General features: G+C 45.5%; 3 protein-coding genes, 2 long non-coding RNA genes and 1 pseudogene across 6 annotated transcripts; 1 reads left to right on the forward strand and 5 right to left on the reverse strand.

Moving 5' to 3' along the window:
- Positions 1-14,515: 14,515 nt before the first annotated feature.
- Positions 14,516-22,347, forward strand: LOC125529404 (uncharacterized). The gene is made up of 6 exons (XR_015607574.1): positions 14,516-15,043; positions 16,097-20,554; positions 20,646-20,741; positions 20,837-20,981; positions 21,063-21,380; positions 21,471-22,347. It is a non-coding gene; the product is annotated as an uncharacterized LOC125529404 (long non-coding RNA).
- A 96-nt stretch (positions 22,348-22,443) lies between these two features.
- On the reverse strand, positions 22,444-27,765 carry LOC125529403 (pyruvate kinase 1, cytosolic-like; annotated as a pseudogene). Its single transcript, XR_015607575.1, has 11 exons — positions 27,596-27,765; positions 27,400-27,434; positions 27,166-27,214; positions 25,627-27,083; positions 25,409-25,487; positions 25,069-25,212; positions 24,860-24,947; positions 24,496-24,591; positions 23,822-23,881; positions 23,108-23,253; positions 22,444-22,932 (listed from the first exon to the last, which is right to left on the reverse strand). The product of XR_015607575.1 is annotated as a pyruvate kinase 1, cytosolic-like (transcript).
- Positions 27,033-28,258, reverse strand: LOC147964450 (ubiquitin-conjugating enzyme E2 28-like). Its single transcript, XM_087529985.1, has 4 exons — positions 28,148-28,258; positions 27,638-27,765; positions 27,166-27,214; positions 27,033-27,083 (listed from the first exon to the last, which is right to left on the reverse strand). The coding sequence occupies exons 1-4, from the start codon at positions 28,256-28,258 to the stop codon at positions 27,033-27,035; spliced, it is 339 nt and encodes a 112-aa protein (XP_087386111.1).
- Positions 28,259-29,315: 1,057 nt separating this feature from the next.
- LOC147964451 (uncharacterized) lies at positions 29,316-35,152 on the reverse strand. The gene is made up of 7 exons (XM_087529986.1): positions 35,120-35,152; positions 34,942-35,028; positions 34,639-34,731; positions 31,631-32,035; positions 30,093-30,114; positions 29,792-29,886; positions 29,316-29,702 (listed from the first exon to the last, which is right to left on the reverse strand). The coding sequence occupies exons 1-7, from the start codon at positions 35,150-35,152 to the stop codon at positions 29,466-29,468; spliced, it is 972 nt and encodes a 323-aa protein (XP_087386112.1). The 3' UTR covers positions 29,316-29,465.
- A 26-nt stretch (positions 35,153-35,178) lies between these two features.
- Positions 35,179-36,032, reverse strand: LOC125529407 (uncharacterized). The gene is made up of 3 exons (XR_015607576.1): positions 35,973-36,032; positions 35,508-35,587; positions 35,179-35,353 (listed from the first exon to the last, which is right to left on the reverse strand). It is a non-coding gene; the product is annotated as an uncharacterized LOC125529407 (long non-coding RNA).
- A 5,820-nt stretch (positions 36,033-41,852) lies between these two features.
- On the reverse strand, positions 41,853-48,656 carry LOC125517114 (uncharacterized). The gene is made up of 7 exons (XM_087529987.1): positions 48,535-48,656; positions 47,784-47,881; positions 47,429-47,658; positions 47,149-47,362; positions 42,453-43,148; positions 42,056-42,389; positions 41,853-41,963 (listed from the first exon to the last, which is right to left on the reverse strand). Exons 1-5 carry the CDS (start codon positions 48,654-48,656, stop codon positions 43,030-43,032), a joined length of 783 nt encoding a protein of 260 aa, XP_087386113.1. The 3' UTR covers positions 41,853-41,963; positions 42,056-42,389; positions 42,453-43,029.
- Between the last annotated feature and the right edge of the window lie 22,565 nt (positions 48,657-71,221).

Raw genomic sequence — 71,221 nt, forward strand, 5'->3', positions numbered from 1 at the left:
TATTTGGTGCCAGCGTTGAGCATGAACATTATATCTGGATCTTGTTTAATGCGAGACGGTTATTCATTTAAATCAGAGAATAATGGTTGTTCTATTTATATGAGTAATATCTTTTATGGTCATGCACCTTTGAAGAGTGGTCTATTTTTGATGAATCTCGATAGTAGTAACACACATATTCATAATGTTGAAGCCAAAAGATGCAGAGTTGATAATGATAGTGCAACTTATTTGTGGCACTGCCGTTTAGGTCATATCGGTGTAAAGCGCATGAAGAAACTCCATACCGATGGACTTTTGGAACCTCTTGATTATGAATCACTTGGTACTTGCGAACTGTGCCTCATGGGTAAGATGACTAAAACACCGTTCTCCGGTACAATGGAGAGAGCAACAAATTTGTTGGAAATCATACATACAGATGTATGTGGTCCGATGAATGTTGAGGCTCGTGGCGGATATCGTTATTTTCTCACCTTCACAGATGATTTAAGCAGGTATGGGTATATCTACTTAATGAAGCATAAGTCTGAAACATTTGAAAAGTTCAAAGAATTTCAGAGTGAAGTTGAAAATCATTGTAACAAGAAAATAAAGTTTCTGCGATCTGATCGTGGAGGAGAATATTTGAGTTACGAGTTTGGTCTACATCTGAAACAATGCGGAATAGTTTCGCAACTCACGCCACCCGGAACACCTCAGCGTAATGGTGTGTCCGAACGTCGTAATCGTACTTTACTTGATATGGTGCGATCTATGATGTCTCTTACAAATTTACCGCTATCATTTTGGGGTTATGCTTTAGAGACGGCCGCATTCACGTTAAATAGGGCACCATCAAAATCCGTTGAGACGACACCTTATGAATTATGGTTTGGCAAGAAACCAAAGTTGTCGTTTCTTAAAGTTTGGGGCTGCGATGCTTATGTGAAAAAGCTTCAACCTGATAAGCTCGAACCCAAATCGGAGAAATATGTCTTCATAGGATACCCAAAGGAGACTGTTGGGTACACCTTCTATCACAGATCCGAAGGCAAGACATTCGTTGCTAAGAATGGATCCTTTCTAGAGAAGGAGTTTCTCTCGAAAGAAGTGAGTGGGAGGAAAGTAGAACTTGACGAGGTAACTGTACCTGCTCCCTTATTGGAAAGTAGTACATCACAGAAACCTGTTTCTGCGACACCTACACCAATTAGTGAGGAAGCTAATGATAATGATCATGGAACTTCAGAACAAGATACTACTGAACCTCGTAGATCAACCAGAGTAAGATCCGCGCCAGAGTGGTATGGTAATCCTGTTCTGGAAGTCATGCTACTAGATCATGATGAACCTACGAACTATGAAGAAGCAATGGTGAGCCCAGATTCCGAAAAATGGCTTGAAGCCATGAAATCTGAGATGGGATCCATGTATGAGAACAAAGTATGGACTTTGGTTGACTTGCCCGATGATCGGCAAGCAATTGAGAATAAATGGATCTTCAAGAAGAAGACTGACGCCGACGGTGATATTACTGTCTACAAAGCTCGACTTGTCGCAAAAGGTTTTCGACAAGTTCATGGGGTTGACTACGATGAGACCTTCTCACCCGTAGCGATGCTTAAGTCTGTCCGAATCATGTTAGCAATTGCCGCATTTTATGATTATGAAATTTGGCAGATGGATGTCAAAACTGCATTCCTGAATGGATTTCTGGAAGAAGAGTTGTATATGATGCAACCGGAAGGTTTTGTCGATCCAAAGGGAGCTAACAAAGTGTGCAAGCTCCAGCGATCCATTTATGGACTGGTGCAAGCCTCTCGGAGTTGGAATAAACACTTTGATAGTGTGATCAAAGCATTTGGTTTTATACAGACCTTTGGAGAAGCCTATATTTACAAGAAAGTGAGTGGGAGCTCTGTAGCATTTCTGATATTATATGTGGATGACATATTACTGATTGGAAATGATATAGAATTTCTGGATAGCATAAAGGGATACTTGAATAAGAGTTTTTCAATGAAAGACCTCGGTGAAGCTGCTTACATATTAGGCATAAAGATCTATAGAGATAGATCAAGACGCTTAATTGGACTTCCACAAAGCACATACCTTGACAAGATTTTGAAGAAGTTCAAAATGGATCAAGCAAAGAAAGGGTTCTTGCCTGTGTTACAAGGTGTGAAGTTGAGTCAGACTCAATGCCCGACCACTGCAGAAGATAGAGAGAAAATGAAAGATGTTCCCTATGCGTGAGCCATAGGCTCTATCATGTATGCAATGCTGTGTACCAGACCTGATGTGTGCCTTGCTATAAGTCTAGCAGGGAGGTACCAAAGTAATCCAGGAGTGGATCACTGGACAGCGGTCAAGAACATCCTGAAGTACCTGAAAAGGACTAAGGATATGTTTCTCGTATATGGAGGTGACAAAGAGCTCATCGTAAACGGTTACATTGATGCAAGCTTTGACACTCATCCGGACGATTCTAAATCGCAAACCGGATACGTGTTTACATTAAACGGTGGAGCTGTCAGTTGGTGCAGTTCTAAACAGAGCGTCGTGGCGGGATCTACGTGTGAAGCGAAATACATAGCTGCTTCGGAAGAAGCGAATGAAGGAGTCTGGATGAAGGAGTTCATATCCGATCTAGGTGTCATACCTAGTGCATCGGGTCCAATGAAAATCTTTTGTGACAATACTGGTGCAATTGCCTTGGCAAAGGAATCCAGATTTCACAAGAGAACCAAGCACATCAAGAGACGCTTCAATTCCATCCGGGATCTAGTCTAGGTGGGAGACATAGAGATTTGCAAGATACATACGGATCTGAATATAGCAGACCCGTTGACTAAGCCTCTTCCACGAGCAAAACATGATCAGCACCAAGGCTCCATGGGTGTTAGAATCATTACTGTGTAATCTAGATTATTGACTCTAGTGCAAGTGGGAGACTGAAGGAAATATGCCCTAGAGGCAATAATAAAGTTATTATTTATTTCCTTATATATCATGATAAAAGTTTATTATTCATGCTAGAATTGTATTAACCGGAAACATAATACATGTGTGAATACATAGACAAACAGAGTGTCACTAGTATGCCTCTACTAGACTAGCTTGTTAATCAAAGATGGTTATGTTTCCTAACCATGGACAAAGAGTTGTCATTTGATTAACAGGATCACATCATTAGATGAATGATCTGATTGACATGACCCATTCCATTAGCTTAGCACCCGATCGTTTAGTATGTTGCTATTGCTTTCTTCATGACTTATACATGTTCCTATGACTATGAGATTATGCAACTCCCGTTTGCCGGAGGAACACTTTGTGTGCTACCAAACGTCACAACGTAACTGGGTGATTATAAAGGAGCTCTACAGGTGTCTCCAAAGGTACATGTTGGGTTGGCGTATTTCGAGATTAGGATTTGTCACTCCGATTATTGGAGAGGTATCTCTGGGCCCTCTCGGTAATGCACATCACATAAGCCTTGCAAGCATTGGACTAATGAGTTAGTTGCGGGATGATGGATTATGGAACGAGTAAAGAGACTTGCCGGTAACGAGATTGAACTAGGTATTGGATACCGACGATCGAATCTCGGGCAAGTAACATACCGATGACAAAGGGAACAACGTATGTTGTTATACGGTCTGATCGATAGAAGATCTTCGTAGAATATGTAGGAGCCAATATGAGCATCCAGGTTCCGCTATTGGTTATTGACCGGAGACGTGTCTCGGTCATGTCTACATTGTTCTCGAACCCGTAGGGTCCGCACGCTTAAGGTTTCGATGACAGTTATATTATGAGTTTATGCATTTTGATGTACCGAAGTTTGTTCGGAGTCCCGGAAGTGATCACGGACATGACGAGAAGTCTCGAAATGGTCGAGACATAAAGATTGATATATTGGAAGCCTATATTTGGATATCGGAAGTGTTCCGGGTGAAATCGGGATTTTACCGGATTACCGGGAGGTTACCGGAACCCCCCGGGAGGTATATGGGCCTTAGTGGGCCTTAGTGGAAGAGAGGAGAGGTGGCCAGAGATGGGCCGCGCGCCCCTCCCCCCCTTGGTCCGAATAGGACAAGGAGAGGGGGCCGGCCCCCCTTCCTCCTCTCTCTCCTCTTCCCCCCCCTCCGCGAATCCTATTCCAATTAGGAAAGGGGGGGAGTCCTACTCCCGGAGGTAGTAGGACTCCTCCTGGCGCGCCTCCTCTTGGCCGGCCGCCCCCCTTTGAGCCTTTATATACGGAGGCAGGGAGCACCCCTAGAGACACAAGTTGATCCACGTGATCATATTCTTAGCCGTGTGCGGTGCCCCCTTCCACCATAGTCCTCGATAATATTGTAGCGGTGCTTAGGCGAAGCCCTGCGACGGTAGTACATCAAGATCGTCACCACGCCGTCGTGCTGACGGAACTCTTCCCCGACACTTTGCTGGATCGGAGTCCGGGGATCGTCATCGAGCTGAACGTGTGCTAGAACTCGGAGGTGCCATAGTTTCGGTGCTTGATCGGTCGGGCCGTGAAGACGTACGACTACATCAACCAAGTTAACGCTTCCGTTGTCGATCTACAAGGGTACGTAGATCATACTCTCCCCTCTCGTTGCTATGCATCACCATGATCTTGCGTGTGCGTAGGAAATTTTTTGAAATTACTATGTTCCCCAACAACGTGTACCTCAAATTGAAGATGCCTGGTCCCAAAGGGGTGATCACTATCACTGGTAGTCGGAAGAAGGTGGAAGAGTGCTTCCAGAAGGGCTCAAAGATCGCCGATGCATAGATGGCCGTAGTGGAATTGCAGGAACATAAAAAAAATGCAGATCCGAGTGATTTGTTGCGAGCCAAGAAGCCTACCACGGATTCAGCATTTCAGTCGTCTGGCGAAACAAAGTCGATTCACATTCACCCGACGGATCCCAATGCTGCTCTGACTCACATTTCAATAACACTCCGACTCACATTTCAACAACACTCGACTCCAAATAGGAAGAAGCGCTCATCCAGTTCCTCCGTGAGAACTGGGACATCTTTGCATGGAAACCTTTGGACATGCCAGGTATTCCCAGGGGACTGGCTGAGCATCGTTTGCGAGTCGACCCAAAAGTAAAACCAGTCAAAGAACATCTTCGACGGTCGGCCGTACAGAAGAGGAAGGCAATCGGTAAAGAGGTGGCTCAGCTCCTGGCAGCTGAGTTTATCCGTAAGATTTACCACTCCGAGTGGTTAGCTAATGTGGTCATGGTCCCAAAGAAGGACAACTCACTTCGCATGTGCATCCACTTCAAACATATCAATCGGGCCTGCCCGAAAGATCACTTTCCTCTCCCTCGCATCGACTAAATAGTCAACTCGACTGCGGGGTGCGAGCGTTTGTCCTTTTTGGACGCTTATTCTGGGTACCACCAGATCCGTCTGTACGGAGCCGACGAGATAAAAACAGCTTTCATCACCCCATTTGGGTGCTTCTGTTATGTCACTATGCCATTCGGTTTGAAGAACGCTGGAGCCACATTCATGCGGATGATTCAGAAGTGCTTGCTCACTCAGATCAGTCGGAATGTGGAAGCATACATGGATGACACTGTGGTCAAGTCACGTAAAGGTTCCGACCTACTGGCTGACCTTGCTGAAACCTTTGCCAACCTCAGAAGGTATGATATCAAGCTTAATCCATCAAAGTGCACGTTTGGAGTACCAGGCGGAAAATTACTCGGTTTTCTCGTTTCCGAACGAGGGATCGACGCTAACCCAGAGAAAGTGGGTGCCATACTCCGGATGAAACGCCCTGTGCGTGTGCATGATGTCCAGAAGCTTACTGGTTGTTTGGCCGCCCTAAGTCGATTCATTTCTCGCCTCAGTGAAAAGGCACTGTCTCTTTACCGATTGATGAAGAAATCAGATAAGTTCGAGTGGACTCCTGAAGCTGATGCAACATTTGCAGAGCTAAAAGCCCTGCTTTCCACCCAGCCGGTGGTTGCTGCCCCAATCAGCAAAGAGCCTTTACTGCTTTATATAGTAGCCACTGGACAAGTCGTCAGTACAATACTTACGGTCGAGCGGGAAGAAGAGGGAAAAGCCTATAAAGTGCAGCGCCTAGTATACTATGTCTCTGAAGTTTTGACTCCATCAAAGCAAAGATATCCACATTATCAGAAGCTTGTTTATGGGATTTATATGACCACGAAGAAGGTTGCACATTACTTCTCTGATCACTCCATTACAGTCGTCAGCGACGCTCCATTATCAGAGATTTTGAACAATAGAGATGCCACTGATCGAGTGGCAAAGTGGGCGATTGCACTCCTTCCCTTGGATATCAAGTTTGAGGCAAAGAAAGCTATCAAGTCCCAAGCAATAGCAGATTTCCTTGCCGAGTGGATTGAACAACAACTGCCGACTCAAGTTCACTCGGAGCACTGGACCATGTTCTTTGATGGTTCCAAGATGCTGAATGGTTCTGGCGCTGGGGTGGTACTGGTATCCCCCCGAGGAGACAAGCTCAGATATGTCCTCTAGATTCACTTTGATTCCTCCAATAACGAAGCAGAATATGAAGCACTCTTGTATGGGTTGCGTATGGCCATCTCACTCGGCGTTCGTCGCCTCATGGTCTATGGCGACTCAGATTTAGTAGTCAATCAAGTGATGAAGGAGTGGGACGTCAGGAGCCCAGCCATGTCTGGTTACTGCAACGCGGTGAGGAAGTTGGAAAAGAAGTTTGAGGGGTTAGAGCTCCATCATGTACCCCGACTGAAAAATCAAGCAGCAGACGATTTAGCGAAGATAGGCTCTAAGAGAGAAGCTATTCGCAGCAACGTGTTCCTAGAGCACATTCATGCACCTTCGGTTCAACAAGATCCCTTCGCTGAAGAGTCCCCACAGCCTAGGAGTGCCACAGATACGACTGAAGTCGAGGTTCCAGCTATGGTCTACTTAATCATGGAGGTGTTGGTCATTATCCCCGACTGGACAGTGCCATACATTGCATATATCCTTAGGAAAGAGCTCCCAGAGGATGAAGAAGAGGCTCGGCAGATCGTCAGTCGATCCAAGGCCTTTACTGTAATAAGGGGTCAACTGTTCAGAGAAAGTGCAATTGGAGTCAGCCAGAAATGCATAACACCAGAAGAAGGCCGAGTGATCCTCCACGACATCCATTCGGGGACCTGTGGCCACCATGCGTCCTCTCGGACCATTGTGGCTAAAGCATACCGAGCTGGATTTTATTGGCCACGAGCAAATGAAATGGTGAAAGATATAGTCGACAGATGTGAAGGCTGCCAGTTATACTCCAATATGTCACACAAACCTGCGTCAACCCTAAAGACCATCCCACTCGTCTGGCCCTTTGCTGTTTGGGGATTAGACATGGTTGGGCCACTAAGGACTGGTAGGAGCGGCTTCACTCATGTGCTCGTAGCAGTTGACAAGTTTACCAAATGGATCGAAGCCAAGCCTATTAAGAATCTTGAAGCTAGTACTGCTGTCAGTTTCATCAGAGAGTTGATTTTCAAATATGGGGTTCCACACAACATCATCACTGATAATGGCTCGAACTTCGATTCCGATGAATTCAGAACCTTCTGCGCCTCACAAGGCACACGAGTCGACTATGCTTCAGTCTCCCATCCCCAGTCGAATGGACAAGCAGAAAGAGCAAATGGCCTGATTCTCAAAGGACTGAAACTCCGACTGATGCGAGATCTCAAGCACGCAGCGGGCGCCTGGGTTGATGAACTTCCATCAGTTCTCTGGGGATTGAGGACAACTCCTAATCGGTCGACTGGTCGAACTCCCTTTTTCTTGGTCTATGGAGCTGAAGCTGTTCTCCCGAGCAACTTGCTTCATAATGCACCACGAGTTGAGCTTTTCTCTGAAGATGAGGCAGAACAAGCTCGGCAAGACGCAGTCGACCTCCTAGAGGAGGAAAGAGAGATGGCCTTGATCCGGTCGACCATTTATCAACAAGACTTGCGTCGATTCCACGCTAGACACGTGAAAGGTCGAGCCTTTCAAGAGGGAGACTTGGTTCTTCGAGTGGATCAGCAGAAACCACACAAGCTCGCCCCAGCTTGGGAAGGTCCCTTCATTGTCACCAGAGTGCTCCACAATGGAGCATACCACCTTTACAGTGTCGAGCATAAGAAGGACAAGCCACGGGCTTGGAACGCGGAGCTACTCCGCCCCTTTTATACTTAAGCACTCGTTCGAATAAAATGTAATAAGAAATACCTTTGTAATTTGTTCATCAAAGACAAGAGCTTTACAGTCTTCTCGTATGATTGTTGTTGTTTTTATTTACCTCTGAAATCCCCCAGTGGGTGGGCTTAGCCGTGAATCCGTTTCGCCTAAGTTCGAAAGAAAATCTTACCGAGTGATGAGCAAGCCTCTCACTCAGGGGCTTAGCCGCGAATCCATTTCGCCTAAGTTCGAAAGAAAATCCTACCGAGTGATGAGCAAGCCTCTCACTCGGGGGCTTAGCCGCGAATCCGTTTCGCCTAAGTTCGAAAGAAAATCCTACCGGGTGGTGAGCAATCCTCCCACTCGGGGGCTTAGCTGCAGTCCAGTACTCGCCTAAGGTTATAAAATCCTACCGAGTGGTGAGCAATCCTCCCACTCGGGGGCTTAGCTGCAGTCCAGTACTCGCCTAAGTTTGTAAAATCCTACCGAGTGGTGAGCAAGCCTCCCACTCGGGGGCTTAGCTGCAGTCCAGTACTCGCCTAAGTTTGTAAAATCCTACCGAGTGGTGAGCAATCCTCCCACTCGGGGGCTTATCTGCAGTCCAGTACTCGCCTAAGGTTATAAAATCCTACCGAGTGGTGAGCAATCCTCCCACTCGGGGGCTTAGCTGCAGTCCAGTACTCGCCTAAGGTTATAAAATCCTACCGAGTGGTGAGCAATCCTCCCACTCGGGGGCTTAGCTGCAGTCCAATACTCGCCTAAGGTTATAAAATCCTACCAAGTGGTGAGCAATCCTCCCACTCGGGGGCTTAGATGCAGTCCAGTACTCGCCTAAGTTCATAAAATCCTACCGAGTGGTGAGCAATCCTCCCACTCGGGGGCTTAGCTGCAGTCCAGTACTCGCCTAAGTTTGTAAAATCCTACCGAGTGGAGAGCAGTCCTCCCACTCGGGGGCTCAGCTGCAGTCCAGTACTCGCCTAAGTTTATAAAATCCTTTCCCTAAGAGCTGCACCACAAGTAGAACGCACGCTCCATCCCTTGTCCACAAGGACGACGAGGCGCAGGTCAACTGCAACCTTCTTCTCCGAGCTACGCCACAAATACAACGTACACTCCATCCTTGTCCGCAAGGACGACGAAGCGCAGGTCGACTGCAACCTTCTCCTCCAAGCTACGCCACAAGTACAACGTGCGCTCCATCCTTGTCCGCAAGGACGGCGAGGCGCAGGTCGACTGCAACCTTCTCCTCCGAGCTATGCCACAAATACAATGGAGCAGATCCCAAAAGCAATCGCAAGTATACTCAAAAGCAGTTTGGATAAATCCTAACGTTCCAAGCAACAAATCAAAAGTATTCGAGCATCAAGCCCGAAGGAGTTTAATGGTTATAGCAACCACTCGGCATTCCGAGGAAAATTTAAGACAGGTTTAAATCTCGTAGTTTGTTCACTCGGCAGGAGGAGGGCTGGCGGGTTCGACGAATGTGTCCAAGTCGATTCCATCTGTGATCCGAGTGGCAGCAGCGATGAAAGTCTCCATAAAGGACTGGAAGTCATGCCTTTTGGTGTTGGCGACCTTGATCGCCGCCAGCTTGTCTTCACGAGCTTCCTTGCAGTGGACTCTGACCAAGGACAACGCCACGTCAGCACCACACCGGGCAGAGGACTTCTTCCATTCTTGCACTCGACCAGGAATCTCGTTGAGCCAAGCCATCAGAGATTCTAAGTCATTTTGAAGCATCGCCCCTGGCCAGAGTGATGAGTCGATACGTGAAACTGCCACCTTCAGGCGTGCGAGATAACTTGTGACGCTGGCGACACGGGATTCCAGTCGAAGCACATTCATGGCAGTCTCGTCGCAAACCGGAGAACCGATAGGATCTAGACCAGTCTCGATCCTTCGGGTTTCCTCGTCAAAGTTTTGGCAGAATTCTACAGTCAAAGAGTTAGTGAGTCGACTGGACAGGATTAACTTGCAAGCAGCAAAGCAGTCGGATTAAAAGGAGTACCTTCCAGCATAAGATAGAGCTTCTTGGCAAGAGTTCTCAGATAGGCTTCCGTGTCATTTCTCTTGCGGACCGCAGACTCCAGCTTCTCATTCAAGGCAATCTTATCCTTCTTCAGACGACTTACTTCTCGGTTAGACTCATTGAGACAGGACTTCAGCTTGTTCACCTCCCCTTCCAACGCTCCGACCGAAGCCAGCTTCTGGTCTGCAAGGGCAGTCTTGTCTTGAGCTTCCTTCTGTGCAGCTGCAAGGTCCAAGTCTTTCTTCTCCAGAGCCAACCTCATTTTCTCTGCAAAAGAAGCAATCGAATCAAACAAGAGATCAAAGAAATATCTTAAAAGACGATCAACGTGAACAGTCGACAGGCAGCTACCTTCCATACCAGCAGCTTCATCTTCGGCTTTCTTCAACTTTTGTCGGGCCAACTCCAAGTCGAGGTTGAGTTTCCTCTGCTTCTCCTCAAACTCGGCAAACTTAGAAATGAGAGAACAAGATTTCTACATGAGGTAAAAGACGTGTCAATCGACAAGATCAAAGGTTATTTACTTCTGAGTGAATAAAACTTAAAAGTTCACTTAGAGCCCAGCCGACTGCCCGCAGTCGACTGCGGTCTCGGGGACTACACCCAGCGGGAGCACTTGGCGTGCCCCCACTGATTCAGACCCAACTCGACCGGTCCGCCCGGGTCAAGTAAAAAAAACTATTCAGACCCCGGCCAACTGCCAGCAGTCGACCGCGGTCTCGGGGACTACACCCAGTGGGTGCACTTGACGTGCCCCCACTGGTTCGGATCTCATTCGACCGGTCCGACTGGGTCGAGTAGAAGAAGAGAAAGTAAAAAGAACTCAGACCCCAGCCGACTGCCCGCAGTCGACTGCGGTCTCGGGGACTACACCCAGTGGGTGCACTTAGCGTGCCCCCGCCGGTTCAAATCCCACTCGCCCAGGCCGAGTGGAAGAGCGCGAATACCAAAGACAACAAAACACCCAGTGGGTGTATAGATTTGACGCAAACAAGACTGGGCGTATAGACTTGACGCAAACAATAAGAGATTGTATAAAAGAAAATATTTTGGATAGCATATCCTAATAGAACAAGGTCAGTCAAAAGTTTACTTACCTGGACATTGGCCCGGAGAGTAGCGCTGGCATCGTAAGCAACCTGGCTATTCTCGTGCACCGTCTTCATCCACTCCATCATCACGTTAGCCTGACAGATGGCTTCCGCAGCCGCGTCCGACTGGTTTTCTGGAACATGGTAGTTGGTGAAGAAGGGGGCAGACGACCCAGGTGCGGCAGCTTGGAGCTTCGAAGCGTGAAGTTGGACGACTGAAGGGAACAACGGTTCAATCGACGGTGCAGGGCGCTCACTCGACAATGGTACAGCGAAAGTTACAGAGGCCCCGCCTGCGTCTTTAGATTGCCGGGCGGTTGGTGTGGTCGTTGGTCCCTACTGAGACGTCTTGCCAGCTGCTACTTTTTTGTTCTTTCTGGGCCTAGGGGCCACATCTTCATCATCATCCGGAAGATCGATGACGTTGGGTGGAGCTGCAGAGAAATCAGTCGACCCCAAGTGAATCGCTAGAATTTAATCGACCAAGTAATCAAGAACAAGATCATAAGAGTTTTTACCTGGGTTGGAGGTAACCGCGTCTTCCATCTCCTCATCTCGATATTGGTAGGAAGAAGTTCCAGATGTAGCAGCACTGCAAATGTCAACATTCAGTCGGTTACGTTCTGTTGCTCGAGTCGACCAAAAGAACAGATCAGATGATTACCCGGAGATGGTGGGGACGGTCACTTTGATTCTGGGCAAAGCCTTCAGTGGTTTAGAGGAGGTGGCTTTCGATGCTTTTGGCGCAGGAGGCGGCACAATCTTGGGCTGTTTTGATATCTTCTCAGTCGGCGCTGGCGAAGACGTCCGAGGGCGCTTCAAAGATGGCCTAGTCGGTGTAGCCGCCAGGACCGGGGTGCTCGCCGGGTCTTGAGCGTGCTTGGATCTTCTCTCTCTGCGAGGAGGCGAGTCTACCTCCTCGTCATCACTCGAGTCGTCGCTCTCCTCGTCCTCCTCCGCATCCGAGTGCCACTCGCCACTCTCGCCCCCGCTCGCCCCTTCCTCGACATCTTGCTCCTGCACTCCATTGGGCATCGAGTACATATCAATAAGAGCCTGAAAAGACAATGAACGAAAGAAATACAGTCGACCATCAACAAGGTGTTACACAGTGAATCGAGAAGATACTTGAGAAGGCAGAATTATACCTATTCCGGCTGGCGTGAATGGTCGAATGGAATCACCCTCCTAGACCCCCGGGGATTATCTTTGTTGCCGGTGATTCCTCTCAGCCACTTCTCCATCGTGTCTTCACTAACGTCCTCCGGGTGGATCCGAGTGGAGTCCTCGAGTCCTGAGTACATCCACATCGGATGGTCACGGGCTTGAAGTGGTTGGATGCGTCGACTGAGAAAAACCTCCAGCAGGTCCATTCCAGTCACCCCGTCACGGACAAATTGGACGACCCGCTCGACCAATGCCTTCACCTGCGCCTTCTCTTCCGGGATCACCCTCAAGGAGGAGGGCTTCTCCACTCGAGCCAAGGAAAAGGGGGGAAGTCCAGTCGACTGACCTGGGGTCGGCTGGCCCTTACAGTAAAACCAGGTCGACTGCCAGCCCCGGACCGAGTCAGGAAGGATCATAGCTGGGAAGGTGATCTTATTCCTCATCTGGATTCCAAGGCCCCCGCACGTCTAAATCACGTGTGTCCTCTCGTCACTCGGGTTGGCCTTCTTGACCGACTGGGAGCGGCAGGTGAATATGTGCTTGAATAGACCCTAGTGCGGTCGACAACCCAAGAAATTTTGGCACATCGACACAAAGGCAGCAAGATACACTATGGTGTTTGGAGTGAAGTGGTGGAGTTGAGCCCCGAAGAAGTTCAAAAAGCCACGAAAGAAAGGATGGGGAGGCAAAGAGAACCCGCGGTCGACATGAGTGGCGAGGAGAACACACTCACCCTCCAGCGGCCGCGGCTCGATCTCGTTCCCCGGGAACCGCGCCGATTCGTGGGGGATCAATCCCCCCTCAACCAGGTCGTCGAGGTCGTCCTGGCTGATCGTTGAGCGGATCCAATTGCCCTGGATCCAGCCCAGCGGCAGGCCAGACCTTGACGAGGATCCGCCCCGGCTGGTCCTCTTTCCTTTCGCCTTCGCGGTCGCCTTCTTCACGCGCTCCAATGCCATCGTCTTATCCTTTCCCGTGGCGGCGGATCGTGTCCGAGCGAGGCTACGGCGCCGAGAGCAGAAGTGGGCGCAGCGGAGAAATCTGAGGAAGAAGAAACAGAATGAGGGCGCACTGTTCAAAAGCCCGGTCCGGTGCCTTTTATAAGGTCACTTCCGAGTGACTAACTTGTAGGCCCGGACGATCTAAACAAATCCCGCAACAGTCGCGCGCGTGATACGTGGCGAAAAAGGTGGCACAGGAATCGAGGCGACCTGCCTAATCTGTCCCGATTACCACGGCCTCGCCCGTCCGGCGCGCTTCCCGAAATTCGAATCCCGCAAAATCTGCGGACAGCAGAACAACTTGTCAGACGGAAGACATTCTCCTCATCATCATTCGGAACTCTACCGTAAAAGTTCACTCGACAAAAACTAAGAACGGACCAAGGCGACTGAAAAATAAGTTGGTGTCATCCCCTCAGTTCATTGATTCAGAGCAAGATATACTCATAGCACGAAAAATGAGTCGGAAGTGTTCTCAACTCCTTCCTCACTCAAACCCTGATCCATTCGGGGGCTAATGATGAAGCTATGTACCTAGGGTAGGGTCATGGATCTGTTCAAGATACCCTCCCCAAGGACATCCCTAAAGGTACCAGGAGCATTCGAAGAAAAATCATCATCCACTCGCCTATGAAGTTATGTTCCACTCGACCATCCTGAAGACACTCGACCGTATAGATAATCACTCGACTACCAGAAGATCTAGGGCCTCTCCACTCTGCAACGGTCGGGAATTAAGTCATAGCTTTAATGGTCATTATGTATCTTTATTGCAGGCGTTACCAGTAACGCCCCCATCTTTATGTACCTTAAACCCTCTGTGACGTGGGCTGGCTGGGGTCCTGGCGCACTCTATATAAGCCACCCCCTCCACAGGCACAAGGGTTCGCACTTTCTGTAACACACATGCATATAATCTAGTCGACCGTCTCCGGGCTCCGAGACGTAGGGCTGTTACTTCCTCCGAGAAGGGCCTGAACTCGTAAAACTCCTGCGTACAACTCCTCCATAGATAAGATCTTGCCTCTACATTCCTACCCCCATTCCACTGTCAGACTTAGAACCACGACACCTCCCTCGCGCCCAACTCCTCCCTCCTCGCCCCTCTCTCTCTCCCTCCAAACCCTAGAACCTCACTCGCGCCTCCCAGCCCCGCCGCCGTCCAGGTCCAGCCCCACGCCGCCGTCGTCTTCTTCGCCCAACCGACCGCCGCCGCACCGCACGCTCGTGCGCAGGGGCGAGAAGGAGAACCACCGCCCGCCCCCGGAGCGCGAGGAGGACGGCGCTGACGTCAAGATCGCGCGCCTCTCCTCCTGCTTCCTCCACCTCCGCGTCTTCCGAGGCCACGACGCGCGGCCGACAGGGCTGTGGGCGAGGGGGCTCAGCCTTGCCCCCCTCGATCTGGATGTCGTCGTCTCCGTGGTTTTGCCCCCTTCGTTTCCTCTATCCAGCCATGTGACTCGAGCCAGCAAGATCCAGCCATGGCGGCCAACTCTGCCTTCCCGAGCCCGGCGAGAAGGGGTTGCACGGCTATCCCTCCCCATGTGGTGATGGAAAAAGGGGGTGCCGGGGTGAGTCGCCGCTAGCCTCAACCCTTTATGATGTTCTCTGCTTGGATTAATGCTAATTATGTTATGCATTTTTGCACATCTAGCTCCTGATCGGAGCCACATTTTATTCTCCTTTCAATGTTGTGAATGCTTGTGGTTGTAGATTGGCATTATTGAAGCAAGGATCTTGTGTAAATAAATGCTACAGGTGACCACATGTGGGTAGGCTTGTTGGTTACGAATTACGTAGACTTGGTACCCTAGACCAATATATTCAGTTAATTATTTTTAATCTGGATGCATCGAGCAAAATTATATATGCTAGCTCAGTTGCGTATAAATTTGTTTTTTATAATTGTCAGATCCAACCTTTGTATTTGCTTTGCTTGTTGTACTTTGGTTAGAAGCAAATAATGTGATGTTGTCCTATTGTGATATCCACACTGTCAATATCAAAGTATACAGGCCTATTCCTTTCTTATCATTTTCACTTAATCTTCCTTGTCCAGTTCATTTTTGAAACTTAGTATTGTATGAGGTCCTACACTCTTCCGGCTTGCTATATTTGCTAAACACATACTGCAATGGTGGGTGATTACTTTAGTTTCATATTTTGACAAGATAGTCTTTCGGTATGTCAAGTAAAATCATGGAAAAATGACTGATGGGGAAGAGTTGTTGTGTTTTAGGAGCAAATGATCATGCCTTAAGAATCTGCATTCATAGTCGTTTGATTCTATCATGCTTGCTTCTCTTTTTCTACTCAATTACACCAGGCAAATCAAATGATTTTTGTCTTTGCCTTGAGTTTTAATCGTTCTGTCACTACCCAGCCGTTGTTATGTTCATTTCTCCAACCCATGGTTGATAACTAAGATTTCGAAAGCAATGGAGGAGATATGAGGAAGTATCCGTTTGAGTGACAAGCAATTCGGGACGTAGGGAGTATTTGTTTATAAGTTCCTTTGCTATTTTCCCTTGAGTGTCGTGGATGCTTCATGTTTGACATTATTGGTATAGATCAATGAAGAAATCTTTTTTATTGTTAATGTTGTATGCTTCGTGCATATGCAGTTGCTCTTGGCTGATAGAGCGAAACAGACTTTTGCGGGCATTATTCAGGTCAAGAATTCATGGTAATACACGATGATGTACTTTGTACTCCATGCCAAATTATTCAGTTAATCAGTTATTAACATGGATGCACAGAGCCAAATTATATCAGATCCAACCTTTGCGCTTGCTTTGCCTGTTGTAGTTTGCTTAGTAGAAAATAATGTGTTTAAGGTCTTTTGATGCTCGTTCTTCATCTAAAGGCTACTTTACAAGCCATATTTGGTGTTCTATTTTCTTATTTCTGTAATAGGATTTTAGTGCAGATGGTCATGGGACAGCTAAAACCAAAAATGTTTAAACCTTTTCTGGGCATTATAATTGAAAAGTAACCTAAAATCCTTAATTTCATCAAGCTTGCTATCTAAAAAATGCTTAGCACTATTGCTAATATACCATCCTACGGGTGATTAAAGATCTACTTATGAATCAGCTGCATTTTCCAGTAGGCCAGCTCCTAATCTACGACTGTTTCGGCCGCCGGCTCAGATATGTTTAGTACAGAGTAACCGCATATAATAAATGTGTACAGAGCATACAGATTAAATATACATTATAAACGAATATGGGGTAAGCAACGTCGGTTAGGTAATACTCCACTCTTCTTTTTTAGAATGAAGGCTCAAGTCGAGCCCGGCTTTGAATTAACAAAGCCATCAACCGACCAGGATTACAGCATCAACCCACTTATAGGAGCAGAAAAACAAAACAGCTAAGAGATACATAATGCTCTGCAACAGCTAGCTAGCTTCATACAACCTACAAGCAAAGATGAAGAAAACTAAAGCCCATGAGCAGCTTGAAGAGGATGAAGCCCTCCACCGATCGCAATCCATCGCTCAGTGACACCAGGAAGGCCTTGAGGAGACACCACTAGCAGATTGGAAGAACACGTTGTCAGCTCCATGGGCTACGGCCAAAACGGATACAACCTCCTCCTCCATCTCCGAAAGGGGCTCCCTGCCCCCTCGCCTGGCACGAGGCGCCGAACCGTCGGAAGATACAGACGCTCTCCCAAGAGCTAAGATGAATAACCGCCACCGTTGCCACCGGGAAGACCAAACCAGAGCACCGCCAACATGCAACGCCGGGCTCAACAAGGGGGAACCTTGGCACTGAGAGGGAACTGCACACGAGAAGAAGCAAATGCACGGCGCGAGACTGTTGATGACAAAGCTGCAATGGAGGAAGCCCAAAACACCGCAGACTCCAACCACGCAGCCGCCGAACGCCTACCAACGGAGCATACTCGCCATCGCCCCAAAACTCACCAAAGGCGGCAGCTTCATGAAGGAGACGGCGCCATAGGCGTCGCTGCCACCCAATCCAGAGGGATTTTGGCTTTCGCCCGGAAACGAGCAGGGGAGAAAGGCAAAAAGGGGGAGGGAAGTACCAAAACGACGCCTACAAGTAGGGGACGGCGCCCGCGGGCGTCGCTGCTGTTGTGGTCGGCTGAGTCGGCCTGGATTTCTCCGGGCACTACACCACCCCCAACCCCAGCTTCAAACATGGCGCCTGCAGCCTGGGACGACTGAAGACCAGATCTGAAAGGGGATCTGAGCGTTGGAGGCGGAGGCGTCAGATCCGAACGGGGGCCCTCGCAGCCCGGCGTCCAGCAGCCTCCACCCGCCGCCACCTTGCCGCCCGCGCGGCCAAGGCAGCCGGCCAGCACCCGCGGCCGCCGCTGGCTGAGAACGGCGTCGTGCCACCACCCGAGGCCGCCACCTCGGCTCCAGAGTCCCCCGCGCGCGACGGAGCAGGCAAATCCTCGCCGCCACCTTCCCCGACGGCCGCGCGGCTTGCCGGCGACCCCCTCCGGTGGCGACGAGGTAGAGGAGAAGGGGGAGGGAGGCCGGCGGCGGGCTAGGGTTGGCGCCACCCGAGTCGCCCCTGCGGGAGTGACGCAGGGGCCGAGGGAACTCTTAATACTCCACTCTTGCCCACTGATTCGCTCCCCCAAAATGTAGGCATGCTCGTCCTTTTTCTATTTGTTCCTAGTCCGCTATACGTGATGTGAGCTTATGAAATAAATTGTTGATGCATGAACATTTTGTGTATGATATTATCTGGACATTGCTTTTTTGTCTCTTATTAAATAATAAGATTACTATCTCTCTTGCTAAAAAATTGTATTCTATACAAGTTTTATACACAGAATATTTATAAACCATGAGTTATTCCGCAATAGCTCGCTTCGCTCATTTCAGCATGTTATCTCTAAGCACCAGCAGACATCAAGTTGGATCCTCCTCTTGTCTCTAGAAACCTTTTTGATCCTGTGATACTTGTTGTTCTGTCCTAGGATGGTCATTCTTGTTGAGTGATAATCAGGGCAGCTCCAGTGTATAAATATATTGATTTGGTGATAAGATATAACGGGTGGGTTATATGATCGAGGAAAGGCGAATCTAAGCCCACTATGGAATGAACTCTGAACCCTTTTATTTGTATATAAAGGCGTTGCTTATTTATGTTCCAGTGTTTACAGTTGTGTTATGTGGTTTACATGAGGATGCCCTTGTCCTATAGCTATGCTCCCGGATTTGCTAGATTGATCAGCGGTGTTCATGCTAGGGCGATGATGATTAACCGTGGCTGAAATATGTGTGCCTTTGAGCAATCCAGGCACCTGTGAGTATCAAGTTGGATCCTCCCTCTTGTCTCTAGAATCCTTTTTGATTCTGTGATAGTTGTTGTTCTGTCTTTGGATGGTCATTCTTGTTAAGTGATAACCAGGACATCTCTACTGTATAAACAAATTGATCTGGTGATAAGAGATGACAAGGGTAGGTTATAAAATCGAGGAAATGCGGATCTAAGCCCACTATGCAATGAACCCTGGACCCTTTTTATTTGTATTTAAGGGTGTTGCTTATTTATGCTCCGGTGTTTATAGCCATCTTATGTAAATATTTCTTCTCTCTCATACCTTTATTGCATATGAGTTGTCAATGTTCAAGAAATCGTTAACTGGTAGCTGCTCGGTTGGTTTATTAGTAGCGATTAATCGGTGAATTAGCCTATTAACTGGATTAATCGGTCGACCATTAATCAGAAGATTGAATAGGAACTTGCCAACATATATCTAGATTTTTTTATGTATTATACCATACTCTCGTGCTCCCAGCTATGTAGTATACCAAACACATGCTGCCATACACATATGAAAAGCATAGAGAGAAGGTAAAATTATTATTCCTAGCTATTAAGGAGCGGCATGGGGCTGGAAGGGGTTACGGGCCAAAAATTTGGGCTTTGTTTGCCCATCCATTAATGGGCCATCAGGGATTAATCTGCATGACAATTGATTAATTGGTCTAACTTGCCAACTAATCGGCCTGACAAGTTAACACAATGAATATGTGTTATTCGATTCTGTCATGCTACGAGTAGCGATTAACTAGCCCATTAACAGATTAATCGGGTGAATTCTTAAACAGTGTGAGTTGTTCTTGATCTTTTATTTTTTTTGTTGGTCCTTGATTTAATTTGGGTAAGAGCGAGCTGCACTGTGTTATACTAGTAAAACTCGCTCCCATCAAGTTATCGGTTGAATGTCTTGTTTTAACTAGCTTAGCCCACGCGGCGACACGCCATGCTCATCGATAAGTCGCGACTATCTAGTAGCTAACATAATTTACAATTTCTAACCCCCCTGTATAACTGGTTGGATTAGTTATTATCTGCTCTACCATGACCAAATATTGTTTTTGAGCCATCATGGCTAGCTTTATTAAGATCAAATAATGTTACATCGTCCATTAGTTTAGCTATGATGCAACCCGGGGGCTCCTCAGACTAGCTACTCAAAATCTTATTACAAAAGCAATACTGAGCTAGCTCATAAGCCGCTTGATTAGCGGACTAGAAACAATGTTTAAACTTAACCTTCCCAATCCAAAACAATAAGGTGTGCATCAAGAGCGCTTTCTCATGAGAGCCACATCCCTATTTTTTACTGTGACGGAGAAAGAAAACGAATGGGAGCAGAAAATGCGTCCCGGGATAACCCCCTCCGCCAGTTAAAAGTCCTTCCCTGCCTTCCCCACGAAGGCATCCTTCCGCTCGTCCTCCTCCTCGCCGCCGCTGACGCCACCACCACCTCTCCTTTCTATTCTCCTGCCACCGCCACCTCATCTTTCTTCCTCGCCTCTTTCCACACCCCTCATCTGCCATTCATTCTCCGCAGCCGGGTCTCCTCCTCTCTCCCGCGCGCCGGCGGGGATGGAGGGACAACGGCAGGGCGACCGGATGAGACGACGACGGCTTAGTACATGTTGCAGTTACCGCCGGCATCATAGGGGCTCGTTCTCGGGTAGTAAATCGTGTAATGTCATGGCATAAATCACAGAGACGTTCCTCTGTTCTTCCTGCCCTTCGAGTCCGCACTAGAAGCAGGGGTCCTCATCGATCGATCTTGTAAGCATCTGCCTTGCAGAATCAGAATCTTGTTACATATATACTCGTGTTCTTTCCTGGAATTTTTGTGGTGACTGAATAATATATGCAGTGAGGACGGAATTAGTCTCGGTTCTGTCAGGCATTAGCCATGGTGTTGTTGGGGTTCGTCGTCAGCTTCTCTTTCCCGGCATCGATGACGTCCAATGTATGATAAGAAACATCAAAAGGTTTTCATATTGGTATATTTTCTTCAAATTAACTTGGCATCATGATAATTAGATTGGTCATGTATGTATGCAGCTTCAGTGTGGCGTACAGCCTTGGAGTAGCAGCGGACAGCGGGGCTGCAAACGCCAGCTCCAATGGCATTGACAACAGCTTCCTGGGCAGTTTGTGGGCACCGTTATTCAGGAACAACAGTAGCACCTTAAATGCCACTTCAGGGGTACATTACATGCATACATGTAGAACTTTCTGAAATAATGCAGTTTGAAGTTTCTGAAGAAATTACACTACATGTTTGCAGATGCCTTAGCTTCTCCTCACCATCGTGACCACCCCTCCTCCTCGCACCAGATTGAGCAGCAGGCTGGGCAGAGCAGAGCGGAGCGAACGGCCGTGCCAGAACCAGCATAACACGGTCGCGGGCGGAGAGGGCGAGGCTGAGTCGCTGGACTACGGCCTCGTGGAGGAGGAAATCCAGGGCTCGGGTTTCATCTACATGGTCGACTGCTCAGGTGCTGTGCCGCGGGTCAGTGCTTAGATGCTCTTCAACGCCTTCGTCTTTATTGTCTCCTACACCTTTGGCTACACGCTCGGCCAACATGACGGCCCATGCAGCAAGGTAACTACTACCATTCATGCTTGCGCTTATATTAATTCTGAATTTCATTCGTGCTTGTGCTTGTATTAATTCTGAATTATTTTAGTCCAGTTCGAGGCCGACCGCAGACATTGACGGCATCCATAACAATCATGCATCCTTCGACATCTGATTCGACCACTGCTCCCTCGTCGACTATGACGACGGGCTCATCGACATCACAGTCTCCAGGTTGTTCCCTTTTCTGTTGTTTGTCCCTGTTACTAAATCACTCACATGCTTGCTTTCTCTAAACAAATTTCGCTAATTACATTGGATCATTGTGCTGTATTGATGAAAAGAATTTTGTGTATGTATATGTGATTGCATTTTTTGTTTGATTGATATTATTATGGTTACTCACAATGTACACTGGGCGATTAAACTAATATCCATATGTCTTGCATTAATATTGTAGTTCTTGATCACAAAACTTGTGAGGAAAGACCATGGTAAATGAAGAGACAACATTACACTGGATTTTATCTTTGTGAGGTCTGTAGCAATATGGTCATTGATGCAACAAACAAGGGAACAAGTCCAGGTTCATCAATCATAGTTGTGAACCAAACACAGAGATGCAGAAATGGTTAGTTCTATTGTACTTCTTATTTTATATCCATGCTGATGACCATGATATTTGCTACTGGTCTCATGTTATTTCGGGACTGTAGATGGAGAGACCAGAGTTGGAATGTTTGCTCTTCTTGATATGGAGAGAGGGGAGAAGCTGACAGATAATCAATTCAGAAACGCAGCAAATGCTAGTTAACATCCAAAAGAGGAAAATAGAGGGGGAAAACAGGCCACATCTTCAAAAAGGTGCACAACAAAACCATTTATCATGCGCAGAAACTAAACACTACATCAGCTAGATTTCAAGTCTTGCATGCACAAAAGTAACTAACAAGCTAACCATCTATGTAAACTAGAATGCCATCAGCCACAAAATTCAGAAGGTGAATATATATATATATATATATATATATATATATATATATATATATATATATATATAATACAAAGGAGGTAAATGCAGCTCCCTCCACATTTTCACATCCGGGCTTGGGACCGGCAAAGGCAGTGTTAAACCACACCAATCATCATTCAAGCATACAGGCCACACCATCAAGCAAATGCAACATTCACACACACAGAGAGTCAAGCACACACAGAGTCACACAAACAGAGAGTCAAGCACAAACACAATCAAGCCACACACAGTCACACACACAGTCAAGCCACACACACAGAGTCAAGCACACACAGAGTCACACAAACAGAGAGTCAAGCACAAACACAATCAAGCCACACACAGTCACACACAGTCAAGCCACACACACCGAGTCAAGCCACACACAGTCACACACACACAGAATGGAGCACTTGCACACAAGAAACATACATAGATAGGGGCACAAACAGAAAGCACATGCAAGACCGAAGTAAACTCAAAAAGCTATAAAGAATTTCCAGAACTTGGATGAGTAAACTGATTTCTCTAGAGGAGCGAGGGTGATCCAGATCTTCGTTCCTGCAAATAGGAAGCTAGTTAGAGGCTGATTAACTGATTATCTTCATCAATACCCACAAGTTTGTAGGCATAGAGACACATGCTTATTTATTTAGAATTTGGTTTGTAATTCAAATATTATGAGTGTACGCATATGGACATAAAAGAAATGTTAATGCATTCTTGTTCCACTTACTAGAGAAAGCAAGGCATGTAACATCAGCAACATTCTTATAGAAATTCTGGATAAGGTAAGCCATGCGACTTGATCACACTGGATGCTTTGCCGTGGTCAAGAGCAACCTTCAACACTGATTCATTTCTAGTGCTAGTAGATTCAGCCTGCAGGGTAGAGAAAGAATGTCGGTACAAATCATGAGGCAAACCAAGCTTCTTACTTGTTGGGTCCAAATCAAGGAATTCTAGCTACCAAATAATTCAAGGTGGATGCAAGATGAAACCTCCAAACATCAGCCTCACTGGTGCACACCAGCTTATAAGCTCACGCATTGCGTTTATATTATACAGAATAAACACACCAGTCTACCACCAGTCAAGTTCGAAATAGTGTACTGATTAACCAAGCCTATGATGACTTGCCAACCAGTTTGAAAGTGAACTGCAGTCCAGTGTTTATTCCATTTGTAAGTAGAACATGATGCAAGCAAATACCCTACAAGCAGAATTAATCCACTGGACTGGTGTATGTAAAGCATCCACTTTTCACATATTGGGAATATGCACTAACGCCAACTGCCATTATTCCCTTTATGTTCAGAACAAGGACGTTGGTATTTATAGGTAGTTCCTATTTTTCATATTATACATACTGGGTCATGTATTCTAAAATTGAAAAGAACCACCAAAGAATGGTTAATGTAGCCAACAGATGAAAGGCAAGTTAACTCACCGGGTGATGTGGATCGGCAAGCATGGGAAAGAGGACTTTAACTATGAGCGATTGTCTTGCCTGCAGGAAGATAATGCAACAAATATGAGTTATAACAGTGGCACACTGCCAAACACCAGAGACAAGTCTTGGTCCAACATAAGCAATAATGTTTCTTATCGGGCAGAATTCTATAGTACTCCCTCCATCCCGAATTACTTATCTTAGAGTTGTCTGGATATGGATGTATTAGATACGTGGTAATACATGTTAATTAGTGAGTTTAGTTGAACACCACACTAAAAAGGTTACAAGGAAACAGGTTGTTTACATACTTCAAATGCACTTGTGAAGCTCCACTTCAATTGATTTGTTTTTAGATGAGGAATGGCATGGTGGGCCTGTACTTGGCAATTAGCCTGCAGATACTCGATACGGCATAATATATGAATCAGTTTCTATTAAACTACAAGATGAGATGAAGTGCCTATAAGAAGAAATACTCCTTTTCTCCTATCCAGATGAAATGATGACCGAAGCCTTAACTTTAATATCAGCCCGCACCTAGCAAATAGGTAGTGAACTATTTTCAAACTTAAGTGTCCCAGACTGATAATCAATCAATGGAAGACATAAATTGTTCCCCTGTAAACACTAACAAAAGGTTGGAAAATGAAAAGAAACAAAATACGCACCGGAGAGGAAGCAATAGACTCAAAGTGGATCATGGGTTCTCCCACGTATTTCATGGTTCGCTTGAAGTACAAATCCTGGTTGAAGACGTTCTCAACCTGTGAAACAATTCATGAAAATATATCACCAACTATGAAGAGAGAAAAGGCAGGAAGGAGTGAATTTGAATTAGATCCCATTAGAGTGCCAAGGATATACTTGTTGAGAACACATTTAGGGGCTGTTCGGAAGAATAGTATTTATCTGTAACATTTTATTAGTATTGAAGTCTGATTTGAACTACAAAAGGGAACCTATCAACAAATGCCCTCCCAAACAGGCATGTGTTTATCAAGAGAACATATAGACCTCCAAAATAAAGTTCACCTCAGCACAAATTCTGCCTACCGTTGAAATAGTCTCAACTGGATACAACCCACGGAGAGTCTCAGCACCAAGGAAATGGCATCACTACCTGAACAAAACAATTGTGATTCATGTTACAGCTTGTGTAGTTATAGTTTCTTTGGGTGCAGTAATGAGCAGCTGTACAGGATCACCAAAGTATAAGATATCTGCAAGAGGCAAAAACTAACCATCCAGCACCGCATTTGCCACATCAGTTGCATCTGCACGAGTAGGCCTTAGATTGTCCGTCATACTGTCCACAACACGAGTAACAGCAGCAGGTTTTCCAGCCATGTTGCACTTGTGCAGAGCAGACTTCTGAAATAAGAACACTTAAAGACGAACAAAGTAGTACTCAATAGAGAAAAATACATGTTAATTACTATCAACGTCAGGAATATTTCCAAAGTATGAAGTGCAAACAAACATGTGATATTCAACAAAATATCAATATAAAAAATTTCAATCTGTTGGGAAAGATGGCACTGTTAAGTAGTACACTCTAAATATCGACATAGAGTTACTTACTTGCCGCACATCTTCTGCATGCCTTGTATAAGAAAGAGAGGAAGTCAATCTTGTTTGGAGCACCCCATTTTTTCATAACCTGAAAGTGGCGCATGCCCATAAAGTCATATAATGGATTACAGCAAGGAGCTCCAGTTTCACGAAAAAAAATAACATGTAAAGTCTAGTCGCCAAGTTAATACAAGGAGCAAGAGAGATTCTTGGGAGGATTTCCTTACATCTTTATCCTCGTCAGACAACGTGGGCATGTCGATATGGATCTGGGAGAAATGCAATGTGAAGGCATAATAATCACAAGAAAGTTCAGAAAAAATAATAGCGCCAGGTCTGTTACCTATGATCAGGAACTACCAACACCAAAATTAGATACCAATCAACAAACAACAATCAATCAATTGTAATAGCCATGAACAAACAGCAGTCAATCGTGCCATATAAACATGTAATAATATCTCAAGGCAACAAACAGCAATCAATCGGCCTACATGGTTTGTACCTTCTCAAGGCAATCAATCAAACAACAAACAACAATCCATCTCAAGGCAACCAATCAAACAACAAACAACAATCCATCTCAAGGAAATCAATCAAACAACAATCAACAATCCATCTCAAGCCAATCAATCAAACAACAATCAACAATCCATCTCAAGCCAATCAATCAAACAACAAACAACAATCCATCTCAAGCCAATCAATCAAACAACAAACAACAAACCATCTCAAGCCAATCAATCAAACAACACACAACAATCAATCGTGCCATATGGGAACATAAGCAAAGCATGATAACAATAAACAATTGAAAAGAACAGCATCAGAACAACCGTAACAGGCAAGAACAAGATTCTCTGCATCTAGGATGGGAACAAGAATCGTCAGAGGGCAACCAGAATATCAAGCGCATGCGTTTGAGATATGAAAATAACCAACGAACAACGCAGGTGATGGAACAGAAGGAACGATCTGACATTGCTCCAATTTCCGAACCAAGAACCGATCGTTCCTGTAACCGTCGCCCCGACACGAACACGAAAGGCAGGATCGTCAGATAACAGAAGCGCACGCACAAGTAAACGCAGGAACCATCGCTCCACCGTGAACACGAAACGCAGGAACAGAAGTTTCTCAAACAGACTTTAGTTCGCAAACCAGACCGACCGACCGCTCGCTCGCCCGCCCGCTTCCTCCCAGAGTCGCAGGGACGGAGACCCCCGACGAGACGGCCCCAAGAACACATGAGAGCATCAGGACGACAACGAGGACAAGCAAAATCATATCACAAGTGATTCTAAAGTGACAAGGAGGACGAGTAAATCAAACTAGATGCGATTTTCTATCTAAACGGGCGAATCTAGGACGAGCGAAATTAGTCGAACCAGACACACTTCAAGACAGATGAATCGAAAACGAGCAAAATGACAAATTAGACGCGATTCTTCTAATCTAAACGGACGAATCGAGTGGGGACGAGCAACATAAAGTCAGAGGCGAGGGGAGAGGGAATAGGGGACGAATTGCCTCACCAGCCGCGAGAGGAGGAGAGGCACGAACCGAGGACGAATTGCCTCACCAGACGCGAGAGGAGGAGAGGTAAGCCATTCATACCTAAAAAGTATATGTTTCAAGTTGGCAACATCGGTTGTCTCTCATCAGTTCCAAGTCGATGGCTAGCCTGAAATGACATGAGCAACTTAAAATGTGACTGTGATGTAAATGATGTTTCTATTATTCTTGAAGCAAGAAAAGTAGCTTACATCATCGGTAGCACCAACAGTCATATTTACAAATGAAGATTCAGATGACCTGTTATTTAATAAGGCATCATATGAGTCAAAGCTACTTAGAAATCAGTTTATGATCATAACAGCATAAGTAATTATTCATATCTGTATATCAAAGTTATCAAGGAATCAAGGATTCAGTATAAAACAAGTCAGACAAACTGATCAAAATTCAAACTCTGGCCATTTGAAAGCATAGAAACTTACCAATGAGTTATAGTCCTGCAACTCCAATAAGTCACCTGGTTTTTCATCTTTGACTTTAGCTATAGGTGAGAAGAACTAAGAACAAATAGAAGTACACAAATGGAAGTAACCGGTGTGTTTCGAAATTAGCAAGCATCCCACCCAGGGGGGAAATACATTTTAGCAAACCATAAACATAGAACAATTAAAAGAATACCTCTCTCAACATTGCTTGCCTATACATCCACCCATGGCTTACTTCTGTGTCCAGCAGCGTGTCGTGGACTCATACTTGGCCCAATCAGTCTTGTACATGTGAGCAATCTCAGGCACCAGAGGATCATTGGGGTTGGGGTCCGTCAGCAACGAACAGATTGACAGGAGGACCTGTTAACAGAGACGGGTAAATGTTAGAGAAACATAAATGAAGAATTTTTGTGAGATTAAGTTGCTGAAGGAACCAAGCTTATATCAGCAACAAGCTTTAAGCAAAAATGGAACAACCAAGTTAGGAATGCAGATGCTGCCGTTGATATGGTCAAAGCCAGGCTCCACTATTCCTTGAGAATGTCAAGGCGAATGCTGCCGTTGTTGTTGATGAAAGAGACCTGAAATATGTTCATGTCTGAATGTCAGAAAAAAATAGATAAGATAGCAAGCAGCAGCAAACTAATTGTCTGAGGACCCTCAAGACATTTGTGTAACAGCAATTCCAATATCAATATGAACTCTTTTTTTACAAAGGTTAGCTCAGTACACCGGAAATTACCTTCTGGGGCTTGAAGGGATAATCTAGTGGGAAATGGATGTTCACCAAAAATAGACCACCGGTAAACGGGCTGTCTGAGGGTCCCATGATAGTGGCCTGCCAGTGGAACATGTCCTCACCTACAGGACCTGCCCGAATAAAAGGAAAGTAATACGGTATTACACAACAGTCAGACGAGCATATGTATGAAGCCAGTCAAGTATGAGTAAGAAACAAGTCGTATTTGCTAGAGATCAAATAGCGGCCAACTTTAGTTATGTGTGAACAAGTTCAGAATTAGGCATGAAATTATATTATCAAGGGTTACCATCATATACACGTCCAGTACAATGATTAGAATAATTCAAAGTTCATTGATCTTAATTTCAAGAGGTTAGTGGAACCAACTGCTGTATTAAAAAACATCAAGTCACCCAGGAGGCCAGGACATCCACTGAAGCCACTTATTCTCCACAAAAACACAGAACACGAGGTTTACACACATTGTGAATGCTAAAGTTGCTTCAGTAATTATATTTCTTCCTGTATGCATTGATAGACCAAGGAAAACAGGTGACCATTACAACCTCACCTACTAAAACATAGGCCACTCTTGATTATTCTCTCTATTGGTTAGGATGGTACCATTCATGTTTCTCAAATCAGATTACACAACATTAACAATGCTAAAGTTGCTTCAGTAATTATATTTCTTCCAGTATGCATTGATAGACCAAGGAAAGGAGGTGATCATTGCAACCTACTAAAACAGAGGCCACTTTTGACAATTCTCTCTATTGATCAGGCTAGTACTGTTCGTATTTCTCAAATCAGATTTAAACAACATTACCAAAGATAAAGTTGCTTCAGTAATTATATTTATTTCGGTATGTGTTAATAGACTAAGGAAGACATGTGACCATTACCACCTCACCTCCTAAAACATAGTTCACTCTCAAAAATTCTCCCTATTGATTTGGTTGATACTGTTTATGTTTCTTAAATAGTCTAGTCCATGCCTAACAGATTAGATTGGTACTGTTTATGTTTCTTAAATAGTGCTAGTCATGCCTGATTGTCCATATAAACTGTGAAGTCCTTGGCAATTTTAATTTCTTTTGGTTATGGCACTTAAGATAGCATATAGTGCTACAGGGCGGTGCATGTTCTGCCCATGTGGTACTGACCGTAAACTATAATAAGGTTGGCATACTTTATAACCTGACAGAACAAAATCCAAGGGTTTTTTTAATGACTTGCTCAGAAGATACATCACACTTGACATGAGTCAATCATATTAGTAGTCCATGTACAGTTCATAAGCAGTATTCTCCACCAATCAATCCAGCAAACCTAAAAGCACTGCGAGAGCACAGCTAAATAATCGACAACCAGGCCACGCCAACGGCGCGCTCATCCAGACGCAATACAATTCGGGGCAAGATCTAGACGGAATCAAACGGGGCAGAGGGGAAATCACCAGCACTGAGGTGGGAGGGTCCTTCTGCAGGTCCTTGAAATGAGACCATTTTGTTGGTCCATACTTTCTTAGAAGATCAATAATTTTGTCATCTTCCTGTAGAAAAAATATCATAATCATAAATATAACTATAAAATGTGCAAAAGGTTTTTTTTTCGAGCAAAGTCAGGAGTGCAGTGCCAAACCTCTTGAGTCCAAGGACCTTTGATGAGTTCAGGGTTAAGAACCTTCTGCCATGGATGTAAGTATTGTACCTCTGTCCTATCCAGAAAGAGCTCAGCTGCGTAGATAGATGCCGACAGAATATGTGAGCTCACCACACTTGCATATACAGAACATCATCCAAGCAAGTATGGCATTACTATATAACTAGCTAAAATGTGGGCTATGCATTCATAAGGTTACCATTACCAGCCATGAGATAAACATTTGTGTAAACTATAGGAACAAGTAAAATTCGAGAGGGATTATCATCGAAACACATACCAGGTTGATGAGCGATCCACGGCTTCAGTTAAAACACCAGAAGCACACCATCAGAACAACGATAATGAATCAAATTAGGCATCATGAAAACATCCATTCAAATATCAGGTGCCAATATCTAAAACCAAAAGTTCTAGTAGCAAAATTTGGGTAAATAAACGCTTTGGGACTACAGGCATCAGCATCACAAAATGTAAAGAATGTAAATATACCTGGCACTATATGCCAACTCAACTCATCAGTGTCCTTAGCAATACAATAAATAGCAAATGTGATATGTCCAGATCAACATGTTTGTACCTTAAATACTTAGAAAAGCATTATTCCAAGGACTGAACAACAGTAATACCAAAAAGAGAATATGATATCCACATAAGACATAATCATAAAAAAGTTCAGAAAAAAGAATAGTGCTAGGTCTGTTACATATGATCAGGAACTGGCAAAACCAAAGTTAGATACCAATCGACAAACAACCATCAATCAATCAATCAATCAATTGTAATAACCATGAATAAACAGGAATCAATCGTGCCATATAATTAAGCATCTACCATCTCAAGGCAACAAACAGCAACAAACAACAATCAACAATCCTTCTCAAGGCAATCACTCAAACAACAATCAACAATCCATCTCAAGGCAATCAATCAAGCAAGCAACAAACAACAATCCATCTCAGGGCAATCAGTCAAACAACAAACATCAATCCATCTCAGGGCAATCAATCGAACAGCAAACAACAATCAACCAATCGTGCCATATGGAAACATAAGCAAAGCATGATAACAATAAGCAACTGAAAAAAACAGCATCGGAACAACCGTAACAGACAAGAACATGATTCTCTGCATCTAGGATGGGAGCACAACACACACGCCTGCCGGTAGAACAAGAATGGACAGAGGGCAAGCAGAGTATCACAAGGGCGCATGAGTTTGAGATCTGAAAATAACGGACGGATAACGCAGGTGATGGAACAGAGGGAACGATTTGACACTGCTCCAATTTTGAAACCAGAACCCATCGTTCCTGCAACGGTCACCCCGACGCGAACACAAAACACGAGATAGTCAGATAACAGAAGCGCACACACAAGTTCTCAAACAGAAACGCTCCACCGCGAAAGCGAAACGCAGCACGGGAACTTGTTAGCTCGCAAACAAGACGGTGACCCAAACCGACAGACCGCTCGCTCGCTTCCTCCCAGAGTCGCAGCCGACAGGGCGGCCCCAAGAACACGCGATAGCATCAGGGCGACGGTGAGGACGAGCAGCATCATATCAGAAGGGCTTCTAAATGAGCGACGGCGAGGACGAGCAAGTCAAACCAGACGCGATTTCTAACTAAACGGACGGATTGAGGACGAGCAAAATCAATCAAATCAGACGCACTTCTTGAAAACAGACGAACCGAGGACGAGCAAAACTGAATCAAACAAATCAGACGCGATTCTTCTACTCTAAACGAACGAATCGAGCGAGGACGAGCAACATGGAATCAGAGGCGAGGCATGAATCGAGGACGAATCGCCTCACCAGACGCGCGAAGAGGAGAGGCTCTACACATTGGCTCGGAAGGGCGGGTTGATCCGAGGAAGACTGATCTTGAACAGAGCGGCGGCGGCGGAGGAGCGCGACAGGCGGAACTGCCGCCCCGACCAGGCGGCGACGGGCAGGTGCACGTCGATGAGCACCACCACCCTCCTGGCCACCACCTCGACGCACCGTGCGGCGACGAGCGCGCGCAGCTGGCGCACGACGCCGATGCCCCCGCCGCCGGTCGCCGGCTTCTTGGCCGAGCCGCCCGCGTCGTCGGGGAGCAGCTCGGCCGCGCAGGCGGAGAGGGAGCAGGGCGGATGGATTTGGAATGGGAGGCCGGCACGGAGACCACCACGCGGAGGGCGCGGCCCGGACGAAGCGAGGACAGATGAAGGAGGCGAGCTAGAGGCGCGGCCCGGACGAAGAGAGGAGGAGCGGGCCGGCCAAAGGGCGGAGCTTTATAGACGGGACGGAGGCGGTTGCGGCGGGTGGACACGGCTTCGCGAAGGTGAGGTGGTGGGGTTGGGGCTGGATGCCTCGATCCGGATCGGGTCGGCGGCGGTGCTTTCCTTTTTCTGAATTGGGAGCCGTTGCCGTGTCTTTCCTTTTTTTTATTGATTGATTGAGCGGTGAAAACAAATGTGTTCGTGTTAGAAACACGCTACCACTGCCAATAAATAAATAAAAACGCACATATGAATAGCTAGGATACGTATCGAGTTGATCGACAACTCGTATGGACGGTGTCGTGGCGCGACAGCTGTGCGGATCCCGAAGGAGCGTGTTGGGGGGAGGGGGGCAACGTCGGTCTGGACGGTGGCGGCCTGCTGATCTGGTGTGTTGAGCGACGCGGGTCGGGGGCATGGGTGGGGGGCACGTGGTGGTGGGTGGCCCAGATCCATCGAGGATCTGGCCGGGTGCTGTGGGCGCGGCGCGAGGGAGCTGCTCAAGGTCGTTCATGCATCTGGATGGCCTTGGTTTCTCCTCGCGGCTCTAATGGGTGGAGGGCTAGGTCGTGGAAGGGATCTCCTCTTGCCCCGGTCTAGTTCGGTGGGTGGCTGCATTTGTTGACGGGTAAGTTACTATGGCTTGGTGGCGGCGGGGTGCTAGTGGTACCTCTCTTCTTCTGTGTCTTGGTCGTCGATACAGGATTCTCGCACAAAGGATATGGCCAGGGCCGGGACCTCGTGCTCGGGCGGATCAATTTTGGGCCTGGGACGGATTGGAGCGCTGCTCCGGGTAGACGATGGTGGGCCCGGTCCGGTTGGTGCCGGCAGGCGACGAGGTTCCTCTCCTCGTGGGTACGATGGTCGATGGTGGTGGCCGGGACGTGAGTCCGTCAGGAAGATTGGCGTCGAAGACGACGGATATGGTGTCATGGGAACGTTCTCGGTGGCGGCCATCGGTAGTCACGGAGTTGTGTCTCCCCCAATCCAGCAGGACTTGCTGGAGGCGCAGGTGTCGACGCCTCCTACCCTAGAGGTGTCGATCCAGACTTCGGGGATGATGTGGGGCTAGGAGTGAAAGGAGATGCCTTTTACTGCTCCTACCGGAGCTCCCATGGGACCCGAGGAGCGGTGGTTTGTTCCCGCTTGGCACCATGTCGCGTGCCCCTGCATTTCAAGGGTACATCTCCGTAAGATCAGCACTAAATGACAACAAAGGGATGCTCTGAATAGGCTGGACATTTTTTCTTTTTTTTTTGCAACAACAGGTTATATTGAATTACTCAGGAGGATTACAGTGTGTGTGAATACATCCTAGAAGAAAAGTAAGGGTGTAACTCACCTAGATACATCTTCTACGATCCTCACCAGCCTGTTTGCACACCTGTGTGCCACTTCATTTGCTTCTCGATTGATATGGACAATGAAGCAAGATTCAAAACCGGAGCTTACCTCCTAAATCTCATAACATATGTATGTCAGGTCTTGCTCTTGCAAAATTTGCCTCATTTAGCATTCACACAACATCTTGAGCATCAGTTTGGATGATCACCTTGAGATGTCCAAGAGCAAGACGAATGCCATCACGAAGCAACAAGGCTTCCATAGTGCTTGCATTTTGTGCAAATCAATACCAAATAGCTTTTGCCCAAACCAGCACTTCGATATGGTCCCGAAGAACAACCCCCGTGCTACCATCAACATTGACCTTGATGTAAGTGATCTCAGGGGTATCCAGACCGATTTCTCTCTCGGCTCTCATGCCGAGCCCACTAGCACAGCTAGATCATGGATGGTATCAATGGCCCAACTGAAGTTCTCCATGTCTCCAATTGTTTCTTTCAGTCCAAATCGTCCAGCACCCACACAAAATGATAGCAGCATGCAGTTCTGAAACTTGTTAGCCATCAACAATATCTACAGCCCTTGAATCCGGATGAAGAGAAAGGATTTTGACCGGAAGGAAGCAACGAAGTTCAGATCAGAACAGCTTGGCCCAGGTGCAAGAGAAAAGTGCATGTTCAATCGTCTCCTCAACACCACAATCTTCACAGCTCTTGCAGAACATGGACATGCCACCGACCAAAGAACACTTTTAAGTTCCATAAAGCACATGGATCGAAAACCATGGGCTCTAGCGAGTCTACGCTCACTTTGCCAGCAGGCTAAATTCTAGTACCTGCCTTGTCTGCTTCCATGCAAGCAAGGTCAAGATAACACAAGACAAGACATGATCCAAGCAACTGAGTCAAGAGCTAATATTAGTATATATACATATACACACGAAGTGCTAATGCACTACATTAACACTACGACTCCATAATATGCGGCATGCAATTCTACGACGTACGAGTAGTAATTTATACGGGGAGCGAGGCTACGCTAAGGCGTTCTGTTAGGTGGTGGTTACAAGTTTAGTGACTTCCAGTTCTCCAAGGCACCAGGCACAACACAAAAGGGGTCCCTCCTGTCTTCACCTTGGGAACTTGCGTAGGCGGTCCGAAATCACCGCGATGGTGACCAAAAGAACGGCTAAGTACGGGGTGTTCATCCTTCCACCCAGAAGAGCTTGAAGATGTTCTTGCTAGCCCCTGCGTTGACCATGTTGTTCTTGTTCTCCAGCATCTCCTCCTGTGCACGCCTATCGCCATCCTTCAAAGTTACAAGGATAAACTTTTAGTTCTACAGAGATGTTGAATTGTTCTGTACATCAATAGCACGAGGAGCAGCTAAGGATGTGTGTGTGTTCATACACTGGTCACATCTCTTCCAATGAGTAAGATTGTGTAAGTTGTATATGTGAAGAACATTGTATAAGTTGTATATGTAAAGAACATTGTATAAGTTGAAAGGAGGACTCACAAGCATGGTGTACGCCTTAGCAAGCGAGAGAAGAGTGGGGTAGAGACTCGTGACAGTAAGAGCAGCTTCTTCTGTCACTTGTGGCACCTGATTTACATGCAGGATAAATGAGCAAACTACTGCATGAAATGGACTGCCCGGCAAACTTTGGTGGAGGTGGCTGTATTCACCCAGTTACCTGCATAAGCTGAAGGGCGAATATATCGCTCATAGTGACCTTCTCAAGGTCAGAACACCTCTTCACAAACTCGTCGTAGGTCAGGCAAAGTCGAGAGGTATCAGCACCAGCAGAGAAGTTTCTACTATAGTAATCAATTATAGAGCCCGTGAGGTGGCCGTATTTCTTTTCAGTTTCAGCATACCCAGTGGTTCTCTGGACATCAATCCTTCAAGAACCTCAGTAGTGAAGCAGCTGAAATAAAAGGCATGTGGAGGAGAGTTAATAGGGCATATGGCTGACAGTCAAAGCATTGGGAACAATATTTAATAATGTTAAGCAACGAGAAAAAAGTACTGCCATTCAGGGGTTAACATGATCGTCCAAGCTCCATGAGAAGAGTACATACGCTGTTTTAACGCTCTCTGATCCATCTACAGTGTTTACATCTCCTTCAACTAGATATATTAGCTTCCTTAGCCCACATTTCTGCAAAGGATACAACAAATGGAGGTATCACGTCGTATTGTTGCTAAAATAACCACAGCAAACCCATATATATGGACAAGAAATACAGTTTCTTTGGGAAGAGATGCACAATCTACAGGCTCAAGCTTATGTCTGCTAATAACGTCGTCCTTCATCATCTCATACCCAAATATGGGCTATGCTTTTCAATTAGTGATAACAAAGAATAAGGAAAAAAATCTCCTCGGCTAAGATTAGACTCAAGCAACATCAAATCACAGGGGATAGCATGCAGGCTGCCCTTTTTTACTATCAGTGGGAAATTGAAAGCATGAAGAACTGGGAAAGTTAAGATGGAAGTTTTATAATATTAATGACAAAAATCAAAGCTATTTTCAAATGGTACCTTCAGTCTTAGTTTTTGATCTTTGTATCTGTTGTCTTTAATTGAGCCAAGTAAATCATCCACATTTTTCCTTTCAACAATGAAATCAAGAACATACTCCGTGTCAAGTTCTTTATGGCGAGCAATCCAAAGAGCATCTCCAATAGGCAAGTGCTTAATCTGGATGGCATGGTTCAAACAGAAGGATCAGCACCATTTTCTTTGGCACATTATATGAACAGTTCAATCTATGCAAAGCAACTTTCTTAATATTATTATGCTGTCTCCTTGCAGACAAGCAAGAAAAAAGTGCAGTCAGCAATCATCAACACAGTGGGGCAGCGACCAAACATATCAGATAACTAATCAAGATCTTATGGGTTTCACCTCTAGCCTACCCCAACTTGTTTGGGACTAAAGGCTTTGTTGTAGTAGTAGTTGTTGTTGTTGATGCATATAATGACTTTTAGCAGTGTATTTTGGTTGTGTGAAGAAATGAACAAGGGTAACACCCAGAGGAGTACTGATGAATTCGATACAAGAAAGGAAAGGGCAAGCAGGGTTAAACAAAGAAGAGTTCACATAACTCTCAATCCAACTAACCTCTACAGGAATATTAAACTGCGAGCGTATATTATCAACAACTTTTCTTCTGGAACGGGGCCTGCACAAAAAGGGAGCAATCATAAGAGAAAGGAATTCTGATGCATAGACGGATGATTAAATAAAACATAAAAAACTATTGGGTGCAACAATAATCAATTTGTTTCCTTGGAAAATAATTTAATTAAACAACATACAGAATCTAAATTTTATATACAGAAGCAGAAGGTTAAACAGTTTAAGTAACATGAGAGAACGAATCAAAATTCACAATTCCAGCAGTAAGTGGATAAATATGTGAAACCCCTTGCCTATCTTATTTTAACAGAAATAATATTAACATGAAGAATAGAATGCCCTTGCAGGTCATATGAAAGAGAGACTAGGTACGCATACTCCCAATCCTCCCTCCTCAAAAGATGTTTAGACACAACTCATGAGTAAGATACGATCATACAGACCCGAAAGTATCTCAATCATCCAATATCAGCACCACTTCATAAGCTTTCAGAAAACTTTCATTAGATTGATGAGGTGGCATAGCTAGTAATGTAGTGACCCGACCCGAATGGATCAAGTCTCTGTGCTTAAGTGTCATCCCTGAATCGGTATGCTGACACACACAGTACTCGAGGATTTATAACAGAGGTAAATCACATGTAAAATTAACGTAAATACTATTACCTCAATCCAAATAGCGGAAGTAACAACAAGGTTGTGGATTCCCATCAACACCAACGGCAAAGTTGAGTGTAGAAATCGTAACCCTAATGTATCACTTACTCGTCATAAGATTCCTGCAACATGAGACGTTGCAGCCACAAGGGTCAGTACATTGAATGTACTGGCAAATTCACACCATAGAGAATGATGAACAATGGCTATCACTACATGCATATATGGCTGGTGGAAAAGCTCTATGGTTATATATTTTTGCGAAAAGCCAATTTTTCCCTACTGCAAAGGAATACATTTTATTTAACTATCAAGGTGGTTGTTAAACATTGAGAGTGTAGACACCCTCTCAATCCCAATTAAACATCATCATTAAAACCCAACAATATTAATTAAAGTCACATGATGAGATTCACATGATAATCCAAGTACTAGATACTCAAGATGTCCATAACCGGGGACACGGCTAACCATGATTAGTTTATACACTCTGCAAAGGTTTGCGCACTTTTCCCCACAAGACTCGATCTCCTCCGTTGGGATTCTCGCACTACATGATGTTTGAGAAACGGATGACCGAGACATAGTCTTTCAGAAGCGCTTGCACCTTATGAACGGGTAGACCGTACCATCCTACATCCCCTACATCTGCTAGTCTACCACTGTAAGAGTTCGCACGACTTAGTCAACTATGCTAGAGCCCATAGTAGCTTATGGCTGCACACGGAAGTTTCTAGTATGAATAATCACATGATCCCTTTGAGCCTGGGTGGCGGTCCATAAGAAAAACAGGCAATTGCTAGAATACTCAGGTGCCTAAACAGGCAATCGCTGGAATACCCAGGTGCCTCAATCCACCCAGATGCGTGTTAAAGTTGCCACCTTAAGTAAACCATTAATTAACAATCTCACATCTGTCATGAAAACTCTCAAACCCAATCCACGTCTACGAGCATAGCAAGGCAATATAAGCATAACGTAATAGTAACTCCCAAGGATTTGATAATAAAATAGGTAATAGGTACTACCTCATCTACTTTCCCAAAACCCACAATTTAATTAGATCCTAATCATGCAATGTTTGAGGGTGAAACTAATGCATGAAAACTGGGTATGAAAGGGATATGATCAAAGTGTGAACTTGCCTGCAATGTTGATGAAGATGATTCGCACTCATAACTCTTGATAGTTCTACTCGTCACACTCCGGTCAATCTATCATAAGCAAGCAATAGTAACCACACATAAGCAATCACTCCAAAAGATAAAAAACGAAGAAAACAATTCGGAAAACATAAAAACCAACAAATAACTCTTGCAACATAAAATAATTTCTAACAGTACCAAAATTAGGTGAATTTGGCCTTATCAGAAAGTTTAGGTCAAGAGCTTTGATTTGCAAAAAGAATCAACTCAAACGGAGCTACGGTACTCAAGTTATGATCAAACGAAGTTTGACTTCAAATATGGTCTAATTAAACTTTCAAAAACATGTTTAAGTTGTTTTACTGGATAGAAGAGATCATAACGAGAAGTGGGCGTTGGTTTCATTGGATTTGGACTAACGAGCAAAAAGTTGTGGTCGTTTGAAATAGAGGGACTAATCTATAAGAAAGATAATTACATCTAGGTCCCTGGCCGAAATTAAAACGGAAAAAGAAAAGCCTATCTAATGAACGTTCGCTACAGAGACTATCCTAGCGAAAACTGATCGTTACAAATCTAAACTAGTGAGCGTTCGCTATATAATTAAACCTAGTAATAAACCGACTAAACCGAACTAAAAAAAACCGGACAGGGCGGTTTTACCGGTTCAAAGAAAAAGACCGGTGGCGGCGGCGATGAACTTCAGCGATGGCGGGATGCGGCGCGGCGAGGCAACTACGCGGCGCGGGGAGGAGGCGCGGTGGTGCGGGCGGCAAGCGGAGGCGCGGCGCGAGTGGAGTGCGACGGTGGCACGGGCAGAGTGCGGCGAGCGGCGGCGCGAGGCGGCGGATCTCGCCGGCGGCGACGAGGCGCGAGATGCGAGGCGAGGCGAGGCGAGGGAAGAGGAGGCCAGGGCGGCGACTTATATAGGTGGGCGGGGCGGCACGTTGCGTGGAGGAGGGGGCAAGGCGGCGACGGCCTGGACAGAGTCCTGGTCGGACTCGGCGGCGGCGCAGGATCGCTCGGGACTCTGTCCCGAGCTCGGAGACGAGTGGCGTGGCTGGGCTGGGCCGGCTTCCTAGGCTTCGGCCCAGTTGGCCCGGTCTGGTTAAGAAGATTTTTTAATAAAACATTTTCTCAGACAAATAAAAACAGAAAAGAACAAATATATTATATAGGCATATAATATATCAAAAATTTCAGAAAAAGATTTCCTACAAGCTGAACATTTTTCTAACGTCAAATAAAATCCACACAAATTCAAATAAAGCAAAAAGTGCTACTGCCCTACTAAAATCCAATAAAAATCATTTTAAAAATACCAAAATGATTTCAAATCTGTTTATCTCCAATTTTATGATGTAGGGAATCATGTTACCCTATTTTTCATATATTTTATTTTTGGAGAAAAAATAATTTGAATAAAATGCAAATAACTCCAAATTGAAAAAAAATAATTCAAAAGGATTTTAATTTGATCCTTTTAAACTTCCAACTCATATTTCATCTGTTTTGAAGAAGTCATTTTATCTTCTCTCATGAAAATCATTGAGTTGCATAAAGTGTTAGAATTAGAAATATTTCCAAATGAAATTCAAATATTTTCAAATACCCTTTCATTTAATTTAAATGGAAGAAGTCATATCATCTTCGCTCAAGGGTTTTGTATTTGAAAAGAATTTGAATTCATGGAGATCAGAAAGCAAAGACGAAAGTTTGGGAAAGTCCTTTTATTCCCTCTCATTTAACTTTTAAAAAGTTTCGAATTTCACTCAACTTCACACAATCAAACAATCAATCAATCAAATCTATCTATTTATTATAACATTCCAAAATTTAGAATTTTGGGATGTTACAAGTAAAGACTTCTCAGCAGAACCCTGACGTTAGAAAAGAAAATGTTGCATTATGTTCCATTTGAAAAAGAAGGGTACGGAAAGGGAAAGTCATGTGTGCCATTGCACTAAACGATTGCTGTCCAAACATTCCTCGAGATGAAAGAGGAGAATTAGTAGCACCGCCGTTGTCTGAAAAAATGGCATTAACTACAAAGATCAGTGGAGAGTAATATTTGCTTATGGAATATATCATCATATTATATGCAAAGAAAGCATGCTAATACCAAAGGAACTGGAACTGCCTGCTTTTGAGTTTGGAAGTCCACTTCTTTCAGAACCTACAATTGAGTAAAAGGATTTTTTTATAGTGCTGCTGGGGTAGAATATTCATACTGCATGAGCAGAAAAGTTTATTGACACCTATCAGGGGACTGCTGCCGTCATATTCGTCAGAATCTCAATCGCTGAGCACAACTGCAGGATGACTGGCCGCCGTTAAAGGTCCTGCAGGACCGTCCAATCCAGATCATGCGAGACAATCACGAGCTGTCTCTTTGCCTTTTTCTGTTAGGTAATACCGACAGCAAACTCATATGGTAAGTCCAAAGTCTATGCTTGGTATCTCAACAGAATGTGTGTGATTGGCAAATAAAGCCCCAGAGAGAGAAAAGGAGATGCAAACTGAACAGGGTGAGCTTGTGCTTGTATTCAGGGTGGAAATAAAGGAGATAACTGTAGGACCAAAGTGATGAGCAAGATCCGGTTCATGTAGCAAACTAGCATACATCTGGAACATTCCCAAATGGCCAAATGTGCAAGATTTTTATAAACATGTTTCAGGTTCATAGTGTGGACCAGATAAGCTCAAAGGAGCTATGGAATTGGACATGCCTGCTTCTATTCCATCAATAGAAAATTGATGATATAGCACCGCAGAGCTGTATGTTTAAAAGATATATTTTCTTAATTATCTCAAAAGATTAGAGGGCATTATATTACCTAAGGCACCGACAAGCATCAACTAGCAAACTATCAGATGCTAGCATATATATGACTTCACTGCACTATATCAAACTTCTCCGACCAAGAGAAAAAACTGAAGTAGGAATGTTTCTTGATACAAGTTAAATTACTAGAGAACACATGTGCCAAACAGCAAAAACACACCAGAGTCCAAAGGTTAGCCGCATTTTTGGATCTAGTCGATCCACACTCAGACCAAAACATGTGAGAGGATTTTATATCCGGTGAGTGCCGCAAGAGCATAAATCAGATAAACTAGTGCAGACACAATCATACTTAAATACGTAAGAACCCTATGAACCCTCTAATGAGAGTCAGGTTCATGCATACAAGTGCAATATTTTATAGCTCTGGTATCTCCTTGAGTTTGAGTCCATTATAATATCATTTTATCATTTAAGAAAGATCAGGCAAAGTAAAAAGTTCACAATCAATAGCTAGCAGAGCCACAATAGTACATTATACAGCAATAGCCAGTGATGTGAAGGTAATGAAACTTGTCCGGTCTAATACGTGAGTATAAAACGTATTGGGTTTACCCCCCTAAAAGATCCAATTCTTTTTAGTAAATGACAGAAAAACATAACATTAACATGGGGATGAGCCTGGTACATTACTTTGCAGGATTACTCTTTTTCTTAACCAGATCCTTATTTGTTAACTTCTTCATGCTATTCCATCCAGTGTAACTGTAACCGTCATTCCGAGAATTCCTACTGTTGTTTGAGCTGCTCATAATACAACAGAGACAGTTAGTGATGCACTAAAATATCAGCTGAAATCAGCAACCGTGGCATATACTGAATCACTGAAACTGTACCCTATTGCATGTTCTGATAGACCACTGGCCTCAGCAGCATCAATAAGCTCTTGCCTCATCATAAATTCCTTCCCTCTTTCCATTTCCCTAGGGGGAAAACAACTGTCAATATCCGCTGTTGCATATTCAAGTGTCTTTTCCCTTTTCCTCTGATTAAGGAGTTGTTTGGGAAACCTCCAGCTCCATCAAATTCAAAGATCCGCGGAGTACTTGTTTCCCCGCTCTGTAAATTTAAACTGCGGCTCCGGCTGCTCCGCAAGCGGAGTCACGGAGCGGGAGGGACTCCGAACAGGCCCTAAATGTTGCCCTTTGTACTAAGGTTCCACTAATTTTGCTGCGTGAACAACAAAAATGTAGGTAAGATAGCCCCCCACCCCCCACCCTAAAAAAATCATACCTGTAGAGTGTGATCATTATTGCATAAGCAGCTGATTTCAACCGTGGCACATAAGGTTTGTTTCGTGTGTTCTTCTTCCCTGTTAAAAGGACAACACCCTTTAAGATATAATCATATAAAAATAAACCTGTTTCCATTGAACTAACTATTGATGAAACTGAAGGGGAAGAAGAACTGTTGTCATCCTGATGATGAAAAAAGGAATAACAGATTCCAGAGGACACATGAGCAATCATTTTTTTTAAACTGGGCGTTACCCCTTTCCATTGCAAACAACGGAAATACAACCATTTCCGAATACAAAGACAGAGAGGGAAAGAGGTAAGGCGAGTTCAAGCATTACCAGGAAACCCACTGCCACTCGGGTCGCCGTCGACCCGAACGCTGTGGGGCGAAAACCTGGTAACACCTAAATTTAACAGATAGCTAAGTCCCATGACACCCAGAGATGGTTACGTGTCAACACACCAAAAGATCATCAAATCAGAAGAGGGGAAACTACTATGAGGAAGATGGCCCTCCCAGCAGAACATTCATTTTTTCCTGTCCTCAAAGCAGTGTACCTCCACCACGCTCTTCACGCTCCTCCAATTGGCTGGGCAGTGGTCCCGCAAAGTCTCATCAGCTGCATCTTGCTGGCCCTGATCATCTTGGCACCTGAGTGAAGCTTGTCAGCGTCATCACCCTTCTGCAGTCCTGTCCAATACAAAAGAAAGGAGCATATAGAGAACACAATTTCAAAGGGAGACTTAATTTGCTTTTTCTCAAAGGTAGCCTTATTGCGAGCAAGCCAGATCGCCTAGCAAGTGGCAGCAAGACCAACAGTATAAAACTTATCCCCTCCTGGAAGAAAGGAATAGCACCAAGCAAAGAATTGCCAATAGTTATCAGGACACTTATCAGTACCAATAGCCACCCCAATAGATCGCCACACCATCCTAGCGACCGAACAAGTAAAGAACAAGTGCTGGGAAGTCTCAATTTCGTTACAGAATGAACAAACAGGGTTCCCAGGCCAATTCCTATGACGCATCACCTGTCTAGTCAGCACCGCATCTTGCGAAAGTTGCCACATAAAAATTTTAATCTTAAGAGGAATTTTGGCCTTCCAAATCCACTTATAATGGCACCCACTGAGGGGTTTCTCCAGCAACTTATAAACAGATTTGGTACTAAATTTACCATTCTGGTTCAAGCTCCAAACCACACGATCCTCTTTGTCAGTTAAAGGAAGTTTATTAACTGTATCCAAAACAACCCCCCATTGCTCAGATAGCACAGGAGTGAGCCTTCTTCTAAAAAAGGAAGCACTATCCACATTCAACACTTGTTTGATAGTACATTCAGGAATATTGCAAATATCAAAGAGTTGAGGGTAATGCTCCTTAAACGGAAGCAGTCCGTTAATGGAGTCACTCCATACCCTGGCAATGTTTCCAGACTCGATGTTGATATTTCTACCAGTCATGTAAACTTCCTTGACTTTCAGGAAGGCTTTCCAACAAGGAGAGTCAGAAAACCTTGGACCAACATCAGCTACCGTTCTATTCCGCAAGTAACGAGCACGAACGATGTCTTGCCACAACCCACTTTGTGTCTCAAGCTTCCACCACCATTTCACCATCAGACTAATGTTTTGTTTGCGCAGGTCTTTGATACCTGGACCACCCTTTTCTTTGGATCTGCAAATCCTGTTCCATCTCACAAGATAGTATCTCTTTTTTAGTACAACCTTGCCAGAAGAATCTTCTTCTATGTTTATCCAATCTCTCAATGAACGTTTTGATCATCAGCCACATGGACATATGGTACAAGGATATTTGAGTGACAACAGAGTCAACTAAAGTGTGTCTCCCTCCCATGGAGGCACCATTACCTACCCAAGCATCAAATCTTTTCAAATATTTGCAAACAATGAACTCCCAATCGGAGTTTCTCAAAGTAGTATAGCTAACAAGCATGCCCAAATATTTAATGGGAAAGCTGCCTATATCACAATTGAAGAGGTCGGCATATTGCTTAATCACAACATCGTCTCCCCCAACAGTCAGAATTTCACTTTTTGAAAATTAACTTTCAACCCGGACATCATTTCGAACATATACAGCAGCAACTTCAGATTGACTGCTTTATCGATGTCATGCTCAAGACAAATAATTGTGTCATCTGCGTACTAAAGTACCGCAACTCCATCAGGGATCAGGTCCGCAGCTAAGCCAACCAGCAACTTATTACGCTGAGCATTTTTTATCATCTTCGTGAGGCATTCGGCAGCTAAGTTAAACAAGAATGGGGAGTGAGGGTCGCCTTGTCGCACCCCTTTCGCACTTTGGAAGTACGGCCCCACACTGTCATTTAACTTGATGCTAACCGTGCCATTCCGAAGGATCTGATTAATCCATCCACACCAGGTATCATTGAATCCCCGCAGCTTGTGGCATTCTAATAGGAACTCCTATTTAACCTTATCATACGCTTTTTCAAAATCCAGTTTCAACACCACCCCAACCTTTTTCTTCACATGTGTGTAATTAAGGATTTCATGGAGTGAAAGCACCCCATCCATAATGTTCCTACCCTTGACAAAGGCATTCTGGACTGGGCTAATTAGCTTGTCAGCATAAACCGAGACTCGGCGGTCTAGGACTTTTGTGATAAGTTTATAAGGGCAACGAAGCAAGCAAATGGGTCTGAACTGTTGGATTTTGTCAGCCCCGGAGAGCTTGGGAGAAAAGTGATGATCCCGTAGTTCAACCTTTGAACATCCAACATCCCTCGATGAAAGTGTCTAAACAAGGCCATGATATCATCCTTGACAATATCCCAGCATACTTGGTAGAATTCTACCGGTATATTGTCAGGTCCAGGAGCTCTATTGGGAGCCATTTCAAAAAGGGCCTCCTTGACCTCCTCTTCAGAAAATTCTCTACACAGGTTAGTGTTATCTTCCTCACTAAGTTTTTCCTCCGGAGTCCATGTGTCAGGGTCCAGGTGAAACTGGTTTCCAGAAGCTGGCCCGAATAGTTCTTTATAGAACTCTGTGGCGTGAACGATCAGCTTATTAGTACCTTCTATCTCCGTATCACCCACCTTAAGGGAGTGGATCGTGTTTTTCCTTTTACGCCCATTAGCTATACGATGGAAGTAATCGGTATTTAAATCCCCTTTAAGCAACCATCGCTCGTGCGATTGTTGCAACCAAAAAATTTCCTCATTAACAAGCAGCTCATGAAGTTCAAAACAGGCATCGATCTTCCTACTGTACAGCTCAGGGGAAAGAGGGGCCTCTTCTTCTAACTCTTCCAACAGTTCCAGCTCCATCCGGAGGTCATCCTTTCTTTTCTTATCATGACCAAATTTATCCGAACCCCACCCTTTAAAATAAGACTTGAATCTCTTGAGTTTGATGTTTAAGACATCGATGGGGTCAGAAGAGAAAACCTTACGCGCCCAAATTTTCTGAACCAGCGGGAGGAATCTATCATCTTTAACCCACGCCAAATCAAACTGAAATTCTCTAGGTTATGGAGCCTCACGCCCCTCTTCACCCGTGGATAACAACAGGGGGTTGTGGTCTGAAATTTCCCGAACCAGTTTCCTGACACAGACCAAAGGAAACAAATCCTCCCAAGTTTCAGACATCAAGATGCGGTCAAGCTTCTCCAAAGTGGGGTGTGCTTGATTATTAGTCCAGGTATACTTGCCACCACTAATGTGTATCTCTCTAAGAGCCAGGATATTTATAATGGAGTTGAAAAGATCAAAAGATTTGTGATTAGATAACCTTTTATTTTTCTCTCCAGAGTGCCTAAGGATATTAATGTCCCCACCAACAATGTACGGGACTTGCATACAGCCACACATTGAGGCAAGCTCACTAAGGAATTCTTCCTTAAATTCCTCATGAGCAGAACCATAGACTATCAACAAACCCCAATTGGTCTTTTTCTTCTTATCATACAACACTAGTTGTAAGATATACTTGCCCTTGTCACAGGAGATAATATCCAAGTTATCATTTTTAACACCACACAGGATACCCCCGGACTTCCCAACAGAGGGAATCCAGTTCCAACTAAAAATGCTAAAAGGATCAATTTTCCTCAGGCAACCAGGAGTAAATTTCTTTTTCATGGTCTCTTGCAACCCCAGGAAATCTACAGAATGGTCACTGATCATATCAGAGAGGCAGGTGGCCATTCCCTTCTTGCCTACCCCCCTACAGTTCCATATGACACCTTTCATTTAGAACGTTTTTTATGGTGCTGAGTCCTAATAACCCTACCAGGAGGCAGTGTAGGGTTACAAACATCATCTCCTATGGGATCCTTCCTTTTTTGGCTCCTAGTCACAGGCCTAGAGAGCTTAACCGCAGATCTACGTTGTTTTTTCTTATTAGATCTGCCAGTAGAGCATTGCTCATTTATAGTTTCATCATGTTCTAACCAGTCAAGGTTAACATGAGCTTTCTTCCCCAGCCCATTAGTGACAATAATGTCATCCTCATCACCCTGCCTATTGTCCTCTATACTTTTCTTTTCTTCTAAATTCCCTCTGACTATTTCCAACTCCCGAAGCACATCAATATAAGTAAAATCATTATCAGGAATACAGACCCCCATTTTAGCAGCTCTAATCATCAACTCATTATCAGAAAGAGCTGCGAAAGAATTTTTATTTGGGTTTGGTTTGTTACCTGCCCCATCTTTCTCATTGGCCACCCTCACAGCTCTAGCTTCCACATTCTCTTGCATGCTTCGAGCGTTACGCTTGCTGAATCTGTGCACGCCCTCAGGGGCAAGTGGCGGAGTGAGCACGATCTCCTCATTACGATCAGGTGAAGGGAGTTGTACCACATACTCAGCAGAAGTCTTCAATTTTGGGTCCACCTCTCCATCAACCTCCACAACCTGAGTAATATTAGTAACAGCAGCAGCATATGATAGGCTACGATTGACCACAGTTTTATTTTTTACCTGCACCTTGTGGTGATCAGCCCCAGGTATCACCATTTTCGGGATCATAGTTGGGTCGACTGGCACCAACCAGCTCGAAGCACCATGTGAATCCTCCATGTCATACAACCCCTGCTCGCTAGCCAACGTTTCAATGAGCAAAAACCCATCTACCTCACTTTCAGAGGAGGCAGACATCTCGTTCTCTACTGGTAGCAAATGACAGGTTTTACCACCATGAGAAGTACCACCTTTACCATGATCAGGAGAATCTGAGCGACTGTCACTGTCTTTCGGGTCATCTCTTTTCCTTTTTGGAGTTTGGTCATGCTTATCAGGTTCGGTGTGTCACGTGAGCAATCATGAAAACTATTACCTGTTTCTCCTGGTGTGTTACTTCTCGGAGGAGACAAATCAAGGCTGGACCCTGGAAAGGAGTCTTCCATAACATCAACAACCCAACCTCCAACTCCCCTGACAAAAATAATAGAACCGAAGAAGCAACAACAATGATTAAACTAATTCAGAAAATGTGAAGTTTCTCAAAATCGATGCAACTCACTGTAGAAAGCAACCGTTGGTACTAGATACATTCCACCTCTAAATTCAACGCACAAAAGAAAAATCAAAGGGAAAGAGTTCTAGTATATGGATCAAAACTAAAGCCATACTGTTATAGACTTACACCACTTCTCTGGTCATCTACTTGCAGGCAAAACCCAAGTAGAATGGCAGCCCTAAAGGAATGGATATAAATACACCTCGCCATATAAAAATGGTAACGACCTAGATCGATTTCAGCATATACCTGCAGCAAATCAGCGGCCGCAGCAGATGAGTAAACACAAGGGGAACTGAACTGAACTAAAACTTATGATTCCACAGACCAATAGCCATCCAAACCGAAAATTCATGCTCGGACAAAATGGGCACAACTAAAATCCCCTAAGGACTAAGCCGTTAGATCCATCGAACAGAACTAAGATCCCAGAGCTAAGGCGCCCAAATCATAAACCGACCCATTTTCTTCGTAGAGCAGCGCGCGACCCCGAAATTAACCAAAACCTAGCCTCATCGCAACAGCGTAAACGGAAACGGGGGTTTCAGATAGGCGGGGGAATGCGCACTTGAGACGGGCCAGGTCGCCAGGGGTCCGGACGGGCTCCTTGGCGGCGCAGACGCCGGTGTAGGCGGCGGAGAGCGCGCGGGCCTGGTGGTCCGGGAGGCCGCCCGGCTGCTGCGCCGCCATGGAGCAGTGATTCTCGAAGATCCTGGCCACGCCCTCCTAGTTCTCCGGGAGGTTCACCTTGCGCTTCTTCGTTGGCACCGACGGCGCCATCCGCGTCGTGCGGTTGGGGGGCGTGGGATTGGGAGGGGACCTTTTGTGCCTGCCTGAACCAGGTCATGGTTGCTCATCAGCATCCGCGAAATTGGCCTGCAAAGGTTGGTTGGAAAGCTGTGACTATCCTAGTGAAAATAGATGTTCCTTATAGCGAAGGCATAGCTACAGAGGTAAAGTATGTGACATGGTCATCTGGGAGTGGTTATTTTGTGATTACCTCAACATGCACGTGAGCACTAGGTTCATTTCTCATCATTGTCACTTGCATGCTATGCTTTGTATGAAAATAGAGAATGTGCATGTGAAGGGGGCTACTCCGCTCATGAACTTAATGTGCTTGTCCAAATTGGATTCCTGAAATTCAAAATGTGGAGCATGAAAAACAGAGCAGTTTTGTGATTTATTGCAGACAGAAACAAATCCATAAAAAAGAGTCAAACATGTGAGATTGCAAATCACACCTTTGAAAATGAGCACTTGCAGTCTTCAATATGGCATTTAATTCTCAGTGACAAAAGAAAATTTGGAACACAGGAAAAAGCTTTGCCCATTCCATTAACCAAGAAGAAGATTGATGCCCAGTTAATCATGGAAAACAGGCGAAAACCGATACAACAAGGGCCACGCCCGCTTCCAAACATCGATACTCATAGGGCCAAGCCCACTCTCGATGACGGCATGCCAAACGTCACAACAGACGCCAAACAGATAAACACACACCAACAAAGGCCCCGCTCAGCCAACACGCCAGCCTACACCCTTGCCGGACAGAAGACGCCGTGACTGCTATGGGAGGAGCAGACCCGGGACTCTCCCGCAAAGGTTAAAAGGCATGCACTCCACAGGAACCTCAGTGACAAATGAACCTTCATGCATTCACTGATGAAGCTTGAAGTTCTTCTTTAGCTGCTTAGTACAACAGACATCACACTGAATGATGAATGCTTAGCTACGTATGTACACAAACAGGAATCGCTAAATGCTTAGCTAGGTATGCAACTGAGTCCATGTTTCTATGTAGCCAACGTTTCAGTAACATACAAGAATGAAGCCTGTTTCAGAGTCTTTTAATCCACCCAATTCCTTGCAAACTTAGTTGACATCCAAGTGACACTATTCAACCAAGAACCAAGAGAAATGTAGCTCCCGGGTGCCCCTACACCCTTATGAACAGTAAATTCATAAAAAATTGAAAAACAATCAAAAAAATCTGAAACTTTCAGTGATCAAAGATTATCAAAGGTTTGATGTTCCTGCAAAGTTTCAGCAACAAATAACCTTTGTGGAGCCCTAAAAAAATCACTGCTCAAAAATGTACACAAACTTTGAACAATGATTTTGTTTTTTTATTTGAGTGCTCTTCGAATGTTATTTTTAGCTAAAACTTTGCAAGATCATCAAAAGTTTCATGATGTTCGATGTCCCAAAGTTTCAGATTTTTTTGATTTTTTTGAATTTGTTTTGAATTTACTGTTCATAGAGGGTGTAGGAGCACCCGGGTGCTGAAAATCCTGTCTCTTGAGAAAAACATAAGAATGGTTTGCCTTCAACTATTTTCGAACAACGCTAGGTAGAGGAGCAAGAAGGATGTGTATGGTGGAGGAACTCAAAGCTGTCCTCGCTGTGTAAGTCTGTCCACCCGGGGGAGTACCTGAAGCAGAGAAGTAAGTGTGGCGCATTGATGTAGTTGAGGACCAAGAAATGAACAGAGAAGGTAAAGGTTACAGCATGGATTCTTGGAAACTTTATTGTTGCGGGGCAGTACGGAGAATAGAGGGCACCAGAACTGGAGAGGAATGCACACCACAGTGTAAGAGAGCAAGAAGTTTTCATCAAGCAAATGCTCTGATTCCTTCTGTCACCTGAGGTAGACTACCATGCTGTGGTAAAAAAATGCAGAATAGTAACAAGTTTTGGTATAAGTTTCTTGCAAACCGGAGCTTCTCTTAAGAAGGCTCGTGGTTCTGAGAGGGAACGTGTCACCTTTGTGTGCATAATTCAAATTTTAAATACAAGCACATGCTCCAGTGCACCAAAGCTGGTTGAAAAATCACATGTGTGTCCTCTTGTAAATTTCTAGGTCCCATGCCAGAAATGGGAATGAAATTCAAACATCTGGGCGTCATGGCTTGGCTAGAAACATTGAGAAACTTGGTTTTTTAATTCCTGTAAATCCAAAACACGCATGAAAATCATGAAATTTGGCTTGGTGTCATGACATGACACCAACATGCTGTGGTAATTTTGCTGTCCGATTTGCGAAGGCGCACACATTAACAAACAACAAAGTCATTTTGGAACAAGTGCTATCACGTTACAATCGGAAACACAAGTATTATTGAAACCGTGGGCGTTCTATTTACCATTTACGTGACGCCACGCGTCCCTTTTTTATTAGCTAGGAGGCGCTATGCAGGGTAGCTATTTGAGTACGGGAGGTGTGCGATCAGACCCCTGCGCGTGCTTATCGGGAGGAGAGCCCTTTGACCTCCATCTGCCGTCCACCTCTCTCCCAAGGTACCATTAATGCCGCCCGAGCCTCTGTTTAATGGTGTGACAGTGTCTCACTTGACTAAGATTTAAGAGAGAAAAAAGAAAATCTGAAAAGAAAATTTTTCATGGATCTTGATGTAAGATCCGACGGACCTATATAGCATCTACTGCGACTTATAGCAAGACTGATGAATATATATAAGGATGACGAGACTGGATAATTATTGGCTTACATAATTAGTAAGATAATTAAAAAAGCCACATGCGGCTACGCCCAAAATACACAAGGGCAAAAGAAGAAGGAAGACGCATACAACGATCTGGCTCGCTGATCTCTACTTTCTTTATGCGCTGCAGGTCGCGGAGACTAGTTCTCGCGGCGGGCGATGATCTCTTTCATCAGTTTCATGTCCTTAATACGCTGCTTGGTGATGACGCCCGTCCTCTGCAACACGGCAGCAGTCTCCTCCTCCTGCTTCGCCCTTTCGGCGATCTTCGCCCTCAGCAGGCCGCGCTCGCCCCGGAGCTTCGCATTGCCCTCCCCAAGTTGCCGGATGACGCCGATAGCCTCGTCCTGCATCCTCGCCCAGCCGGAGATCTGATCCATCTAGCTATGGAATATCGCATGCATGCGCCTGTAAGAGTCCTCGCCTGCCCGCGAGAAATTTTCCCAGGCCGCTGCGGCGCGGCGGGACCTCCCTGCTACTTCGGCGGTGCAGCGGGACATCTATGCTACTTTCACGGCGTGGCCGGACCATTCTGCTACATCGACGGCGCGGCGGGACCTCCGTGCTGCTTCGGCGGTGCGGCGGGACCTCTGTGTTGCTACTGCTGCGCGGCTGGACCTGTCAGCTGCTTTCGCGGCGAGGTGTGACATCTCTCGTGCTTCCTCTTCCATGCTCACCTCTCCTTGGTGGAAATCTCTCGACCCAGAACTCACGCTGGCTATGGCTTGATTGGTTTCTTGTGGATGAGGAGTTGAGGAGGAATGTGCAGTCATTTTCGGTTAGGTAGTTCCCTTTTTATAACCTAAGTACTAGCACTAGTACTAAAACCTGCATAGTGGGAACACATTCAGGTTTGGTACGTACTGGTAGGTGTGAGCAGGCTTGCACTTAACTGTAGCACTAGTACTTTCGAATGTGATGGGAACAAGGTAAAGATTAATTGATGGTTTTTGGTTTTGAGGCCCAAAACGGCTCCCTATGAGTTTAGTGGAACATAAATTTCAAGTAGACTGCACTGTCAGATGCATAAATATTATGTTACTGTCAAAAATTGGCACAAAATACGAAGGAGACCAATGAAAGTACTACTAGCAACCCATGATTTAACTACTCGCATGTGCACAGTGGAGTAGTAATGTCTTTCTTCCGCCCTCACGTCCACTCAATTTGCATGCACTATATTAATTGACCATAAATGAAGTGAAGGACTTTACACGCGTCAAATTATCACATGGGGTGGATCTTGGTACAAAATTGCATCCGCCCGTGTACCCGCGTGTGCGTGCGAGGGAACGAGTGCGTGCATGGCGTGCGTGCACATCTTCGCTTCGTGCATGTACCGCCAGTGCGGCTCAGGGAGGACGAGTACATTCTTCTGTAACCATCAGCATGTCACTGTGATCAATCCACACAAGGATGTCGCGACAATGCCTCCACATGTGCCACGTGCCCACATGGCTTCATGAACTGTAAGAGAGACACTGTGTAGCGTGCCATTGTGTTTTGCACATACTCGAAGTACTAGTAAGGTACACGCGCATTGCACGCGTCAGATTTTGCAACCAAATTACGAATGAATACCACACTGTAGCATGTAAGCTGAGTCATATATGCCTAATGTAGACCTTCGTTTAATTCTTATAGTTCATCTCATTCAAAATCAATTAGTTTTTATAAAAAAACCTTGGGCCTCTTTGATTCGAAGGATTTCCAAAACGCGGGAATAGGAAGAACATGGGATTAGAGTGGAATGTCGTCTTGAATCCTACAGGATGGTACGCGTATTTGATTGTGCATAGAAAAAACGCAGAATTCTTCCAAAAAGGTTTGAGTGGATGGTTTATGAAATCTAGTGCAAATGAATCATATGGAAAAATTCCTATGGTTTACAATCCTACGAATCAAACAACCAAGATAGGAAAAATTCCTAAGGATTAGAATCCTCCAAAATTCCTTCAAGAATCCTTTGAATCAAAGAAGCCCTTAATCTATTTTATGATTCATGGAATTGTGTGTTGTAAAGCATAAAGTACAAACAAAGAATGGCAATTCAACTAGAAAAAAAGTTTGGGCAGTTACGATACGGAAGATTCTAGAACAAAGGAGAACCACTGTTGTTTTGAGATTTGTGTATTATGCTTAAGTTCAACCATGGAGTCTGCTAGATTGTACATGTGGAAAAATCCGGTGGGGGGCTAGAAGATGGTGCGAGGGCGAGGAGCCGACTGGAGGGAGACTATGAAGGAGTGCACAACTGTGAGATCGATATTTAGTGAGAGGGGGCGAGAACATGCGTTGTTGCGCGCAGTGGCGGAGCCATGAAAAATGTACCATGATCTAGGGGGCCAAGCATTGCTAATCCTTTACGAGGAGGGCCAATTCTCAACTTAAACCATTTTTACCAGCAATTGTCTAATGATCACATTTATATTAGCCTCGATATATAGTGATGTTAGGGAGGGCAGGGCCCTTGCTGCCCCCTGTCTTGGCCATTGTGCGCGCGTCTGAGAGATGAAGCAGAAGGCATGGATGATGAGAGGGGGGCGTTGGATATATAATTAATGTGGGTGTATTAGCTATATATGTAATCTTATATAGAGAGGTATAGATTGATCGATGTGGATGTGGGAAAGAGGGTGAGACCTCATTAGATATACAGATTGATCGGTTTATGTGGAAAACTATGAAAGACCTAGATATACACACACACACACACACATAGAGGAACATCGATCGTTGCGCATGCACGTCAGAGATAAAGAATGCCCGATATGATGGAGAGGGGGATGTGTGTGTGTGTGCGCGCCTTCATGGGAGACCGACCTGAAGAAAAATATTGCATGTGTGCGATGGATAATGTCAACTAGTAGTGTGTGTGTATGCATGCACGAGAGAAAGTTAGTGGTACAATTATAAAGAGAAGACCAATGTGTGGGTGTAAAAGACTAGGTGAGGTCATAATCAATGTAAAGTTGAATTCAAATATTTGAATAAGATATCATGATGTTTGAAACCCATGCATGCATGAATATAATAGAGATCTGCATGATGTGGTTTGGAAATGAGCATGTTGCAATGTATACACATTAAACAAGGTCAGATTGGTTTGAATTTGAGATACCGATGGTAGACATCGTTTGGTCACATTGCATCCGTGCATGGACAAACTATTCTAATTGGAGATGATGGTTGGCTTTCGCATCACATATCTATATCTATACCCATATATATATTATATTATATTATATATTTTTTATATAGTGTGCGGATAACTTTAATTTTGAAAGATGGTCATTGGATGAGGCCAATCCGATGGTGCAGAGCTGGCAAATTTGAGCACTACTGGCCGTTGGATATCATCTAAATTCCATCAGATTTTGCCACATGTACAATCTAGAAGACTCTATGGTTGAACTTAAGCATAATGTACAAACCTCAAAACACAAGCACTTTGTCTTTGTTCTAGAATCTTCCGTATCATAATTGCCCAAACGTTTTTCTACATGATTTGTTTTTACTTTATGCCGTACAACGCACAATTTCATGAATCTTAAAATAGATTAGCTTTCTTATAAAAACTAGATGATTTTGAATGAAATGAATTATAAGAATTAAACGAACATCTACATCGTGTATATATGACTCAAAGCTTACATGCTATAATGTGGTATTTATTCATAATTTGGTTACCAAATCTCATGCGTACAGTGCACGCCTACCTTACTAGTCTAAATGGTGTCTATGTGTGTGTTGTGCGTGTTAAACACATTGTACGTAGTATATCATACTAGTCTAAATTGTCTTTTTTTGGTACATGTTAAGCTTGTTCTCCCAAAATTTTAAGCCGCACCTTGTTATGCCGAAATTTCAAGCTAGCGTCTCTGTCTATCGTGCTGCGAAACTCCCACCTCTTCAACTCGCGCCTTGTTAGCCCGAAATATTTAAGATATATCTTTGTCTCGCTATGCTTCGACAACTCCCTCCATCTCACCCCACAACTTGCTATTCCAAAATTACAACGCGTGAAAACTCCCACCTCCTGTGAAATCCCGACACGTGAAATGCCCGTGATACCCCTGAACCGAAAGAACCACCTCAAATCGGTGGGGGCACTTTCGTAACTTATCCCACATTTCGGACAAGCGCGTCCCTAAGCCATGGTTCCCCACTCCCATCCCATTCGCCCACCCATTCGTACACTGAGGCCGGCAAAACCCGCGAAGCCCCACACCCTCCTCCATCCGCCGCCCAGCCAGAGCCTCTTCCCCGATGACGTCGTCCACATCAACACCTCGACGTCCCTCATCCACCGTACCGGATGATAATCCGTCGTCGATCTGGTCATCCCGTCAGTTCAGCCACCCCATCCTCCACCTCCAAGGAGCTGCCCCAACGTTCCCCTCGTCTTTCACGCCACCTCCATTCCCACACTGCCGTCTTCACCTGCACCACCGGAAGAGCATCATCATCACTGTTTCCTCAGATGAAGCTGCGGCCTAATCGGCGCCACCATAGAGGTTGTACACTAATCACTGCATTTTCTTCTTGATTTGATCTCACGGTGCTGTCGGTGCTCGGTCCCGAGCCGACACGACGCGACTCCATTGTGACGCCCCGAGACCGTTGCGCCAGGTGTCTCCCAGTTATTCGCTGTCTTTTCCATGTCATTTGCTTGTGTGTTGCATCTTGCCATGTCATCATCCGCATTGCATCATCATGTTTTCAAAACTTGCATCCGTTCGGGTTCCCCCAGTTCCATCTGTTGTCCGTTCTGAGCCCAGACACACTTGCACGCGCCCACGGCACCTCCGAAATATTATTTTATAAGTGGCATAAAAATGTTCTCGGAATGGGTCGAAAGTTGGCATGCGGTGTTGTTTTGTTGTCAGTAGGCCGCCTGCCAAGTTTCATCGCATTCAGAGCTCGTTTGACAGCCCAACTGTTAAACTTATAACGACATTATAGCCGGTCAATCGTCGGACATTTCCGGGATCCGGAAACATGTGTCGGGCTGCCCATCTTCCTCTCTTCTCAGCCCACTGGTCCACTTGCACAGTCCATCTAGCCCACCTACCTACCCCTCCGCTCCGGGCCATCCGATCGAGATCGAACGGCTCCGAAACGGCCTAAAACCCCCCTCCTCTAGCTCTCCTTTTCCTATTTAAACACCCCCTAGTCCATTTTTGGACTAATCCTAGTCTAAACCCTACCCCTAGCCTCCCCTAAGGCTGGTCGTAATGGTAGTATCACAGCTAGTATCATGCATGCCAACTAGGCAATTTTGATGAGGTGTCATAGCATTAAATGAAGGAAGAGAGGGTGGAGTATCATATCATGATACCGTATCATAATAAATAATATGCTACTTTGTGTCATGCATGACAATAAATAGAGTAGTATATGATACTAATATATGATACTATGCATTAGGGAGGTAGTATCGTACACTAGTATCATATGCATGATACTAGTATATGATACTCCCCATTACAACCAGCCTAACCCTCAGCCGCCGCCACCTCCCACCTCTGCCTCGTTTTCCGTGCCGGCCAAGTCCTCCGCCGCCACTTGTCGCGCCTCCATTAGCCCCGCCGCCACCTGACCGCGCCCTCCTCCAACCCGGGCATGCCACGCGTCCCGGCCAACCTCCCACCACCGCCAAGCCCGCCAGGACCCGCTTCGGGCCCTGGGAAGCCCATCGGGGCCCAAGCGCTCCGCCGCCGTCGCCCGAATGCTCCGCCCCCAAGCGGCGCCGTTCCCGCAAGGAGAGCCCTGACCTCCCGTTCACCCTCATCGCTGCCTCCCCGCCAACGTCGCCGGAGCGTGGCCGCCGACGAGCACCTCCGCCAGGAGAGCCCGACCCTAGGCAGATCCGCCGCCGCGCCATCTCTCCTTTCCCTCCTCTATCTCTGTCCCTAACCCCCTCAGTTTTCCTTCCCCGCAGGACCTCCGCTGCCATGTTCAACCATCGCCGGAGCTTCGCATTGCCGCCGCCGTTGGCCAGATCCGGGCTAGGCGCCCCGGATCCGAGCTCCACCGCCGCAGATCTGACCTCCCTTCGCCTCCCCGAGCGGATCCGCCATCCCATGTCATCATTGACCGCCGGAACCGCGATCGCTGCCTCCCTGTGAGAGAGGAGGACGAGCCCCTCGCCCTACCTGCCTCCTCTGCCCGCACGCGCATGGGCTCCCGCATCGCAAGGCCCAGCGCGCCCCTTCTGCAGCCCGTCTTGCTCCTCCTTGGACCGGGCCGAAGCCCACTGGGTGAGGCAACCCCCCTGAGCGCCCTCCTTTTTTCCCTTGCTGTTGGGCCATGCTCTGTACGCCCAGTTTCGGCCCGTATAGTGTTTTTCCCTCTAGGCAAATTTAATCAATATCCAGGGGGTTTCAGTTTTACACTAAAGCCCCTCTAGATCATGCATTTAATATCTCATAAACTATGCATCACATGTAAATAACTTATATATGAAAAATGCTTAGTTTTTCATCTAGTTTCATAATATGTCATTTCCATCCATGTTTAAAATGTTTAAATGTGCTGTTTGTTTAATTTGCATAAATGCCATGCTAAAATGCTTTATTCCATAACTAATTAACCGTAGCTCGGTTTTAAATAATCTTTATATGTAAATGGGGTAGAAAAATGCCTAGTTTAACATGGTGACCTTACTTTGCATGTTTAACAACTCTAAAATATGGTTTAGGGCAGAACAGTACCAAACCTAAAATTATGCGCATGAGGAGTTTCCGGACTTGCTCTTTGTTGTTCCGGCCTCATTTAGACTTGCCTAGGTTGGTAGTTTTCATTTGCTTCACCTCTTGCCATGTTAATCAAAATTTAATATTGTTGGGTACGAACTAAATAACTTGAATGTGGTGTTCCGTCAATATGCAAATCATTGCATATTGAGCTCCACTTAATTTGTACGATTGTTTGTGCACTTTGTCATGCCATGCATATTTAAACTGGACATGCATCATACTTGTTTGCGCATCATTCCATGCTTATGTGATGGTTGTTTACTATGTTGTTTGCTTCTTTCCGGGTTGCTTCTCGCGTTAGCTTCGGTTTCGTTCCGGAGTTGTGAGGATCCGTTTGACTACGTCCGTTTGTCTTCTTCATGGACTCGTTCGTCTTCCTTGCGGGATCTCAGGCAAGATGACCATACCCTCGAAATCACTTCTATCTTTGCTTTGCTAGTCGCTCACTCTATTGCTATGTTGCGCTACCTACCACTTGCTATATCATGCCTCCCATATTGCCATGTCAAGCATCTAACCCACCTTTCCTAGCAAACCTTTGTTTGGCTATGTTAACACTTTGCTCAGCCCCTCTTATAGCGTTGCTAGTTGCAGGTGAAGCTGAAGTTTGATCCATGTTGGAACATGGTTATGTTGGGATATCACATTATCTCTTATTTAATTAATGCATCTATACACTTGGTAAAGGGTGGAAGGCTTGGCCTTATGCCTGGTGTATGGTTCCACTCTTCCCGCCCTAGTTTCCGTCATACCGGTGTTATGTTCCTTGATTTTGCGTTCCTTACACGGTTGGGTGTTATGGGAACCCCTTGACAGTTCGCTTTGAATAAAACTCCTCCAGCAAGGCCCAACCTTGGTTTTACATTTGCCCCACCTAGCCTTTTTCCCTTGGGTTTCCGGAGCCCGAGGGTCATCTTTATTTTAACCCCTGGGCCAGTGCTTCTCTAAGTGTTGGTCCAACCTGAGCGATGTCCGGCGCCCCCTGGGCAACCAGGGTCGATGCCAACCCGACGTTTGGCTCATCCGGTGTGCCCTGAGAACGAGATATGTGCAGCTCGTATCGAGATTTGTCGGCACATTCGGGCGGCTTTGCTGGTCTTGTTTTACCATTGTTGAAATGTCTTGTAACCGGGATTCCGAGTCTGATTGGGTCTTCCTGGGAGAAGGAATATCCTTTGTTGACCGTGAGACCTTGTGATGGGCTAAGTTGGGACACCCCTGCAGGGTTTTGAACTTTCGAAAGCCGTGCCCGCGGTTATGGGCAGATGGGAATTTGTTAATATCCGGTTGTAGAGAACTTGACACTTAACGTAATTAAAGTGCATCAACCGCGTGTGTAGCCGTGATGGTCTCTTTTCGGCGGAGTCTGGGAAGTGAACACTATTCTTGTGTTATGCTTGAATGTAACTAGCTTCAGGATCACTTCTTGATCACTTCTAGCTTCCCGACCGTTGCGTTGCTTCTCTTCTTGCTCCCATTTGCGTATGGTAGCCACCATATATGCTAGTGCTTGCTGAAGCTACACCTCACTACCCTTTCCTACCCATAAGCTTAAATAGTCTTGATCTCGCGGGTTTGAGATTGCTGAGTCCTCGTGACTCACAGATGCTTCCAAACAGTTGCAGGTGCCGATGATACCAGTGCAGATGACGCAACCCAGCTCAAGTGGGAGCTCGATGAAGATCTTGCTCATTGTTTTGTTTTAGTTCCTTTCGATCAGTAGTGGAGCCCAGTTGGGACGATCGGGGATCTAGCATTTGGGGTTGTCTTCTTTTATTTTGGTTCTGTAGTCGGACCTTGATTGTATTCTGGATGATGTATGTTTAACTTGTATTTGTGTGAAGTGGCGATTGTAAGCCAACTCTTTATCCCTTTCTTATTCAGTACATGGGATTGTGTGAAGATTACCCCTATTCCGAATAACCTACCATGCGGCTATGCCTCTAAGTCATGCCCCGACACATGGGAGATATAGCCGAATCGTGGGTGTTACAAGTTGGTAATCAGAGCCTTCCCCGACTTAGGAGCCCCCTGCTTGATCGAATCGCTGACGTTATTGTGTCTAGAACAAAATATTTTGAGTCTTAGGATTATATATATCGGAGGTAGGATTCTTTTTACTCCTCAGTCCCATCGTCGCTCTGGTGAGGCCTCCTGACGTAGAGTTTTGACTCTTCTCTTCTCAAATTTCACGAATTTTTTTAGGATCACGCGGGTATCTTGGAATCGTTTCGATTGTTTTGTGACAAGAAAATTGTTCTTGGTGCCTCCTGACATTTAGGGGTTGTGGCAGTGTCCCAGGGAGTTGAGCCCCGAGGTGTTGTCGTCGCAATTTTATCGTTGCAGTTCTGGAATACCTGAGTTCGCCGACATCAAAAATCTCTTTTATGCAGTTGTTGGTGAGATAACCTCGACGCTACCCAGTACTGGGGCGGGAGTTCGGGAGTATTGCCATAACTCGTATAACGGATGCTTTTCGAAGGTTGAGGTAAACGATTTCCAAAGGTTTCTTGGTTATGTGTTGAAGGATGGATACAACTGGATGTAGGATTTGCTAGTTTGGGTGAGATATTATGCTTCCCCTGTATCCCTAACACCCGATTGCATAACCAGAAAGTTTCGGGAGTTTATAAGTGGGATTTCAAGTAGCTCGTAGGATATCTTTCCAATAGACACATGATACGATATGGGATCTATCATATGTTTGATTCCGGCTTATTTTGCAAGCCAATCCTTGTTTTGTTTTGTTGTGGTATTCGAGTTGCTTCGAAGTCAAGTGTTGATTCCATACCTTTCCTAAGCGGTGTTCTCATATTTCTATATGAATACTAATCCTTCATGATAATCGAGATTTTCATGTCAATCTTTTTCAACCGGCGTGTTTCTCTTCAAGTAGATCCGATCATTTTCAACATCCGCAAGATCAACTCAAAGTCTTCTCAACGTTATTTGTTTCATCCGTCCCAAGTTGCCTTTGTTTTCCCACCCACCCACCCCTTTTTCTTCGAGGACTCAGATATCTTAATCAAGTATTCATTTTATTCATGTGAACTTTCTTCTTTCTTTTCCTTCAATGTTCTTAACCAGTGATTTCTCGTAGAGATGCTCAGAAGCTTCAAGTTCATCATTCTTTCCTACTTCCTCCTCTTTTCTTCTCCGGTGGACTAAATTCAAGCTTTCGGTGTTGATCATATCCTTTTCATTGGTTCACATACTTTCCATGTTGGAAGTTCTTATCAAAGACTCTCTTATTTATTCACCTCTCGCTATTCATTTGTTCCGGAGTGCTGAAGATATCTCAGAAGATTCGTGTTTACATTCCTAATCTGTTCAAGATATCTCGAGGTTGTCATCTTATTCAAACCATTTAATTCAACTGGTGCAATCGCTCTTCTAAATCATTCAACGGTGTTTCTTTTGAGTGGGCCCTAACCCACAGGTCTTTTCCCGTAGTTATTCTCAAATTCATTTCAAAGTTCGACATAAGATTGAGTTATCATCAGTCAAATGTCTTTCACCAAGATCTTCCAAATTCTTTTCATCGTTGGTTCAACCTTTCTATTCGTCATCCCGGAGTATCTCAACAATTCATGGTGGTGTTTCTCATCGTCATTCTCAACACTTGAAGACCGAAGAAGAGTTTCTCTCAAATCTTGGTCCGTTCTCTCAAAGATGCATAGTTCAAGCTTGTTGTCATCCTCTCATAATTGTTTTTGATTGTAAAAATTCTTTTCACCCATATGGAGAAATTCAAGAGTCTTTTCAGTTTGATTCTCCAGAGCCCATCACCTCAGAATTATTCATTCCAGCTTTCAACTCTCGTTCTCCAAATCTTACCGGTGCATCGTTCAAGTTTTCTCTAATCAACTCAGGATCTATTCATTCTCATGTATCAAATTCTCTCAAGTATCTTCGTTCATTACATAATTCTTCCCGGTGTTCCTTTATCTTTTCTTCGTTCATTTTTATTTATCATGGTGGTTCGTTCAAGAGTTCTCTTCCTTGGTTATCATATCAATTCATTCGTTCTTCCAATCCTACCGTGGTCCATTGAGTTTGCGCCATATCTCTCTTAATCCTTTCTACGAGAATAAGTAGTATGCCAAATCCGTTGCTTGTCATTAATTTAATTGGTGAAGGATAAGCATAATGTAATTTTTATTCTTGTTTCATCCAAGTGATCTAATTCCTTATTCCGGAGGCTCATCAAATTCTTGATTTCAATGTTTCATATTTTCTTTCCCGGAGTTCCAAGCTCTTTCAATTATATCATTTCAAAGCTCCATCTAAATCATTACAAGGCTTCACCTTGTGTTTTCAACTTCTCTTTCTTTTTATCATCATTTTGTTACCGGAGTTCTTCATGGAGGTTCTACATGGTGGTTCGTCAAGGATTCATTCCATTCTTCAATTTTTCTTCAACATATCTCTTGAAGTTATGATCTGCCAAGCTATACTCTAAATTAAACATGGTGCTCAACACATGTTTGTTTTGAGGAGCTCAAATATTCTTCATATTGCATTACAAAGTGCAATTCTTTCTACCTTATCATTTGAGGTGGTGTTATGTCATTGATTGATAATTTCCCTTCGTGTTTCATGATTCACAATTTTTCAAGAGTGACATCTAAATCCATCATTTTCTCTTCACTCAAGACATCTTTTCAACCAATCTACCTCTTCATTGGAGTTATCTTGGGTTATATTTCACCTAAATCTTTCCCTAAGGATTTTGCTATTTATGGTGCTTATAAATGACCCAAGTTCTTCATTCATCCTCCCGGTGATATAAGTTTCTCGTCTCCTTGTTGATGTCAATTCAATCTGTTGTTTCCGCTAGTGGCAGAATTTCACCTCATAGTTTTGAGTTGTTTTCCATAAGCCCACAACAAGTTTTTTCTTTTCGTTGTTGGTTTTCCAACAACTCCGTTCGACCCTTCGCCTAAAGATGCCTTTTCAAACTCATTTGAGGTAGAAGATGTTGTTTTCTCCTCCGTTCTTTTGATTCCATTCTTACATTTGTTCCGGAGGCATTGTGATGTTGCTCTGTTCGACCCATCATCTTGTTTTGTCAAGATCATGTTCTTTCCTTTGCTTATCCATTCAACCGGAGTGTCATGCCCTCCATTCAAGTTCTCTCATCTTATGAAGTTTTCCATCCCTTCTCAACCGGAGTGCTGTCTGAAATCGTTCTTACCCCTTGTGCCATTCTTTCAATAGTTCCGAAGACAGTGTGTTGTTGATTTCATCAAGTATCCTCTCATCTTGTCAAATCCATGTTCAATTCCTACCATTTGCAGACGGAGTGCTATCCAAATTATATCATTATTATTATTCCGTCTTTATCTTGTTTTAACCAGAGTGTTGTGTCTACCATTCCTCTTCTAACCGGAGTCTCATCCAAGTGCTTTCATTTTGCCAAGTTCATATTTTTGCCTTCCATTTCCAACCAGAGGGTTGTCGTAATTGATCTTTATCATTCCTTGTACATCTCATTTCATCCGGAGTGCTTGCATGTACTTCTTGTCCTTGGTGACACTTTTCTTATGTCTTTCAACCTACAAGGTTCTAGTAATGTTATTTGTTCCTGTTTTCTAACGGAGTGTTTTCAACTTTGTTCATCTTTGTTGTATTCTTTCTTTCAATTTGTTCATCCTCGCAAGGTTCTTTGGTTTCACTCAATTGTCAAAGAAGCAACTTTGTTTTACATTTTCTCTTCCTTCTCCGTTTCCCTCCGGTGCCATCCTAGATCTCGGGAAGAGATCCTCTCGTAGTGGTGGAGTGTTCTGACGCCCCGAGACCGTTGCGCCAGGTGTCTCCCAGTTATTCGATGTCTTTGCCATGTCATTTGCTTGCATGTTGCATCTTGCCATGTCATCATCCGCATTGCATCATCATCTTTTCAAAACTTGCATCTGTTCGGGTTCCCCCAGTTCCGTCCGTTGTCCTTTCTGAGCCCAGACACACTTGCACACGCTCGCGGCACCTCCGAAATATTATTTTATAAGTGGCATAAAAATATTCTCGGAATCGGCCTAAATTTGGCATGCGGTGTTGTTTTGTTGTTAGTAGGCCGTCTGCCAAGTTTCAACGCATTCAGAGCTCGTTTGATAGCCCAACCGTTAAACTTATAGCGGCATTATAGCCGGTCAATCGTCAGACGTTTCCGGGATCCAGAAACATGTGTCGGGCTGCCCATCTTCCTCTCTTCTCAGCCCACTGGTCCACTTGCACAGTCCATCTAGCCCACCTATCTATCCCTCCGCTCCGGGCCGTCCGATCGAGATCGAACGGCTCCAAAACGGCCTAAAACCCCCTCCTCTAGCCCTCCTTTTCCTATTTAAACACCCCTAGTCCATTTTTGGACTAATCCTAGTCTAAGTCCTACCCCTAGCCTCCCCTAACCCTCAGCCGCCGCCACCTCCCACCTCTGCCTCGTTTTCCGCGTCGGCCAAGTCCTCCGCCGCCACTTGTCGCGCCTCCATTAGCCCCGCCGCCACCTGACCATTCACTCCTCCAACCCGGGCGTGCAACGCGTCCCGGCCAACCTCCCACCACCGCCAAGCTCGCCAGGACCCGCTTCGGGCCCTCCGAAGCCCATCGGGGCCCAAGCGCTCCGCCACCGTCGCCCGAATGCTCCGCCCCCGAGCGCCGTCATTCCCGCAAGGAGAGCCCCGACCTCCCGTTCGCCCTCGTCGCTGCCTCCCCGCCAACGTCGCTGGAGCATGGCCGCCGGCGAGGACCTCCGCCAGGAGAGCCCGACCCCAGGCAGATCCGCCGCCGCGCCATCTCTCCTTTCCCTCCTCTATCTCTCTCCCTAACCCCCTCAATTTTCCTTCCCCGCAGGCCCGCCGCCGCCATGTTCAACCATCGCCGAAGCTTCGCATCGCCGCCGCCGTTGGCCAGATCCAGGCCAGGCGCCCTGGATCCGAGCTCCACCGCCGCAGATCTGACCTCCCTTCGCCTCCCCGAGCGGATCCGCCATCCCATGTCGTCGTTGACCGCCGGAAGCGCCATCGCTGCCTTCCCGTGCGAGAGGAGGACAAGCCCCTCGCCCTACGTGCCTCCTCTTCCCACACGCGCATGGGCTCCCTCGTCACAAGGCCTAGCGCGCCCCTCCTGCAGCCCGTCTTGCTCCTCCTTGGACCGGGCCGAAGCCCACTGGGTGAGGCAACCCCCCTGAGCGCCCTCCTTTTTCCCCTTGTTGTTGGGCCATCCTCTGTACACCCAGTTTCGGCCCGTATAGTGTTTTTCCGTCTAGGCGAATTTAATCAATATCCAGGGGGTTTCAGTTTTACACTAAAGCCCCTCTAGATCATGCATTTAATATCTCATAAACTATGCATCACATGTAAATAACTTATATATATATGAAAAATGCTTAGTTTTTTATCTAGTTTCATAATATGTCATTTCCATCCATGTTTAAAATGTTTAAATGTGTTGTTTGTTTAATTTGCATAAATGCCATGATAAAATGCTTTATTCCATAACTAATTAATCGTAGCTCGGTTTTAAACAATCTTTATATGTAAATGGGGTAGAAAAATGCCTAGTTTAACATGGTGACCTTACTTTGCATGTTTAACAAATCTAAAATATGGTTTAGGGCCGAACAGTACCAAACCAAAAATTATGCACGTGAGGAGTTTCCGGACTTGCTGTTTGTTGTTCTGGCCTCATTTAAACTTGCCTAGGTAGGTAGTTTTCATTTGCTTCACCTCTTGCCATGTTAATCAACATTTAATATTGTTGGGTACATAAACAAGATTGAACTAAATAACTTGAATGTGGTGTTCCTTCAATATGCAACTCGTTGCATATTGAGCTCCACTTAATTTGTACGATTGTTTGTGCACTTTGTCATGCCATGCATATTTAAACTGGACATGCATCATACTTGTTTGCGCATCATTCCATGCTTATGTGATGGTTGTTTACTATGTTGTTTGCTTCTTTCCGGGTTGCTTCTCGCGTTAGCTTCGGTTTCGTTCCGGAGTTGTGAGGATCTGTTTGACTACGTCCGTTTGTCTTCTTCATGGACTCGTTCGTCTTCCTTGCGGGATCTCAGGCAAGATGACCATACCCTCGAAATCACTTCTATCTTTGCTTTGCTAGTCGCTCACTCTATTGCTATGTTGCGCTACCTACCACTTGCTATATCATGCCTCCCATATTGCCATGTCAAGCATCTAACCCACCTTTCCTAGCAAACCTTTGTTTGGCTATGTTAACACTTTGCTCAGCCCCTCTTATAGCGTTGCTAGTTGCAGGTGAAGCTGAAGTTTGATCCATGTTGGAACATGGTTATGTTGGGATATCACATTATCTCTTATTTAATTAATGCATCTATACACTTGGTAAAGGGTGGAAGGCTTGGCCTTATGCCTGGTGTATGGTTCCACTCTTCCCGCCCTAGTTTCCGTCATACCGGTGTTATGTTCCTTGATTTTGCGTTCCTTACACGGTTGGGTGTTATGGGAACCCCTTGACAGTTCGCTTTGAATAAAACTCCTCCAGCAAGGCCCAACCTTGGTTTTACATTTGCCCCACCTAGCCTTTTTCCCTTGGGTTTCCGGAGCCCGAGGGTCATCTTTATTTTAACCCCTGGGCCAGTGCTTCTCTAAGTGTTGGTCCAACCTGAGCGATGTCCGGCGCCCCCTGGGCAACCAGGGTCGATGCCAACCCGACGTTTGGCTCATCCGGTGTGCCCTGAGAACGAGATATGTGCAGCTCGTATCGAGATTTGTCGGCACATTCGGGCGGCTTTGCTGGTCTTGTTTTACCATTGTTGAAATGTCTTGTAACCGGGATTCCGAGTCTGATTGGGTCTTCCTGGGAGAAGGAATATCCTTTGTTGACCGTGAGACCTTGTGATGGGCTAAGTTGGGACACCCCTGCAGGGTTTTGAACTTTCGAAAGCCGTGCCCGCGGTTATGGGCAGATGGGAATTTGTTAATATCCGGTTGTAGAGAACTTGACACTTAACGTAATTAAAGTGCATCAACCGCGTGTGTAGCCGTGATGGTCTCTTTTCGGCGGAGTCTGGGAAGTGAACACTATTCTTGTGTTATGCTTGAATGTAACTAGCTTCAGGATCACTTCTTGATCACTTCTAGCTTCCCGACCGTTGCGTTGCTTCTCTTCTTGCTCCCATTTGCGTATGGTAGCCACCATATATGCTAGTGCTTGCTGAAGCTACACCTCACTACCCTTTCCTACCCATAAGCTTAAATAGTCTTGATCTCGCGGGTTTGAGATTGCTGAGTCCTCGTGACTCACAGATGCTTCCAAACAGTTGCAGGTGCCGATGATACCAGTGCAGATGACGCAACCCAGCTCAAGTGGGAGCTCGATGAAGATCTTGCTCATTGTTTTGTTTTAGTTCCTTTCGATCAGTAGTGGAGCCCAGTTGGGACGATCGGGGATCTAGCATTTGGGGTTGTCTTCTTTTATTTTGGTTCTGTAGTCGGACCTTGATTGTATTCTGGATGATGTATGTTTAACTTGTATTTGTGTGAAGTGGCGATTGTAAGCCAACTCTTTATCCCTTTCTTATTTAGTACATGGGATTGTGTGAAGATTACCCCTCTTGCGAAAAACCTACCATGCGGCTATGCCTCTAAGTCGTGCCCCGACGCGTGGGAGATATATCCGCATCGTGGGTGTTACATCCATCCACGCCGGCGTCGCCGGCCACTTCCTCCACGGCGTTGCTCGCTCGAAGGCGACGTCCACATCAGTAGGAGCTGATGCTGCTTTAGCTCTCACTCGCTCGCGCTACTGCTGTGCTCTTGCTCTTGGTCCCCTGCCTGATCTGGTCTTTCTCTTGCTCACGCTGCTGCTCTCGCTCTTGCTCTTGCTCGCGCTGCTGCTCTCGCTCTTGCTCTTGCTTGCGATGCTGCTCCGATTTAGCTACACTTCAGTCGGCTGAATCGACTTTCGGGTCAGTCGATTTTCAGGGGGTGGGGGGGGGGGCTCGCCGGAGTTAAGGAAGAACCAGCTGCAGCGGGGAGGAGGGCTCGCCGGAGAGGTACCCCGCTACCTATCTTAGGGTTCATGGTGGGGCGGTGGTCGCTGGCGGTAGTGCGGCGGTGGCGTGGGGCTCGCCGGAGAAAAAGCTCGGCACGGGGGGCGGGGCTACAGGGATGGTCGGGGCGGCGGCGGACCGGTGGTGGGGAGTGTTTTCGGGGCGGGTGGGGCGGCCCACCGCCGGCCGCGGGGGGCGGGGGGCGGCTGTTTGGCCGGTGGTGGCTGGCGGCTCAGGGGATGGAGGTTGAAGATGAACTGCAGGCCCTTGATTCCGTATCCAACGGCTGCAAAATCGACTGACCAGAGATGAAAAAGTTAGTCGACTGACTTGTAGCCTCACCTCTAGTGCGTTCAGTTTCGACAGTAAAATTCAGTTTTGACAGTTAAGTTCAGTTTCGACAGTTAAATTCAGTTTCGACAGTTAAGTTCAGAGATGAGCGGCTGATGTATACATCTAGCACTTTGTGCTTATGTATATTACGTCATCTATTGGAGATGCTATTAGAATTCCACTCAGGTTAACGTTGTCTCTCTTGTCCTGCTTCAGCCTCAACGTCGTACAACTCACTGGAGCTACTCCAACGATGAAATCCTCCATCACAGCGGAGCAGTACCTCGGGCTCCATCTCCAGACGCCTAAGATCTTCTTCCCCTCCTCCGACAGCCAAGTCAGCCGGAGCATCCTCACCGGCCAACCCAATCATGCTGAGATCGACATGGCTTCGCCAAAGAGGCTGTACACTTCTTGTGGTTTGACTTAATCTCAACATGCTTCATTGCATCCTGTGATCTTCCAATTCTTGTGAACCAAACACCCAGATTGGCAGAAATCATGTGTTTTTAAATTCTTTGTTTTGCACGTGCATTCCTATCCTATTCCTGTCTATTTCCTATCCCTGCATTGTTAGAATCCTCAAATTCAAACAAGCCCTTACACAATTATTTCTGTTACAGATATGTGTCAAAGAAAACCTTGTGTGGTTTGTCCTGCTCCTGTGGTGTTGTGTTCCACCCCAGCTCAGCTACTCCAACAACGGAAGGGTTCACCACAGCAGGTATCCGCTCTCCAGACTGTCTTTCGCCGCCTCAGATCTTCTTCCCCGTCGTCGGCAGCCCCGACAACTGCATTACCATCATCAACTGAGCAGATGACCTTGAGGACTACACGGGTCCGCAAGAGAGGTCGCACTCTTCCGTTTCTGCTTACGTTATGAATCGCTTAATATGATGACATGCTACTTTATCGTCGTGTTCACCTATTAGACTCCGACTCAGGTCCAAACTTATGCTGAAACTTGAGTTTTTTAATGGTTGTGGGGTACATATTGGGGCAGCAATCAATACTATCTGTCTACTATCTGGTTAATCTCGGGTGTCTACTATGAGTTTCATGTTGGGTGCAAACAAACATTAAAGGAGCCATTATCTGTATTTTTAACTAAAGCTATTATATTCCTACTATCATTTGTTTTGGGTCTATCCACGGTTTTCTACCATCACTCTGGATTTGTGCATGCACTCCTTACATAATCTCACTATGTTTTATTCCTATGCATGTCAGTTATTGTACACAATGGAACTGAACATGTAGAGCAAAAGAGACGAGCCTTGCGTGGCAATAAAATTTCATGCAGACGTTGCTCCATGGTGGGCGCAAAGGCAGCCCCCCTCCACCCATTTCGGATCATAATCAAGAGGAAGATAACTGTTCTGAGGGGGATTCAGAAGCAGAAGACCACTCCTATTTACCCCATGAGGTCTTCGCTCTAACTTGGCATGCTGATGTTGGTAATATCATGCATATGGTGCCTTGCATTGCTTACTATATACATCAAAGATGTCATCTGCATAGTTTAGACATGCTTTGTGTCAATGCCATCTGTTTAGTTTCTTTATCATATATGTGAATCATGCAATGCCATCTTGTTTAGCCAGGCATCATATATGTGAATTTTGCAATGCCACCCTGGTTAGCCAGTCATCTTATATGTGAATTATATCATGACATCATTTTTTTTATTACGTGTTAAATTTGTCAACAATTTTAGTACATTCAATTACTCTTCCTGTGCATCAGCCATTCAGCACGGTCATGGAAAAATTGTTGGGGAACGTAGCATAAATTCAAAATTTTCCTATGTGTCACCAAGATCTATCTATGGAGTCATCTAGCAACGTGGAAGGAGTGGATCTACATACCCTTGTAGATCGCGCGCGGAAGCGTTCAAGAGAACGGGGTTGATGGAGTCGTACTCGTCGTGATCCAAATCACCGATGATCCTAGCGCCGAACGGACGGCACCTCCGCGTTCAACACACGTACGGAGCAACGACGTCTCCTCCTTCTTGATCCAGCAAGGGGGGAGGAGAGGTTGATGGAGATCCAGTAGCACGACGGCGTGGTGGTGGAAGTAGCGGGATTCCAACAGGGCTTCGCCAAGCGCTGCGGGAGGAGGAAGATGTGTCATGGGAGGGAGAGGAAGGCGCCAGGGCTTAGGTATGGTTGCCCCCCTTCCCCCCACTATATATAGGGCCAATGGAGAGGGGGGAGGCGCAGCCTTGGCCCTTCCTCCAAGGAAGGGTGCGGCCAGGGAGGAGTCCCTCCTCCCCAAGGCACCTCGGAGGTGCCTTCCCCCTTTAGGACTCTTCCTTTCCCTTGATTCTTGGCGCATGGGCCTCTTGGGGCTGGTGCCCTTGGCCCATATAGGCCAAGGCGCACCCCCTACAGCCCATGTGGCCCCCGGGGCAGGTGGCCCCACCCGGTGGACCCCCGGGACCCTTCCGGTGGTCTCGGTACAATACCGGTGACCCCGAAACTTGTCCCGATGGCCGAAATAGCACTTCCTATATATAATTCTTTACCTCCGGAACATTCCGGAACTCCTTGTGACGTCCGGGATCTCATCCGGGACTCCGAACAACTTTCGGGTTACCGCATACTAATATCTCTATAACCCTAG

This window comes from Triticum urartu, chromosome 6A (assembly GCF_056163025.1).
Source record: "Triticum urartu cultivar PI428250 chromosome 6A, HENAU_Tu73, whole genome shotgun sequence".
NCBI classification, from domain to species: domain Eukaryota; kingdom Viridiplantae; phylum Streptophyta; class Magnoliopsida; order Poales; family Poaceae; genus Triticum; species Triticum urartu.

What these genes read in the sequence shown, in the direction of transcription:
- LOC147964450 (XM_087529985.1), bottom strand. Translation starts at nt 28,258, where the DNA reads ATGTTCCACTGGCAGGCCACTATCATGGGACCCTCAGACAGCCCGTTT. An exon ending in ATCCCTTCAAGCCCCAGAAG is followed by an intron (nt 27,766 to 28,147) that starts GTAATTTCCGGT and finishes CTCTGTTAACAG; the next exon opens with GTCCTCCTGTCAATCTGTTC. An exon ending in ACACGCTGCTGGACACAGAA is followed by an intron (nt 27,215 to 27,637) that starts GTAAGCCATGGG and finishes ATTAAATAACAG; the next exon opens with GTCATCTGAATCTTCATTTG.
- LOC147964451 (XM_087529986.1), bottom strand. Translation starts at nt 35,152, where the DNA reads ATGAGCGATATATTCGCCCTTCAGCTTATGCAG. An exon ending in CTAAGGCGTACACCATGCTT is followed by an intron (nt 34,732 to 34,941) that starts GTGAGTCCTCCT and finishes GTAACTTTGAAG; the next exon opens with GATGGCGATAGGCGTGCACA. An exon ending in CTCTCCTCTTCGCGCGTCTG is followed by an intron (nt 30,115 to 31,630) that starts GTGAGGCGATTC and finishes TTTTAACTGAAG; the next exon opens with CCGTGGATCGCTCATCAACC.
- LOC125517114 (XM_087529987.1), bottom strand. Translation starts at nt 48,656, where the DNA reads ATGGCGGCGCAGCAGCCGGGCGGCCTCCCGGACCACCAGGCCCGCGCG. An exon ending in GGCGACCTGGCCCGTCTCAA is followed by an intron (nt 47,882 to 48,534) that starts GTGCGCATTCCC and finishes TATTTTTGTCAG; the next exon opens with GGGAGTTGGAGGTTGGGTTG. An exon ending in CTGATCACCACAAGGTGCAG is followed by an intron (nt 47,363 to 47,428) that starts GTAAAAAATAAA and finishes AATATTACTCAG; the next exon opens with GTTGTGGAGGTTGATGGAGA.